Here is a 72,089-nt window from a genome sequence, read left to right as displayed (position 1 = left end):
GAGTGGCACAGTGGTAATTTATGATATGTTCCATAAGGATGGCATAAAGATGTAAATATAATGTCTTATTATGACCTTATTGAGGACTCAATAGCTAACCGAGTCATCCAAAGGAGGCACACTGAGTCACAGAGTTAATTGCTTTATTTCCATATTATTTTAAATTCGTTTTTATGCATTATTTAAGTTAAATTACCACAGGGGAAGAATTATAAACTTAAACCCTAAACTATGTTGGCGTCAACCCTACTTAGAGGGGAAGGATAATGAGAAAAGGCAAGTCTTGAAGTAGGTTAAACAAGGTTCAGAGTTCTCCTTGATGAGCTCTAGGGTTTAGAGTTCTCCTTGATGAGCTCTAGGTCCAGGTTCCGTCTTGAATCTGAATTTTTTTCTTCTCTTTTTTATTTTCTGTTTTACTATACTCTTCCCCAAGAACAATGATGGATTCTTCCCTTTTTCGAGTTCAACAAGAGGCCTTTAGCCTCTAATTAGGGCACTGCATCAAGAGAGGAATTTTCCTTCTCTTTTCCAAGCATAGATAGAGGCTTTCCCTGCCCCTAGATAGAGAGAAGCATGGCCAGAGGCTCTCCAGCCTCTAAACCAGAAAGCAGCAAGGTTAGGGACTCCTAACCCCTAATCCATAGACTGCCTAAGTTAGAGGCTTCTCGGCCCCTAACCCGGACAGCAGCTGGAAGGGACCTAACCCCTCTCGGTTGTGAACAGCAAGGGGGCCACACCCCTCCTTTTCGTGAGCAACAAGAGGCTTCCCAGCCCCTATCCTAGAGCAGCATCATAAGTGCTTCTGGGAGGATATTTTACTTCTAATCCAGTAGCCACAAGGTCTCTCTAAGTCTCTACCACGAGCAGCAGCAAAAAGGAGGGTCTTTTCCTCCTAACCGAGAGCAGCAGCTCTTTCTAACGACTCTGGATTCACCAATCCCATGCCGAGTTACTCGATCCATGACAAGGGACCATAACAACGTGGTATCAGAGCAAGGTAACACGGGGGATACATCCAGCAATGAAGAACTGAGAAGCATAATCAGAGAGGTGCAAGATGCATAGACTAAAAAACGGGAGAGACTGGACAGTTATGGGCTACAGCTGGAACAAATTCCAAGCATTAATTTGCAACTCCAGCAACTCTCTAGCATGCTTTCTGATATCATGGCAGAAAGACACACTACTCTAGACCCAAGGGGGGAGAATAATTTGCACAGCCAAAGGGAGGAGCAGTTTATCGGGTGCACCGCAGGGTGGAGGCACAATACCCAGGTATACAAAATTGGATTTTCCTATATATACTGGGTCAAGTCGAACCCTCAATTTGGTTGCATAGATGTGAGATTTTTTTTTTCAAATCAAGGGACTGTTGTGTTTGACAAGGTGGTACTAACCGCCTTCCACATGCTAGATGAGGCATAGCTATGGTTTCATCAAGTGGAATTAGAAAGATTAGTGCTGAATTGGGGGGAATTTAAAGAGTTATGCACAATTAGATTTGGCCCTCCCGCCCACAGCAAGCCCTTGGGAGATTTCGTGTTGTTAAGACAAACCGCATCTGTGGAACTATATCAAAAACAGATCCAAGAAAAATTGGCTTGAGTTGGCAGATTGGTGTGCGTCGACCAGCAGGTCAACTTATTTACAGCAAGCCTCAATGAATCTCTAAGGTTAGAGGTGGAACTTCACTCACCTTTAGATTTGGCTCGGGCAATGAATTTAGCTCGAGAGATGGAAGAAAGACAACGGCTTCAACATTGTAGACCAGTTTGGCATGGGGAACGGAAAACTTCCACTAATTAGCAAGGGAGGCCAAATACTTCCCCTCAGGTGGCATATCCAGCATTACCACCGCCCATAAATAATCCAATAACTACTTTGGCAGCCGATACATGCACTAGTAATCCACCACCTCAGTTTATCAGAAAATTAACAAGTTTGGAGACGGCGGAAAGAAGGTCCAAGAACCTGTGCTACAACTGTGATGAACCGTACAGGGCAGGCCACCAATGTAAACAGTTGTTCTGGCGAGAAAACTAGAGGAAGAAGGGTTATGGACTTGATGATCTTAACACTCCCCCTGAAGTTTTATTTATAGATTTATGAAACTATTGTATTATAATAATACCCCTGAACTTAGGGTTTAGAGTTTAGAGTTTTAACCCTAGAACTTTAACTTAATTACATCAATGCCATCTATATGAGATAACTCTTTATTTACCATCTTGCAATCATTGTATGTAAGCATATGGGCCTTCTCTTTGATATGTGGGCCTTGAGCATGTCTTCTATATCTCTTGGTTGCATGGTTCTTCCTTGGTCTTATGGGCGTGGGCCCATCTTCTAATACACTTGGATATGTGGGCCTTCCTTGGTCATGTGGGCTTGGGCCCTATCTTCCAACACACCCTCCCCCTCAAGCTAAGGGTGAGAGAACAACATGAACTCCCAGGTTCCTACAAATGATGTATAAATTTTTTTGTAGAAAATGGCACATCTTCCAATATGCCTTCATCTTCATACACTCTCCCTCACGTTTGTGCTCTTGTTCATGAGGCCCAACTGGCATAGTATCAGTGAGAGTAAATCACTCCTAGCCACTAAGACATTGCTCCATACTCCAGTCATAACTCATGCTGGATGTAGGGCACACTCCATCTTCAGTAGGTAGTTTTTGAATTTATGGAAAAGAGAAATACTTTATTGACTTCATTAACTTATTATAATCAAAGTACATGAACCTCTATTTATAATAGAAGAAGGTAGTAGAGTCCAATTACAATAGAACTACCTTTGTCTCAATTACACCCAAACTCTAACACTTAAAGATAAGTCCTAGCATAATTAAATAACTCAATATAAATAAAAGACAAACATAACTCAAATTAGAACTCTTCTAGGACGTGACCATAAGATAAAGATGCCTTTGTGAGTCCTTCTTGATCTTCCAACTTATGTGATAAGGATGTCAGCTCATGGTAATCATGGTGGGTCCTACTTCTTATGGGATTGGGCCCATCTTGTGGGCCTTCTTTGGTCATGTGGCCTATCTTATAATACTCTTAGATATGTGGGTCTTCCTTGGTTGTGTGGGGTTGGGCCCTATCTTCCAACACTCCCCCTCAAGCTGGGCGTGAGAGAACATCAAGAACTCCCAGCTTGTTGCAAATGATGTATAGAATCTTTTTGTATAAAATGGCAGTCCTCCAATCTTCCAACACTCCCCCTCACGCTGGTGCTCTCTTCCATGAGACCTAGTTGGCCAATTCTGGGGAGTATAACATAGATGTAATAATAAGTTCCTCCATCATAGTGTCCCAACCGTTGACATTTGATATTTTTTACGGGGTATTAAGTTCCTCCGTCATGGAATCCCAACCATTGACACTCGATACTTTTTATAGGGTATTAAGTTCCTCCGTCATGGAATCCCAACCATTGACATTTTTTATATTTTTGACGAGGTATTAAGTTCCTCCGTCATGGAATCCCAACTGTTGATATTTTTGATATTTTTTACGGGGACAAATAAATAATGGTATGAGGAAAGATACCGAGACCACCTCTTCTTTAATAATAATTTTCTCAAAGAGACATAATAGCAACAATTGTAATGTAACACGACCATCTTTCAACACATATAACACGAACCAAAATAATAAACCTTGTAGAAGGACTCATGAAATAATCATAATCCGATATAAATATTTTTTTTTAGATGCAGAAGCTTGATCTTTTGTGTTGCCCCTTTCTTGAATATTTTGGTCACATAAACTTATCCACAACATAAGGAATAAAATACTTTTTTCTTGTACTTCTTCTACTTCTCCCTCTCAAGCTGTGAAGTAATGGAAGCGATCCCAACTTGAACCAAATATCATAGATGTGGCTATAAGCCCAAATAATAGAGATGTATAAATAAGCCCTTAAACCAAGGAGAAGTGAGATATTTTCTTGATATATCAACTATAAAAGTGACGCAAAATAATTGGCATAAATTCTGATTTTTCAATACAACAGAATATCAGCATGACCTTTGATTCTTCTAATGTGAATATATCTTTAAATATACATCAAATTGACATGAAATTTTCTCCTTCTGAAACTATACTTAAATACCTTTCATCCAAGTATAACTTAACTTCATAAAATATAACTATAAGAATATAAATAATCTAATAAATTTCGGTATCTGTCATCTGGCCGAACTAATTACTGTTTCTCCTTTTTTTTCTAGAATGACCATTGACTATTCCAAGATCAATATCACCTTAAAAAAACTATCATGCCGAGAATTGGTTAAATAGATAAAAAAATATACTTACATATATTTATTTTGATATATAATTCTCTATATAAAGTCTTTTTCTTGATACCAAAAAATACCTCGGATGTTGAAGCTTTCTGCTGTTGCTCGAACCTTTTTTTCAATTTGACCTTTGATGCTTTCAATATCGATTTCTCTTTGTAGATAACTTAGATAAAAAATTGGTTGAATAGGTAAAATAATAGACTTACAGATATTTCGTTTGATATATATTTCTCCATATAAAGTCTAGTTCTTGATAGCATAAAATACCTCGGAATCTGAAGTTTTTTGCTGCTGATCGAACCTTTTTGCAATCTGACCTTCGCTCATTAAAATATCGATATCTCTCTGTAAATAACTTCGATTGGAAAAACTAATTTTTCCTTGGAAATTAGACTCAAATATATTTCCCTCAATATATAATTTGGAATATTAAAATCTCAGTATAGAGGTAAAAAAATGCAAAGAAATATAAGGGTGTAGGGACAGAAAAAAAATAACTACGAACCTAGACTCAAGGTTTAGGGTTTAGAGAAAATGATCTCATTATCTCTACGGGTTGACCAAATCAACTCATAGAACACGCTATGATACCATGTTGAATTTATGGAAAAGGGAAATACTTCATTGACTTCATTAACTTATTATAATCAGAGTACATGAACCGCTATTTATAATAGAGGAAGATAGTATAGTCCAATTACAATAAAACTACCTTTGTCCCAATTACACCTCAACTCTAACACTTAAAGATAAGTCTTAGCATAATTAAATAACTCAATATAGATAAAAGACAAACATAACTCAAACTAGAACTCTTCTAGGACATGACCATAAGATATCGATGCCTTTGTCAGTTCTTGATCTTCCAACTTATGTGATAAGGATATCAGCCTGTGGTAATCATGGTGGGTCATATTTCTTGTGGGCTTGGGCCCATCTTGTGGGCCTTATTTAGTCATGTGGCCCATCTTATAATACTCTTAGATATGTGGGCCTTCCTTGGTCGTGTGGGCTTGAGCCCTATCTTCCAACAGTAGTGTGTCTATCGGCATTGCTCTGAAGTGTCCACCTCAACCACCGTATCCCTCCACAAGATAACGACTCTCAAGTGGTAGAGTAATATATGATATTAATGGGGGAAAGTATCATAAATATAATAATAATTTCCTCCGTCATGGACTTCCAACCACAAATATTTTTTATATTTTTTTACGAGGATGAAGTTCCTCCGTCATGGACTCCCAACCACAAATAATTTTGATATTTTTGACGAGGATGAAGTTCGTCCGTCATAGACTCCCAACCACAAATAATTTTGATATTTTTTATGGAGATGAAGTTCTGCCATCAAGGACTCCCAACCACAAATAATTTTGATAGTTTTGACGGGAACAATAAATAATAGTATGAGGCTACCTCTTCTTCAATAATAATGTCTCATCAAAAGAGACACAATAGCAGCAGTTGGAATGGAATTGGGCCTATTTAACACGACCCAAAATAATTCTTGTAAAATGACCCATGAAATAATCCAATGCACATATTTGTACCAAACAATATGCTGACCAAGGAATAATCTATCGATTCTTCAAAATAATCATCCAGCCAGAGAAAAAATTACTGAGTCGTGCCAAAATATGTATAAACATTGGGCATGTATACCGTGGCAGAAAATAAGTGGCCCGAATCATGTTGACCCGCACCCAAGTTGACCTGGACCGAGTTGGTCCGAATTGACTCGGTCTGGCTGGCGCAGAAACATTAAGTGCCCTCGGGTCGGCTGGGAACTCGCTCCGGTCCGAGTTGGGTTGGAACGGGCGCGGGTAGCGCTGAACCGGCGACAGTGTCTTCGTCTTCCTCCCGCAGCTGAACAGAGCTCCCGTTTTCCTCACCGAGGCCGGCCGAACAGAGGGACTGCAGCAGCTCGAAAGAACGAAAATTCTATCTCCAGAGACAAGCATAAAAAATTAATCAAGCAACAGGGTCGTCTTCCCCGTGTGGCTCTGAACAGAGCGGCCGTCTTCTTCTTCGGCAATTGCGCCAATGGCGTCAGGAGCTCTTTGTGGAAGAGAGAACCATCGGTGGCTGACTTCTTCTTCTTCTTCGGCAATGGCGGGTCGTCTTCGCCCGCGGCCGAACAGAGTGGAAAACCTTCTCTTCGGGATGAAACTTTTCGACAGCAGTAAGTTTCTGAAATGGCAGGAGGTTGGCTGTGCTGAACCTAGAACAGGAAGGTATATGCCAGATACGTGAAAACCAGAGTGAGCAACCGCTGAATTTCCTAAAATAGCAATGGAGCTCTTGTTTAACGCAGCAGCAGCTTCAGCAATGAAAACAGCAACTTTCCGTAATATTAAAAACTCTCGGGCATGTTTCCGTAATAGCAAAAACTCTCGGGCATGTTCCGTAATAGCAAAAACTCTCGGGCATGTTTCCGTAATAGCAAAAAAATCTCAGCCATGAACAGCTGACGCATCTCTGTAAACGAGTTTCCGAAAATAGGGGAGAAGATATCTCCCGGAGAATCAGCCGAAAAAAATGTACAAAAGAAACTGCAGCATCGTTCGGGATTGAAACTCATATAGAAATCAAGAGACGAGCCAAAGAGATCACCAGTCTCTCCGATCAACAACTGCAAGAATCAGCAACTTTCCTGGTATATGGAAGGTAATCTTGATACTGATCGAGCAGATAGCGGATAAGACTCCGACAATCTTCCAGAATAAAATAATGCCAACGAAGCCGTGGCTCTTGCAACCGAAAGAAGTTCTGGAAAATACAGAGCACACATCCCAGTTGAATAATGGCAAGTTTTCTGTTTGATCATAATACGTCTGAGCTGTTTTTCATTATTTCCTTTGCAGCAGCAATGAATGACGATGATGAATCATCAACAATCACATAGAATCACTCTTGGATTCTACACAACGGGGATTACGATAACGTCTCTGATACCCGGCAGCAGCAAAGTAGCAGCAATTTTATTCACCAAGAGATTGACTTCTAATCTGATACCCACAACAATTTCACAAGAGAGATAACAAAGAAACAGAGAACGATGCTAGAGATAATCATGAGCAAGGAAATGAAAACTCGAGACTCCAAAGGCAATACGATTTAATCAAAACAAGAAAGCAAAAACAATGCACGAGACTGAGAAAAAAGAAAAAAATATAGTTTTTAACCCTAAACTAAGGATAATGAAACCTGAAAAACCATGGCCAGAATCCTTAAAATCAAAGCTATTCCCATTGGGAGAAAACTAGAGGAAGAAGGTTATGGACTCTCCTGAAGCTCTATTTATAGATTTATGAAACTACTGTACTACAATAATACCCCTGAACTTAGGGTTTAGAGTTTTGAGTTTTAACCCTGGAACTTTAACTTGATTACATGAATGTCATCTCTATGAGATGACTCTTTATTTACCATTCTGCCATCATTGTATGTGGGCCTATGGGCCTTCTTTTTTATCTGTGGGCCATGAATTCATCTTCTATATCTCTTGGTTGCATGAGTCTTCCTTGGTCTTATGGGCTTAGGCCCATCTTCTAATATACTTGGATATGTGGGTCTTCCTTGGTCGTGTGGACTTGGGCCCTATCGTCCAATAATGAAGAAGATGAACCAGAAAATAGTGATGATCCTATTGAGGTCGACCCACCAGAAATCTCTTTGAATGCCATTATAGGGTAGAAATCTACCAAAATTATGCTAGTCAGAGCTCGAGTCATGGACCAAGAACTCGTGGGACTCATCGATTCGGGAAGCACACACAATTTTCCCAGCTTAACTGCTTCTCAGTATCTTCAACTGCAGATCCATCTACACCCAACTGCCACAGTTTCAGTCACCAATGGGGAGAAAGTCCCTAGCTATGGGATTAGCAAAGCGGTAAAATTTTCAATTGGTACAACTCCATTTCATTCAGAATTTTTTGTCATACCTTTGGCAAGATTTGATATGGTATTGGGCATCAAATGGTTACAAACATTGGGACCCATCTTGTGGGACTTCTCTGCTTCAACTATGAGCTTTGCAACAGTCGGCCGCCAAGTGCTATTATAGGGTAGTCAAGTGGACAAGCCCCATAGCCTTCATACCATCCACACACAAGACCATCCGGACAACACTATGGGAAAACTCCTTGACGAGTTCTCGGACCTCTTCCACAAGCCTTCTGAATTGACTCCCTTGAGGCACTGTGACCATAGGATCTATTTAAAACCAGGTTCAGATGTGGTGGTGGTTAGGCCGTACCGGTATCCACACCTACAGAAGGATGCAATCGAACTGCAGTGCCAGGTCATGTTGCAATAGGGTCTTATTTGCAACAGCCTCTCCCCATTCTCTTACCATCTTACTCGTGAAGAAACATAAGGGCACATGGAGATTTTGTGTCAATTATAGGGAATTAAATGTCCAAAACATGAAGGATAAGTTCCCTATACGGGTAGTGGAGGAGCTCCTGGATGAATTACATGGTTCATGGATCTTCACTAAATTGGACTTGCGCTCAGGATATCATCAGTTTCGTATGCACTCGTCTGACATTGAGAAGACAGCCTTCCGCACTTATCACGGCCATTTTGAGTTTGTCGTGATGTCGTTTGGGTTATCAAATGCCCCCATCCACTTTTCAGGAGTTGATGAATGGGGTATTCAGCAACTATCTCCAAAATTTCGTACTTGTTTTTTTTTATGATATACTCATATACAACAAGTCCGGAGAATAACATTTAGCAGATTTACGGGTAGTATTTGAATTATTACGAGCCCACCAACTCTATTTAAATAAATCTAAATGCTCTTTTGCGAAGTCACATGTTGCCTATCTCAGCCATATTATATTCCAAGTAGGGATCACTGTTGATCTCGAGAAGATTCAAGCAGTTACTGATTCGCCACAACCTCAGAATTGTTCAGCTTTGCGGGGATTTTTGGGCCTAGCCGGATACTATCGCAAATTCATCCAAAATTATGGCCCATTGGTAGCACCATTGACCAGTCTCGTTAAAAAAATTCCTTTATTTGGAATGAAGAAGCCACACAGTCCTTCCAGGCTCTCAAACTAGCTCTCACCTCCACACCCGTACTTCCCAATTTTGAGGAATTATTTGTGGTAGAATGCGACACATCAGGTGGGGGTATTGGGGCCATCTCATAGTAGCACTCCCACCCCATTGCATATTTTAGCAGGCAGTTGGTAGAAAGGCATCACAAATTGGCCGCGTATGAACGGGAATTAATCGGTTTGGCCAAGGTTGTCCAACACTAGAGACCTTACTTATGGGACCGTGCATTTTTCATCTGCATTGATCATTACAGCCTTAAATTCTTACTTGAACAGTGACTCAGTACTCCATAGCACAACTGTACCAGTAAGTTGATGGGATTTGATTTTTCGGTTGAGTACCACTCTGGAAGATTAAACAAGGTCGTGGATGCCTTAACAAGGTGTTTAGAGCACCAACAGTTCATCTATGCTCTCATCCTGCCCCGTTTCCTCATATTAGACTTGGTTAGGGAGGCACATGCCACTATTCCAACCCTCCAAAAGCTGCACAAAAAAAATTACAGAGGGGAAGATGGATTCTAAGTTGTCCATCCAGGATTCACTTATTTGCTACAACATGAGGATTTATATAACGCACACTTCCGAGTTGGTTGTAGCAATCCTCTCTGCCTACCATGATAACTCACATGCAGACATCCAGAAAACATTGCATTGCGTTCAGGCAGATTTCTATTGGCAGACCATGAAGACCACCATTGCAACATGTGTCACAGCCGGCTAAGTATGTCAACGCAACAAGGCCAAACACTTAAGTCCAGCAGGTCTTCTTCAACCTCTAGCGCTCTCTACACAAGTTTGGGCCGATATCTCTATGGACTTTGTCGATGGTCTTCCTCAGACATCCAGCAAATCAGTATTATTTGTGGTGATCGATAGGTTCTCCAAGTATGAACATTTTATTCCTATGGCACACTCATATCATCACAAGTGGCATAGACCTTCCTCGAGCATATTGTTCGCTTACATGGCATTCTAGAATCCATTGTCAGTGATCGGGATGCGGTCTTTACCAGCACTTTCTGGCAAGAAATTTTTTGTCTGAGCGACACAAAGCTGAAATTTTTATCCTCATATCATCCTCAGACAGATGGTCAAACAGAGGTGGTTAACCGCACTATAGAGATACATCTACGGTGCCTTGTGGGCAATCATCCTAAAACCAGAAATCAGTGGCTACCATAGGTTGAGTATTGTTACAACACTTCCTGCCACTCAGCCTTGCAATCCACTCCATTCACAGTTCTATATGGCATAGATCCTCCTAGGCTTCTCTCTTATACTCCAGGTTCCACCCATGTGGAAGCCATTGATCAGGCCCCATGGACCGCGGCCAGGTACTATAGAATATTACAAATTGCCTTCTGAAAGCACAAGTTCGTATGAAATTTTTCTATGACAAGGGGCACAGAGACGTGTTGTATAAGGTAGGGGTGTTAAGTACCTAGCTAATACTACACAAAAGACTGGCTTAGTAGGTAGCAGAAAGCCAAACACTTAACCCAGAACCATAACATCGCACACCCCTTGGAGAAAGAGCATGCCCTCAAGCTCTTTCTCCAAGGGGGTGTGATGTTATGCACGCAATAACATTATTAAGTTATTTAGAGTCTAATTAATTTTTTTCTTTAATTTACTTTAATTTATTTCATTTAAAGGATTAATAGGCCATAGGGGCATTTTTGTAATATTTTATCTTGAACCTTGTAAGGGTGAACCCTATTTAAGGGATAAGAGTAATGAGAAAAGGCAAGTATGGATTTAGCGTAAACAAGGGTTTTGAGTTCTCCTTAATGAGCTCAGGGGTATGCGTTCTCCTCAAAGAACCTAGGGTTTTCAAGCTTCCCTTTGGCTTGATTTTCTTCTTTTCTCTTTTCATCCTTACGAATCACTATATTAGATCCGGGACCGTAACATTTGGTATTAGAGCCACTACCTATGTTGCGAGTTTGAATCTCGGAGGGGGCTACCTTGTAGAGGGGGTGACCTAGTGGTGTTGCTAGAGTGGGCCGCCATGGACGTTGGCTCATAACGGAAGAGCTTGAAAGCTAGCACTTTCTTCAAGGGGTGTGTGATGTTATGGTCTTGGGTTAAGTGTTTGGCTTTCCTCTACCTACTAGGCCGGTCTTTTGGGTAGTATTGGTTAGGTACTTAACATTTGGTATCAGAGCTATACCGCTATTGCGAGTTCGAATCCCGGAGGGGGCGACCTAGAGGCCAGACTAAAATTACTGATAGGCTCAAAAAGTGGGTCGGGTCAGTGTTGCAAGAGTGGACCATGTTAAGCACCTAGCCAATACTACCCAAAAGATCGGCCTTTTAGGAGCGGAAGACATAGATACTTAACCCAGGACCATAACATCACACCCCTCCTTTGCGGGCCGACGTCCACGATGGCCCACTTGCAATGGCCCACTCTAGCGACAGCCCACTCCGCCAAGGTCGCCCCCTCCGCACGTGCGGTGGCCTACTCCGTCAAGGTCGCCCCCTCCGCATAGGTCGCGCCCTTCGCAGTCGCCCTCTCCGGGATTCGAACACGCGACGAGGGAGCTAGCTCTGATACCAAATTTTAAGCACCTAGCTAATACTACCCAAAAGACCGGCCTTTTAGGAGCGGAAGACATAGGTACTTAACCCAGGACCATAACAAACCACTACAGTGGGCCACCAAGGACGTTGGATCATAACGGTGGGAGTATTGTTAATATCTTGGGGTTAAGTGTTTGGCTATCCGCTACCTACCAGGCCGGTCTTTTGGATAGTATTGGCTAGGTGCTTAAAAAGGGGACTATGTTTGGCTACGAATACAACCGTACGGACAACACTCCATCACCATAAATTCTCACCAAATTACTTTGGGACTTTCCTAATTATTCAGTGTGTGGGCCAGTGGCCTATCAGCTGCAACTTCCAGCCACGGCCAAGTTGCACGATGTGTTTCATGTGTCCCTACTGAAACCTAGAAAGGCTCACCCCCCACCCCGACCACTCCATTCCTTCCTCCAGTGGACAATGGATGCGTCATCCTTACACTAGCCACGGTGTTACGAGCCAGAATGGTTAATGATCAGTGGGAGATCCTTGTCCATTGGACAAGTTAAATTGCCACAGGGGCAGAATTGTAAACTTAAACCCTAAACTATGTTGGTGTAAAACCTACTTAGAGGGGAAGGAGAATGAGAAAAGTTAAGTCTTGAATTAGGTTAAACAGGGTTCAGAGTTCTCCTTGATGAACTCTAGGTTCAGGTTCCCTCTTGAATCTAAATTCCATTCTTATTTGAATTTTATTTTCTGTTTTACAATACTCTTCACCGAGAACAAGGAAGGATTCTTCCCCTTTTCCAAGTTCAACAAGAGGCCTTGCCACTGCAGCATGAGAGGAAATTTCATTCTCTTTTCCGATCAAAGCTAGAGGCTTTCCCCACCCCTAGACTCAAGGCCAGAGGTTCTCCAACATCTAAACTAGAAAGCAGCAAGGTTAGGGACTCCTAACCCCTAATCAATGGACTGCCCAAGTTAGAGGCTTCTCAGCCCCTAACCCGGACAGCAGCTGGAAGGGACCTAACCCCTCTCAGCTGTGAGCAGCAAGGGGGCCACCCCCTCCTTTTCGTGAGCAGAAAGAGGCTTCCCAGCCCCTTACCGAGAGCAGCATCATAGGTGCTTAAGGGAGAATCTTTTACCTCTAATCCAACAACCACAAGGTTCCTCTAAGTATCTACCGAGAGTAGCAGCAAAAAAGAGGGTCCTTTCCTCCTAATCTAGAGCAACAATTCTCTCTAACAACTCTGGATTCACCAATCCCACACCGAGTTACTCGATCCATGACAAGGGACCATAACAGTCCTTTAATCTTTTGAGTTGTAACCCTAAGGGCATTGTAACACTATAAATAAGAGCATTGGATGAGAACGAAGGCATTGAAGCCTTCTCCTCTCTTTTAGAAATCGTCAAGCCAACTTCTCTTCTGACTTGACGCATTCTCTCCTTCCCTTAATCCAAACTCTCCTCTCTCACGTCCTTGTCCTTCCTCTCTCCTCTCTCTCTTCTCTTCTTCTTCTTCCACGTTAACCTAGAGTCATTCTCATGGGGTCCTAACTTCTACACCCTTTAAGGTATTCTTCATAAAGACAGAATGATCTACTGAACACTAGCTGAATCCAAACAGCAACATTGTTTGGCTAATTTTGTCAAACCAAGCCCGAAGAGAATGTTTAAGCCCATATAGAGACTTCCTCAATTTGCATACCGACTCCCACTCAACCACAAAACCAGGTGGTTGATGCATATATATCTCTTCTTTTATGTCGTCATTCAAAAAAATATTTTTACATCCAATTGATTTGTCGCCCATAAGGAATTAGCAACTATAGATAATAAGATGCGTATAGAGTTTAATTTTGCCAATAGGGAAAATGTTTCCTCATAATGCACTCCATAAAACTGAGTGTATCCCTTGGCAAAGATTCAAGCTTTGAGGAGATCAACAAAACCATCCAGATTGTGGTTGATAGTGAAAACTCATTTACAACCTACGGGTTTCTTGTCGAGATGAAGAGGAACTAGGGCCCAAGTCTAATTCTCATATAAGGCATGCATTTCTTCTTCCATGGCCACCTTCCATCATGGATGTCCCAGAGCCTCCTGATGTGACTGTGGAATAGATATGGGAAAAATATATTCAAGAAATTAACAGCATGAAGAAGACAATTGATGGTGAGAAACTAAATTGGATATAGGTTGAAAATTGGAGGGCCTAATGCAAGTCTGAAGCTCCTTCTGTAGAGCTATGGGCCAAGTATCAAATTGTGGCCAAATAGAATAGGGAAAGATGGGCTTGCCTCGGAGGGATCGATAAACTCTACAAGTGAGGTGTTGCCTGAGTCTTCAAGGGGCTGAAGTAGATTTGCATCAAGTAGCACAATGGGCTTCATAGCTGGATAAATGGATGAAAGACCCGAGGACCATTTTTTGAGGAATAAAAAGATGTTTCATAAAAAAAGGTGACATCCCTAGAAACAATTAAGTCCCAAAGAGAAATATTATAGTAGACATAACCTTTTTGTGTAGAAGAGTTACCCTAAAAAATACACTTAGTGCACTTTGAAAGTGAATTACCTAGTGAAACTGAAATTGAAAGTGAAAGTGAATTACCTAGTGAAAGTTGTGAAGTTGGGTCCAAGGCCATACCAAATAAACTAGCCAACTTAGGAAACATCTTTCCCAACTAATAAACTCAAGATCTTTGTACTCACTAATCCATGTGGGACTATTCTGTAATACTCCCCCTCACTTGTAGGCCCTCTTTTGTGGCTCTACATGTGGATAATTTTGGTGGAGGCTCACATATGAGTACCTGCTCTGATACCATGTTAAGTTGGGCTCAAGGCCATCCCAAAATGACTAGCCAACTTAGGAAACCTTTTTCCCAACTAATAAACTCAACCTCTTTGTGCTTGTTGATTTTCAGGACTCCATGGATTTAGCTCATGGAGAAAAAAAAAGAGGGACTCATTGGGAGAAAACATGAGAGAAAAGAGGTTATGGACTTATGTCCTAACCCTTCCCTTGAAGCTAAATTTATAAATTAATAACCCTAAATATTATAATTATGTCCCTAAAACTTTAACTAAGTACATCATTGTTATCTTTATGAGATGACTCATTATTTTCCATAATTCCATCATTGTTGACCTTCTGCTTGGTCTATGGGCCTTGAATCCATCTTCCACAGCTCTTGGATATGTGAACCTACCTTGGTCTTATGGACTTGGGACCATCTTCTAAGACACTTGGATGTGTGGGTCTTCCTTGGTCGTGTGGGCTTGGGCCCATCTTCCAACATCCCCCTCAAGATGGGGGTGAGAGAACATCATGAACACCCAACTTGCTGCAAATGGTGTAAAGAATTTTCCCGTATAAAATGGCAGTCCACCATATCTTCCAACACTCCCCCTCATGTTAGTGGTCTCTTAGAGACCCAATTGGCATTATATAAGAGAGTAAAATCACTCTTATACGTAAGACATTGCTCCATACTCGAGTCAAATGGTCATAGTCAAAAATATTTCCACTCAATTTCACAGGTGAAAAAGTAGCCCTACAATGGGGCACAGAGTCTACCCACTTTCTCAAGGTAGCTCAAAAAATACCTCTTGGGTGAATAATAGACTTGAATCACGCTAGATGTTGGGCACACTCCTATCCTCTATAGGTTGTGGGTCTATAGGCATTGCTCAAAAGTGTAGTAATAAACTCCATCACGGTGTCCCTCCATAGGGCACCGACTCTCAAATGGTAGGAGTAAATATGCCAATTAAGGGTGGTAACAAGTAATCACAGGAAGATAATATTCTGGGGCCACCTTGTGCTTTCTTCTTCTTCAAGTAACTGATGCTAATAACAATCAACAACTGAGAATTCCTTCTTCAATAATAATGACTCAGACAAATAGACACAATAGCAGTAGCTGAAATGGGCATGGGCCTAATAACACGTATCAAATAATGAAAATCCTTTAAAAATGACCCATTAGATAATTCGTTGATAGTCCATCACTAAATAAGTAAGTTGCACCAAATAATATATTGGAACCAAGTGATAATCCAAGTTAATAATCTAGTCGGAGAAAAGGGACCGAGTCGAGCCGAGATATCAGACCAATATAGCTGAGTCGAGGAAGAAATAAGTATAGAACTAGAGACCCAGACCTGTATAAAGAGGCAATAAGAGAGTGGTCCAAGTTAGATTTACCTAGTTGAGTTGGCTCAGTCCGAGTTGGCCCAACTCGCTAGGTTAACTCGCTGAATCAATCAGCCACCTAACTTAGGTGGGATTTTAATTCAGAACCAGGCCGCTAGCCTCCGAACATTGCGGCACAACTGAAAATTAGAGAGCGTAGCTGGCAATGAACCAGCGAGAATTTATCGAAAAATAGTGCAGCATAGTGAAGGAAACTTTCCAAGCGTGTACCAAGGATATCCAACGGCTAGCTAAAAAAAATTCGGCAAGGTGACAATCAAACCAGCAAAGACACAACAGACGAAGGAGATCAATCATCAAGAACTTTTCAAAAATTATTCAATCCAACAGAGAGCTTTCCTCGAAAAAAAATGGTATGGCTAAGGAAGATAATATGCCTTAATCCGAGCATAGTCGAGCTTCTACTCAATCATCGGTGTAAAATAATCTCGCGGATTTCTTGTCCGCCTTCCTCGCGATGTCAGTGTAACCACATAACTTGGCAAGCCAGTGATCGCTGAGGACGGTAAGTCGGATGAGTAGTGGAGAGTAAGACGGCCAGTAGAGAGTTTCCGAGAACTTTCCGAATAAAAAATCAATCCAGCAGAGAGTTCCAAAAAAAATTAGGGAATTTCCCTAAAATACCCATTTAAAATAAATTATTTTCAAAAACACCGACGTCTTCAAAATATTTCTAAAACTACCCAACTTTAACCGGTCAAATGCCTATGTGTGCAGTCAAAAGCGACACATAAGCTTTGACTGCTTATGTGTTGCCACATCATCGGTGCAGTAACATAGGTCGACACGTCGTCTACTGATGTGGCAGATGACGTGGTAAAATAATGATGTGTCAGACAATGTGTTGATCTATGTTTATTGCACTGATGACATGTTGACACATAAGCAGTCAAAGGTTACGTGTCGCTTTTGACTGCACACATAGGCATTTGACCGGTCAAAGTTGGGTAGTTTTAGAAATATTTTGATGACGTCAGTGTTTTTGAAAATAATTTATTTTAAATGGGTATTTTAGGGAAATTCCCAAAAAATTATAACAAAGATTTGTTTCCATAGAGACAAAGGCGGCCAGCTTCACAATCTTGCCAAAGTGAGTGAGAACAAGAATGTTTCCAAGAATAGCTTGCGCAAGTATAGAATCTCTCTGCAAAAGTTGCCATCGTATTTGAATCTCGACTAACATGCTGTTGGAAGATGCCGGGATTCACAGCAGAACCATCCAAGTTAAAACTAAGGTCATTGGTGGATGTACGAGAATTGCTTGACATCATCATAACTAGATCGCCATCTCTTGCACCAATAGAACTCAAGCACTCAAAGTTCCTCATTTCGCTTCCATTGAACAATAACTACTACTGCTGAAGTGACACACAGAAGGGTCTATTTTTACTGGCATCGTCTTGATCGTCTCCTCTGCCTCAGACAGATGGCATTCTAAGCCACGAAGAACAAGCATCCGTAGTGACCAGAGTCGTTAGGAATTTTGTAAAATTCAGTCATAAGATCAAAATATTTGTGCCCCTTCTCTAGCAGACCTGCATGGCTGCATGTAGTTAAAGACTCCACCGAATGTGATGTCGTCTGGTGTCATGGCTGCACGCATTTTAAGACTGTTGCATGTGTTTCCTCATACTCTGCTGAACTTGATGCCTATGTCTTTTGATCCTCCCAATTTTCCTCTCCCATTTTGTCATACTAAAAAAGATAGTGAAACACACAAGTGATAACAAAAAGTGGCTTAAATGTCATAATATAGATAAGATTTTCTTTTTCTTTTACAAAAAGTGTGTATAATGTTTTATGTTGAATTTCTGGAAAAAAGAAAAAAAAAACTTCACTGACTTGATGTAATTTGAGTACATGAGTCTCTATTTATAATAGAGGAACCAAGTAGAATCCAATTACAATTAAACTATCATTATCCTAGTTACACCCAAAGTTAAACTATAAAAGATAAGTCCTCCATTAATTGAGACTCTTCGGTGAGACCTCCTTCCATAATAATTCCAGCTTTGTAAGACATCTTGATATAAGAGTCCTGTGAGACTCTTCCATATTTGCTCTTCAACATTGCCTTCAAGCTAGAGTTCATAACTTCCTCTTGCAATTAAAAGGATTCTTGGTCTTCAATTTTCTTTTGCTGAAAAAAAATTCTTCATAGATGCAAAAACATCATCTTTTGTGGTCCCCATTTATTGAATCTTTTGGTCACATAAAAATTATCTCAACATGTGGAAAAAAATAACTCTTTATTGTACTTCTTCTTCTCCTTCTCCCCTCAAATTGGGGATAAAAAACACAGAGAGACCCAATTTGGACAAAATAGAATGTGTGAGTAGAAAACCACTCCCAGCCGTACAACAAACCTCCATACATCAGCCAAAATGGTCATATTCTGAAACTCACTCCGCTCAATTTTAAAAGTAGAAAAATTGCCCAACTTTAGTGCCTAATTAAGAGACTATTCACTTTTTAGGGGTAGCTCAAACACAAATCACCTTTTGAGTGCAGAACAAAAGACTTGACTTAAGCTGAATGTTAGGCACACTCCTATACTTTTAGGTAGTGGTCTATGCATTGCTCTCAAGTGATAAAAATACAAGATGATAAAGTGAAGAAATACTATAGAAAAACAAATTTAATAGGAAGGAAGTGATTATGCAACGCTCATACTTCCAAAGTGAGCTTTAAAAAAAAATATAGCAGACTATAATGGTAGAACTTAATAAATTTGACCAAGTATGAATATGTTTGGGGTGAACACAATTTTTCAGAGTTAGCTCTACGAAAGATACACAACCAAGTATCAAAAAGGTAAAACTTGAAAGCAACATCTAAGCAAGATATTGCAACCCATGAATGAGCACATCTTGGAATGATTAAGTCTGACCAAAACTCTCTGATTACAAGAGAAATTTTAATAAAAAAACTCAAATTTTAGGAGAAAATGAAACTCAATTCTCATCAATGCATGGAGAGATAATAGGAGAGAAAATAGGGGGAAAATAAGAGATTTTTGCCATAACTGGCCTTTGGTACTTCTAATCTCAATATCTCCAAAAATATATCTCAAAATCACAAATGGTTTGTTGATTAAGAAACTAGACTCAAAGAGATTTAATTTGATACCTAATTTGACATAAAAATATTCATTGTATGACCTCTTGATTTTCTTCGTTTTGCAGATTGATCCTAGCTGACTCCAATGAGAATATCTCCTTAAATATAGATCAGATTGGCATGAAATGTTGAATTTAGGATCCCAAGACAAGGTCTTTGACCATAGTCATTAAATAGGAGAGGAAAAAAAGGAAGAGAAGAAAGGAGAAGAGAGAAAGAAGAGAGAACTTGGCCAGAGAAATGGAGAGAGAGAGAGCTTGGGAGAGGAGACAATTCTAAGGACTAATCTGAAAGAGAAGAGAGGAGACTTAATAATCTACCCCATGCCTTGAGCCACTATTTATTATTGCGGAAGGAATTTTACAATGACTAAAATACCTTAAGGACTACAAGCTTTGAAAATTAAAAGACATAAGTAGACATACATCTTCTTAGATAATTATACCCTTATGCTATCCTTATGAGAAAACCTTTTAAATTACCTCTTTTGCCACTTCCTTGACATGGGGAAGGTAATTACATTGATGCCACTTGGAGGTGTCTTCCAATAAAATTTTCTCCTTTTGAAATTAGAATCCAATACCTTTCATCCAAGTATATTTTTTCTTCATAAAATATACTTCTTTTAATAGAAATAATTTGATAGATTTTGTACTCTATAATCTAGCCGAACTGAGTACTCTTTCTTTTTTGGCCAGCATGCCTATCAACTCTTTCGAGATCGATATCTCCCTCTAGAAAACTCAGTTTGGGAATTGCTTGGATAGATAAGAAAATAGAATTATAGATATTTCTTTTGATATATAATTTTTCATATAAAGTCTCGTTCTTAATAGTATAAAATGGCTTAAAAGTTGAAGTTTTTTTCTACTACTCAAACCTCTTGTTATGGTCCCGGATTTGACACATGGATTCGTAGGGAGGAAGAAGAGAAAGACGAAAATCAAGTCAAAGGGAAGCTTAAAAACCCTAGGTTCGTTAAGGAGAACGCACACCCCTGAGCTCGTTGAGGAGAACTCAAAACCCTGTTTAACCTAAATCAATGCTTGACTTTCTCATTACTCTTACCCCTTAAATAGGGTTCACCCTTACAAGGTTTCTCTATAAATAAAATATTCCAAAAATGCCCCTATGACCTATTAATTCTTTAACAGAAATAAAATAAAGTAAATTAAAGAAAAATAATTAAAATAATAATGTTATCGTGTGCATAAAATTACACCCCTCTGGAAGAAAGAACTTGTCCTTAAGTTCGAAGGTAGGGTCTACTTGCCCATGCCGACGTCTCTATCCGTTCTCAAGTATCAACCGCGGTATCTGTGTCAGCCCTCTAGACTACAAAACTGGAGCAACCAACCAGAGAAACAAATTTTTTTTCTTTTTTACACTACCATCTTCTCTTGCTGTAGCATACCCCAATACGAATAAGCAACCGAACAACAAGTTGAACAATCACCTGTGCCAAACTGGTAACTTCTGCTTCGACATTAACAACCTTTGTGGGATCTGCCCCCAGCAGTTGCTTCATTGGCAAAATACAACATGTCCCCGATAACCTCAGTCTTTGGACCCAGTCCATGCTCAACAAATTGCCCAGCATACTCGACAAAAGTATCATGGCCGTAAGCACTGACCATGATATCAAGATATCCTCGTGGTCTACTACTTTGTCAAGATCCACCAATTCAAGGTTGCACCTTTGGTGAAACTTCTCATCCATATCACTAATATATTCACACCCCCACTCATCCCTGAATCCAACTGGACACTGGCATTTACTACCCTTAGCCTCCTGACAAGTTGAGGACAGTCCATCTTGAGTAGCATGCCAACAGCCTCCATTGTTTAGCTTGCATCGTCCAGGCCCACTTGCTACACAATGGCTATAACCATCCCCCTTGAACTTCACTCCTACTACCAAGGGACACTTACAGACTCTACTACGGAATGTGTCCTTGCAAGTTGTTATATTCACAATTTGATCTCGCCGACAACCACCATTGTTGCTCAAGCATTCATTTCTCTCAATATCATCACTCAAACAAACAGCAGGTTCAGGAATTTTCTCAAAACCAGCACAAATAGACCATGAGCAGAAAAAATACACTATGCGAATCACAGAGTGATCAACTTCAGCACCTGCTAATGTAACCCCCCCCCCGCCCCGATGCATAAGCACTAGATTCAGCACCACTGGAATGATACTTCCCTTTTCCAGCACGCTGGTTCAGTGCCTTGATTGCATGAAAAAGAGCCATCTGCATCCGCATGAAGTACCTTGGCTTGGCTGGCTGGCAGCACTGGTTGCTGCAGTGCAATGGCAGCAGCACAAAACAATTTGTTGAAGACCCCAAGTGATGCAAGATATCCCCGAATCCAGTGTCCTCACGTGATTGTTGTCCAGCACTTTAATGTCCTCTGTGTATCCACAGAAACAGTGAGAGAATCCTCTTGAGGATCCGGGTGGACCTCTTGAAGCCTCCAACATAAGTTTTTCATCGCCATTGCTGTTGGTCAAGCAATCTTCATTTTCAATCACATTGGTAGCAGTACTGTCAGATTCCACCTTCACATCTTCAACAAGTGCAAGAGGCTTATACTCATTGCTTTCCACACTGTCTATTTGAAATTTGGCCTCTGAACCAAAACCATCAACAGGGACAGCAGACAAGCACTGATTGCGTGCCACATAAATTAACTCAGTTTCACCTGAAGCTTGCATAGACACTCTTTCAGCCTCTTCAACCACTTCATTGTCAACCCCTGACGAACAAACCTGAACAATAAGCATTACGTCTGCAGTGTGAGACTCAAAATTTCCATTCTCAAAACTTCACCTGGACTCCTTCCTTCTCTAACTGTGAATTGACGCCAATAACCAACATTGTCAATTCTGTTCCAAACTGGTAAGCTAGAAGACTGAAGGAACTGCTGAAAGGTCAAAGCATATTCACATGCAATCCTAGAAACATTTGGGCAATTAACAGGTTCCTCAATAGCTGTCATGCCCTCCCTAAAATAACCAAGCATAAACCCCACAGTGCGTTTACTAGAACGGAAATAGCCAACTGAAAACTCACACTTGTTCCAAGCATCATAACTAGTCTCCTTTGCTGTCCCACAGTCTACCACGTGCACTACATCATCAATGGTGATACCGCTTTTTGCAATATTTGTTGGCACCACTATTTTCCTCAAACTACTTGGTGGTCGTTCAAATATTTCCCGCTGGTAAGCTGTGGCCATTGAACCATGAAGAGGAAGAATTAGGCACATGTAAGAGTCACCAAGAAGTTTATTCTCGCCTGTGAGGAATACAAGGATTGCTCCTTCCCCTCCGTACTGACAGTTATATTCAATGGTTGCTGCTATTAGTCCATAATCAAATTGGAATGGATTCAACGCTTCCAGTGATCCTCTTGTTGATGCACTGTAGCTCTTGTAATAGGGCTCAATATCCACACCAAATGCGTTCTTGATGGAAGTTTCTGGATCCCCAAGTCTCTCAAACACAACTTCTGTAACAGCAAAGAGGTGCCCATGATAAATAAGCCCTTAGAGGAACAACTTTGTTGATCCCATTATCAACGGCATTCAGCTCCCTCTAACTCGTTCCAGAAATTCCAACAGAATTTCCAGCAGGCAAATGATTCAGAGACAGCAATTGAAAAGGAGAGGTAAAATCCGATTCCAGTTTTTTTTTCTCATCTTCACTACACCCAAAAAAAATTTATCGCCATTTCGTAACACGATGGCTCCTTTCTCATATGTTGAACTCCAACTAAAATGAAACCCTAAACCCTAAACCCTGCTCGAAAGTGTTGATATTTTCTGGCCCTTGGCATTTCTGCCCGTATGAGACAGCGTCTGCTGCCTCTCCTTCTGTGTATTTGTCGTGCTCGGAGATTTGAGGTCGTATGACCTTTTCTACAACAGCGAATTGCTCCCTGGCATAATTTTTTTTAATGGAAGTTGCACGCCATTCACATGTTCTTTCCAATTCTTTGCGAATACACCATGCACGTATTTCTTCCAATTCTTTGCGCTTGACAATCCATTTTTCTTGGGATATAGAATGGCTCATTATGTTCCCGCTTTGATACCAGTGGTTATTGTCCCGCTTTGATACCAGTGGATTTGTAGGGAGGAAGAAGAGAAACACGAAAATCAAGCCAAAGGGATGCTTGAAAACCCTAGGTTCGTTAAGGAGAATGCACACCCCTGAACTCGTTGAGGAGAACTCAAAACCCTGTTTAACCTAAATCAATGCTTACTTTCTCATTACTCTTACCCCTTAAATAGGGTTCACCCTTACAAGGTTTAAGATAAAATATTACAAAAATACCCCTATAAATAAAATATTCCAAAAATACCCATGTGGCATATTAATTCTTTAACAGAAATAAAATAAAGTAAATTTAAAAAAATTAATGTTATTGTGTGCATAACACCTCTCTTGCAATCTAACCTTTGCGTCTTCAAATATTGATTTCTTTTTGTAGAAAACTCCGATTGACAAAAATATTTTTGCATTGGAAAGTAGACTCGAAGATATTTCCGTCAATATATAGTTTTTAATATTAAAATTTGAGTGTGGAGGTGAAAACACCAAGAAAATAATGGCTACAAGGGTAAGAAAGAAAGAAAAAAGATAGAATACAAACCTAAACTACTAGAGATGATAGATCAGAAAAAATATCACATTATCTCTACGGATTAATTGAGTCAACTCACAAAACCCACTCTAATACTATGTTGAATTTCTATAATATAGAAAATTTTCACTGACTTGATGTAATTTGATTACATGGGCCTTAGCCAGGATTACAATTAAACTACCCTTGTTCCAGTTACACCCAAAGTTAAACACTAAAAGATAAGTCCTAGAAGAATTGAACAACTGAGCATAAATAGAAGACTAACATAACTAAAACACTTTTAACTGAAACTCTTCTATGAGAGTCCTTCCATAATAATTTTGGCTCTATAAGACTTCTTGTTGTGAGAGTCATGTGAGACTCTTTCATACCTACTCTTCAACATAAATAAGTACATACAAGTATATCATCAACAAAATGTACATTGGGAGTCAAAAAGATGGGTGGATCCTAAAGTGACTAAGCTAGAAGCGGGAGATGGCTGACAATGGTCTCGAGGAGGTGCTCGATCCTCTACTATCCAGCCTTCAATTGGTTTTGTATGGCAAGAATAGCTGCTTAAGTTGTCACAACATCATCAACCATTGCCTCTAAAGTTTTAAAAGCTATCGATGGAGTCTGAGCTTCCTACTTTTGTGAGGCACCTCTTCGTGAATTCAAACTGGTCTACGGGAGGCTCAAGGCTCTCCTAAGGGTGCAAGTTGTGGTACGGATTTCTTTGGGGTCTTCTCCTCTTGAATCCATTTGGCAAATCCAAATTTTCCCACTTTTATTTCTCGTATGGACATCTTCATTGTCATGCCCACTGACACTTCTTCCAATAAATCCACTCCACAATGTAGGAGGATGGTTATCATCTTCTGAGTGAATGATAGACTATTCACCCATGAGCTTATTGTTATGTCGGTCATTCGACTAGCCATGAAGTATCCAAAATTGAGTGGAACTTTCTAGAAGATCGCCATCATCCAAAAAATGTCAACCATTGTGAGCCTTGAGAAGGTGCCCTTTCTTGGATTTAGCACATGAGTCACAATTTCCATAACAACTCTCGGAGGCATAGTGAGGTCTTGTATCCTGATCTCATAGAAACACCCAACTATCTGATCAAAGACCGAGAGGATAACATCTTTGATGTTTTGTAGGAGGTCCTCGTGGAAATCTGTTGGGCAATTCTCTTTAACATATCTCATTGTGGTGAGCCGAGGAGCTCATTCAAGAATGGGGTCCGAATAGATATGGGTGTTTTCATCACCTAGGAAGAAATTTTAAGGCTATGTGGCCCAAGTTCCTCAATTAACAGGTTTTTGTGAAACACCTTGGATAAACAGGCTCTTCTCTCCAACAACCTCCCATGACTATCTAGTGTAATTATTCTTGCTTTGCTCAGAAATGTACATTGAAGTAGAAACCAGTGTTTTTATTGTATATTTATTATTTAATTAGTAGTAATAATCTTTTGATAATATTTTTAGAAGGAAAATGAGAAAATAATATTATGATAATATTTATTATTTAGTGTTAATTAAGAAGTAGAGAGTGAAATAGTAATAATAAGTAGTAATCATATGATTTGAACAGTAATCAGATACTAAATCGAGTGAAACTATTAAACAAAAATGGTATTATCTTAGTGACACTAGTTAAGGATAAAATAATACCCTATCTGGCACATTATTTGCATCAACGAGAGACTTCTCTCTCGCTTGCCGTACTTGACATTCTTGCAACATAACGATTCTAAAAAGAAAGAAGATACTTGATCGACTTAAATAGCTACATGTCCTGACAACAGAGTTAATTTTCCTTAAAGCGCATAAAATGCTAATTCATCAACTTTGAAGTTTAACATCAAGATTATATCATCAGAACTGGCTGTCCAGTGTGTCGGCTTCTTCAATGGAGAAAATCATAACATACAAAGCCTCATCACATAAACCTTCTTCTTACATTAGATGTTGTGACCATCGATACACTAATTAACACTGGTAAAATAACTCTACTTTCTATCGCTCATATTCATTTCTGCGAAATGGAATAGTAAAATAGTCCGTCTCAAATGTCAGAAGTAGTGTTACTGACGGTCTCATTTCAGTAATGTCTGTATCACGAAGAAAACAAAAATTAAGAACAACACTGTGCGGTAACTAAAATTGCTTGGATGTTCGTGTTGTAATTATACCTTTTGAGTAGCAGTTTACTGTTTTTATCTCAAGAAGAGCCTGAAGATGCATAAGGTAACACAAGGTAAACTTAAGAACAGCACTGTGGGGTAACTAAAATAGCTTGGACGAGGAGCGGACTCAGTGTACATCTCCATCAGGTTATTCAGATCATCATCAAATCCTTTCGCTAACTCCATTATTAGAATGTAATTTAATTTTTTCTTATTTCATTATTATGTAATGTTTGTAAATTTACTGTTTTACCCATCAATTGTATAAAGCTTCCGTTGTAACTTGTAAACAGTAAGAAATCAGAAAATAAAGTTTTATCTTCGTTTCGTTTTCTCGGTTGTGCCTCCCAGACGACAGAGTTCAACGGCTCTTTGTTCGTCTGATTTTTTAATATGGTATCAGTGCAGATGATCCGCCTTCTCTGATTATTTTCGGACGACAAACATTCCTCCGTCTCTCTCGCCTATGATTATTCCCGGCGACGATCACCGGCCGGTCCCCCATTGTTTCCAACAAAGGGGTTTCCGTCTTCTTTTTCACCTCTGTTCTGAAGGGGCTCTGCGATTCAAGCTGTCGGGAGGCTATTTCTGATGTTTTCGGCGTTTTGCAGCGGTTAGGTTCCTCACTCCGTTCGTTATTTCTGGAAAAGAGGTTAGATTTCACCCCTCTTTTATTTTTTATCTGGATTTTGTTGCCAAGAGGTTGGATATGCTTGTTGCGTTTGTTCTCTAGATTTTAGGCACGTTTTCTTTGAAGAGATATCAAATCTCTAGATTTTATTGTTGGCCGAGAGGTTGGCCCTGTTCATGCATTGGTTGGACTTGGTTGTTGTTCGAGCTTAGGTTGGATTTCTGGTTGGCTGAGAAGTTAGCATTTTTGGGTGTTCTCTTTGAAGTCTCGAGGACAATGAATATTTTGGGTGTTTCTCTGGATTAGTTTTTTTTTAAGCTCGCTGTTGGATTATGAGGTTGTGTTAAAGAATTTGATTTTTTTTTTGGAGAGATTTGGTGGAGGATCTAGTGGAGAAATTTTTTTTGGAGCTGCACTGGTAGTCAGCTTCGGTCAATGCTCCATGGAGACTTATTCATCGACGGGTGCTTCCGATTCTGGTGTTCGTACTAGTTTGACTCGTTCCATTTTTAAGAACCATATTATATTCACCATTAGGACAACCCTGGGCAAGTTCTTGTCTCGCAGCTGATTATCAGTGAAAATTACATCAGTTGGAATCGTGCGATGTTGATTGCCTTATCCGTGAAGAACAACGTGGGCTTTGTCGATGGTTTCATACCTAAACCTCAAAGTGTTGATCCTATTTTGCTCAACTCCTGGATCCAGAATAATAATATGGTCATCTCTTAGATCTTAAACTTGATTTCCAAAGACATTTTTGCGAGTGTTATTTTTGCTGCTTCTGCCCGAGAAATTTGGCTCGACCTTCGGGATCTTTTTCAACAGCGAAACAACCCTCGCATTTTCATCTTAAACGAGAATTGATGAACTTGCGTCAAGACAAGGATTCCGTTAGCACTTATTTCACCAAGCTGAAAACCATTTGGGAAGAACTGAGCAATTACCTGTCCTAATTGCTCTTGAGGTGGCGTTAAAAATCTTACTGATTACCACTATATGGAGTATATCAAGTCATTCTTAATGGGCCTTGATGATTCTTTCTCCCAAGTTCGTGGTCATTTGCTCCTCATGGATCCGATGCCCCCTATTAATCGTGTTTTTTCTCTAGTTGTCCAAGAGGAACAACAAAGGAGGACTACTCATGCCGGGTTCGAACACTCCCACTGACACGATGGCATTTGCAGTTAAATATGGGAAGATAGAAGTTACTAAACTTGGCTCACAAACCTCTCAAAATTTTCATTCAAATTACAGTACTCCACAGAATCCGAATTACAATGCTTCCCAGAATCAGGATTACAGTGCTCCCCGGAATCAAAACAAGGACAGGTATTGTACTTATTGCAAGAATGTTGGTTATACTATTGCTCGTTGCTACAAGCTCCATGGCTATCCGCATGGATCTACATCCAAAACCAACCACAATTCTCATGCTGCTGCTCATCAAGTTTCTATTGCCGCTGATAGGCAAGGTTCTACTTCTGTTGGGAGTTTTGTTCAGAATCTGGACTCAAATCAATATCAGCAGCTCATGTCTATGCTTTCTACACACCTGAGTAGCTCAGCAAAGGTCACCACTGCTCCGGAATCTTCTACATCCAACTGGTTGGCAGGTATTTGTTTTTTTGTGTCCTTAAATCCTCTAATTTCTTCACCTCAATTCTGGATTGTCGACTCAGGAGTTACTCGACATATTTGCTCTCAATCTCATGTTTTTGTATCCTTGCATGCTATCCCTCACACTACAGTTACTTTGCCCAATAATTCTCAACTTTTGGTCCACTTTGCTGGTGATATTCAATTGCATTATCACCTTGTACTTAAAGACATACTGTTTGTTCCTCAATTCAAATTCAACTTGATCTCTGTTAGTGCTTTAGTTATTGACTCTAGCCTTACAGTAAGTTTCCTTCCTAATTGTTTTATTCTCCAGGATCTATCCACCCAGAGGACGATTGGCAAGGGTGATAAAGTCCAAGATCTCTATGTCCTCAACGCTTAAAGTTTGAATACTGTTTCTCATGCTTTTGTTAACAATGTTTTTGCCCATGTTTGGCATAATAGGCTAGGACACATTTCTTTCAAGATACTTGATTTCTTGAAAGATTGGTTGAACTGTGATGTAACTAGATTACATAAATCAGATCCTTGTTATATTTTTCCTCTTGCTAAACAACATAGGCTATCTTTTGAATCCGATATCATTTGTCAAAATATCCTTTTGATCTTGTGCACTGTGATATTTGGGGACCATATCAAATTGTTTCTTATACTGGTCATCGTTTTTTCTTAACTCTTATTGATGATTGTACTAGATTTACTTGGATTTATCTATTGAAGACTAAACCTGAAGTTGTTTCTGTGATACCGCGATTTTTTAACATGGTTTCTACGCAGTTTAATGCCAATATCAAGGGTTTTTTTATCTGATAATGCACCTGAGTTATCTTTTGTTGAATTTTTTCAAGCTCACGAAGTTTTGCACCAATTTTCATGTGTTGAACAGCCTCAGCATAACTCTGTTGTTGAAAGAAAACATCAACACCTTTTGAATGTGGCTCGGTCATTGTTCTTTCAATCCCGTATTTCAGTCTCTTTTTGGACAAAGTGTATTCTTACTGTGACTTTCTTGATTAATAGAACTCCTCTCTTGCAACACAACACACCCTTTCATTTTCTCTACAACACATCTCCTAATTATTCTCTATTTTGAGTCTTTGGCTGTTTAGTTGTTGTTTCCACCTTAACTGCTCATCGCACCAAGTTCCACCCTCGTGCTCGAGTTTGTGTGCTTCTTGGTTATCCAGCTGGTGTGAAAGTTTATAAATTCTATGATGTGGAGATCAAACATGTTTTTCTTTCAAGAGATGTCGTGTTCCATGAGGACGTTTTCCCTTTTCATACTATTATAGGTTCAGATCAAGTTATTGATCCCTTTCCTGATTTGGTTCTGCCCCACTCCTCCATCCAAGCTCATCCTCTTTTCGACCTTGATTCTTCACCTATTTATGATTCACCAGTTATTTCTGATGTTTCAGTTGATGATCTTCCACCTCATGATCTTCCCACACTTGTTCCTTCCTCATCCGCTAGTGCTATTCTTCGAAAATCTACTCGGAAGACTCATCCACCTCATTACTTGTAGGATTATCACTGCAATTTACTTGTTGGTTCTCCTCCATCTGATTCACACTCTCCATCTTATCCAATCTCTAACTCCATTTCTTACCATGCCCTTTCTGATTCACACAGACATTTTGCGCTCAGTCTATCTTCTCAAGTTGAACCTCAATACTATCACCAAACATTGAAGTGTCCTAAATGGAGGTTGGTTATGCGTGACGAGTTGGACGCTCTGGAAGCAAACAACACCTGGACCGTCACTCCTTTGCCTCCTGATAAACATACCATTGGATGCAAATGGGTTTATAAAATCAAGCTTAACTTTGATTGTTCCCTGGAGCGATATAAGGTTCGTTTGGTAGCTAAAGACTATATACCCAACAAGAAGGTTTGGATTTTGTTGACACTTTTTCTCCAGTGGCCAAATTGGTAACTGCGAAGGTTCTTCTTGCTCTTGCTGCCTCCCATAGTTGGCATCTAGCTCAGCTTGATGTCAACAACACCTTTTTAATTGGTGATCTTTTTGAAGAAATCTATATGGATCTCCCTCTTGGCTACCTTCGACAAGGGGAGTCCTCTTCCTCTCACAACAAACTAGTTTGCAAGCTTCACAAGTCCCTTTATGGTCTCAAACGGGCTTCGCGACAATGGTATTCCAAATTTTCTCAGGTTTTAATCACTTTTGGTTTTCTTCAATTGAAATCCGATTACTCTCTTTTCACAAAAGGTCATGGCTCCTCCTTTGTCGCACTATTGGTTTATGTGGATGATATCATCCTTACTGGTCCTTCCTCTCACGCTATTACTAAGCTCAAACACTTTCTACATAGTTTAAGCTCAAGGATCTTGGTTGTCTCAAGCACTTCCTTGGTCTTGAGATTTCTCATTCCAAGCAAGGCATAGTGCTTTCCCAATGCCATTACACCAGACAATTACTTGAAGACACAGGTTACTTGGCTTGTAAACCAACTTTTGTTCCATTGGATCCCAAGCTTCGTTTAAATGCCACTAAAGGTGACCTCCTTCCTGATATAACTCACTACAGGCGGCTTGTTGGGAAACTTCTTTACCTCACTTGATCTCGCCCCGATATTACTTTTGCTATTCACAAGCTCACTCAATTTGTGGCCCAACCCCGTCTTCCTCATCTTAAGGCAGTGCATCACCTACTTCGTTATCTCAAGAACAGTCATGGTCAAGGGTTGTTGTTTTCCACTACTTCTTCCTTGAAGATACGAGCTTGCTCTAATGCTTGTGCTCCAATTCATTTAAAGGCTTTTTTTTATGCTGATTGGGGATCATGTCTTGATTCTCGTCAATCTACTACCGATTTTTGCATATTTATTGGTGATTATTTAGTTTCTTGGAAGGCCAAAAACTAAACCACCATCTCTCGCTCCTCTGTTGTGGGTGAATATAGAGCTCTTTCTTCTACTGCCAGTGAACTTATTTGGTTACAACAACTTCTTCAAGATTTACAAGTCAAGGTTGACTCTCCTGCGCTGTTAAACTGCGACAATCAAGTTGCGATACATATTGCTTCTAACCCCACATTTCATGAGCGTACAAAACATATTGAGATAGATTGTCATTTTTTTCGTGAACGGGTTACTTTGGATGTCCTCAAGTTCCTTCCCATTCGTTCTCAGTACCAGTTAGCCGACATGTTCACTAAACATCTTCCTTCTACCCAACTTTTTTCTTTGTTGTCCAAGATGGTTGTCAAGGACATTTACAAGCCACCTTGAGGGGGTATTAGAATGTAATTTAATTTTTCCATATTTCATTATTATGTAATGTTTTTAAATTTACTGTTTTACCCCTCTATTGTATAAAGCTTTCGTTGTAACTTGTAAACAGTAAGAAATCAGAAAATAAAGTTTTATAGTGGTTTTGTCTTCTCGGTTGTGCCTCCCAGATGACAGAGCTCAACGACTCTCTGTTCGTCTGATTTTCTAATATCCATCTCTTCTTCATAGTGCCTCCTCTTCATTTCAGTCCTCTTCGCTTGAAAGCTTTTCTCAAGATTCTCTCTCTCCACCTCAAACTCATCCACACATTTTTCTTGATAGTTGATGAACTTCTCAATTTTTTCCTGCCAGCAAGGTAGGGAGACCAGGAACCCCCATACAAGTGAGAACAACTTTTTCAGTTATTTACCCATTAACTTTTCATATAGGATTGATTATGTTACCTAATTTTACGATCTTCAGAGCTTCCAAAATCAACATTGCTAAACTCTGCAACACGGTCCTCCTGCAGAGCTTGATCAAAGGCTTGCTCTTTTGCTTCACGAGCATCAAGCATATCAGCAATTTTCTCATTAAAGAATTTCTCCATGTTATCGATCTAAAAGTTATTCATTTGATATTGGAAAACAAAGTGAGGAGCTACATACAGTTAAAGAAAAATTGTTATAAGAAAATATTAAAGCAAAATAAGAGTAGAAATGTTATTACTTCCTCCTTGTTCTCTTCGTATTGTTTCTTTGCTCGGAGTCTCAGTATGTGATATTCTTCTTTTTCAATACGAAGTTGATTGCTCATTAGCCCCACTGTTTCTTTGAAAGCCTTTCGTTCAACATCTTTTTTCTTCAGCCAGATCAATTGTTTGTTTTCTTCACTCATCTGCTTCATTCCACCCACAACCTTTTCTTGGTAAGATACCATCTCAAATTTCAGTCTGGACTTTCCTGTTACTCGGACAAAAAAAAGAAATGAATCCACTTTACGAAACGTGGATGAATTTTTGAACATGATAATTAGACAACAACAACAACAAATACTAAAGACAATATTCTAAATACCAGAACAACATTAGCTGTAAGATTCTTCTATGCCTCTAACAAATACTAAACATGATCCAACAATTTCTCAATCACAGAATCTAAAAATAGCTAATCAACAAGAAATAGTAGTCACTAGCCATTCCTAAAAATAAGTGCAATCAACATCCAAGTTGCTACAAAATGTTAAAAAAAAATATTTGTTCCCTTTCTATGATCCACAACAACCAGGGGTGGCATCAAACCGAGCAGGTTCGCTAGCGGCTCGAACTCAGCTCTGTTCCGACTCAATTTGATTCGATTTTCCTGGATCTCGAAGTCGAGATCTAGGTAAGGCTCATTTGAGTTAACGAGCCTAACTCGACTGAACCGTGGTTCAGTTCAAAAGCTCGCAAGTCGGCTCGTTAACTTAAGGAGGGCACGGGATTCTAGGAGTCGGGAGCAAGAGCGCCGCTGGAGGTCAACTTGGACTTGGATTTTTTTTTTTTTGTCCTTCTTCTCTCTTTTATTAGGCCAAAGCTCTGCCACCTTCCCTAATTTAAAAAGCTTCTTGATTACAGTGTCGGCGTCCATCGGTGACCATGACTTTATCCTGCTATGAATCAATGGTCATCGTTTAAACACCAGAATCAGAAACAGAGCATTTAACAAGGACAGAATCAGTTCCAACTGTTGGAATTTCTCCCAAGTAAAATCAAATGAAGTTATCAACCCATGACAGGGAACGGGATCCCTTCCTTACCTTCAACGCACTGTAAAAATTTCTTATCTTTCTTCTTATAACCTTCTCAATGGATGGAAACTTTCAAAGTCCATGTCTAAGAAAAAGACATAAAAGGGTCTCATCAACCGAAAAACTGATAAACATACGAGAAAGACGTAAGTGATCACTAGGAATGTTCACTAGCCGAAATGGGAGGTTGAAGATGATGAATTGGGATTTTTTTATGGAAGAGACTTGGAAGAAAGAGGGGTAGTTTAGGGAGACGAGGAAGATCATTTATTGCACTTTGCCACGAAAAGCAATGGCGGTTTCTTACTAATGCGAACAATGAAAATTTAAGAGCCATAGAGCTTACTTTTATCAGTTTTGGGACCGCGTTCTCTTTTTGTTAGGTCTGATAAACAATTATATTGGAAAGGAAATGAAGACAATCGTTGATAGGACCTCCAAGTTATGTCTCTGCTTCTGTGCACTTTTCATTTCATGGGTTTGATGGAGGATTATCTTACCTCCTTTCATCTTAAATATTCTGCAAAGATAGTGAAGTGTTGAATTTATGGAAAAGAGAAATACTTCATAGACTTATTTATAATCAGAGTACATGAACCTTTATTTATAATAGAGGAAGGTAGTAGAGTCCAATTACAATTAAACTACCTTTGTCCCAATTACACCCAAACTCTAACACTTAAAGATAAGTTCTAGCATAATTAAATAACCCAATATAAATAGAAGACTAAAATGACTAAAACACTTTTAAACTAAAACCCCTCTATGAGACATGCTTCTATAATAATTGTGGCTCTATTAGACTTCTTATGCCACCTCACGTGATCATGGTGGGTCCCATATTTTTATGGGTTTTGACCCACCTTCCAACACTCTTGAATATGTGGGTCTTCTTTGATCTTATAGGTTTGGATCCATCTTCCAACACACTTAGATATATGGGCTTTCCTTGGTCGTGTGGGCTTGGGCCCATCTTCCAACACTCCCCCTCAAATTGGAGGTGAGAGAACATCATGAACTCCCAACTTGTTGCAAATGTTGTATAGGATATTCTAGTATAAAATGGCAGTCTTCCAGATCTTCCAACACTCCCCCTCACCTGGTGCTCTCTTCCATGAGGCCCAACTGGCATAAGATAAGTGAGAGTAAAATCACTCCAAGCCATATGACATCTCTTCAGACTCCAGTTATAACCCATGCTGGACGTAGGGCACACTCCTATCATTCTCAGGTAGTGGCACTCTTATCTTTCACAGGTAGTGGGTCTATACGTAGTGCTTAGAAGTGTAGTAAAAACTCCTCCATCATCGTGTCTTTCCACAGGACAACGAATCTCAAGTGGTAGGAGTAATAAATGTCAATTAAAGGGGGTAACATATATGTAGTCATAAGGTCCTCCATCATGGTGTCCTAACCCGAGGACCGACTCTCACAGGTAGAAATGGGTGATAAATGTCTGCCATTCACAAGAAGGCGATAAAAGATGTAATACGTAATAAATGTCTGTCATTCACAAAACAACAATAAAGGACGTGATAAGTGGGTAATGCCTGCCATTCACAAGATGGCGATAAAAGACCCACGGATATATATATATATAAAGTCTCAATGGACTCATATACGTGAAGGACTTAAACTTCCAACAGAAGCAATACTCAAAATGTTGGCCCAAAGATGTATTTGAGAGCCAAATAAAGGATGGTAGGAGAAAGGCTGCCAAATAACTAATGGGTAATGGGTAAAGAGGAAGACAAAATGTTGAGGCCACCACTTCTTCAATAATAATGTCTCATCCAAAGAGACACAATAGCTGCAGCTAAAATGGGTTTGGGCCCATATAACACAAACCAAAATAATATATATATATATATATATATATATATATATATAAAGTCTCAATGGACTCATGTACGTGAAGGACTTAAACTTCCAACAGAAGCAATACTCAAAATGTTGGCCCAAAGATGTATTTGAGAGCCAAATAAAGGATGGTAGGAGAAAGGCTGCCAAATAACTAATGGGTAATGGGTAAAGAGGAAGACAAAATGTTGAGGCCACCACTTCTTCAATAATAATGTCTCATCCAAAGAGACACAATAGCTGCAGCTAAAATGGGTTTGGGCCCATATAACACAAACCAAAATAATAAAAATCCTTGTAAAAGGACCTATGAAATAATCTGATGCAAGTATGTGCACCCAATAATATGTTGACCAAGGAATATGTTGTGAATTCTTCAAAATAATAATCTACCAAGAGAAATATAATCGAGTCGAGCCAAATCAGGTATCACCAATAATTACCACAATTATTATTGTGAGTCAAGATTCTTAGTCTTCAAGTTTCTTTGCTCTTCTTGTACTTCTTCTTCTACTTCTCCCCCTCAAATTGGGAGGTAATGGCAGTGTTCCCAGCTTGAACCAAATAATATAGATGTAGTAACCGAAAAAGGGGTGAGTGAGATATTTTCCTAATATAGTTGATAAATAACAACAACTCAAAAAATGACACAAAACAATTGGTTTAAATTTGTATTTTTCAATGCAACAGGACACCAATATGACCTTTGACTCTTCCAATGCGAATATATCCTTAAATATAGATCAGATTGATATAAAATTTTCTCCTTTTGAAATTAGACTTAAATACCTTTCATCCAAGTATAAATTCTCTTCATAAAATATACTTCTATTAAGATATATAATCTGAAATATTTCAGTATCTGCCGAACTAAGTACTATATCCCCTTTTCCAACATGATCATTGACTCTTCCAAGATCCATATCTCCAAAAAAAAACTCAGATCCAAAATCGGTTGAATAGGTAAGAAAATAGACTTAAAAATATTTCTTTTTATATATAATTCTCCATATAAAGTCTTGTTCTTTATAGAATAAAATAGCTCAAAATTTGAAGATTTCTACTACTACACGAACCTCTTTTACAATCTGACCTTTTCTATTTCAAATATTGATTTCTCTTTATAGATAACTCCGATTGCAAAAAATCATTTTTCCTTGGAAAGTAGACTCGAATATCTTTCCGTCAATATATAATATGTAATATGAAAAGCTCAGTATAGAGGTGAAAGCATAAATCAAATAGTAGGTATAGGGACTAAAAAAAACACGAATCTAAACTGCTAGAGATAATAAATCAGAATAGGATCACATTACCTTTGTGGGTTGACCAAGTCAACTCACAGAACCTGTTTTGATACCATGTAGAATTTATGGAAAAAAAAAATACTTCATAGAGATATTTGTAATCAGAGTACATGAACCTCTATTTATAATAGAGGAAGGTAGTAGAGTCCAATTATAATTAAATTATCCTTGTCTCAATTACACCCAAACTCTAATACTTAAAGATAAGTTCTAGCATAATTAAATTACCCAATATAAATAGAAGACTAACATGACTAAAATAAATTTAAACTGAAACTCCTCTATGAGACCAGCTTCCGTAATAATTGTGGCTCTGTTAGACTTATTATTGTGTAAGACTTCTTATGCCACCTCACGTGATCATGGTGGGTCCCATATCTTATGGGCATGGACCCATCTTCCAACACTCTTGGATATCTGGGTCTTCCTTGGTCTTATGGGCGTGGACCTATCTTCCAACACACTTGGATATGTAGGCCTTCCTTGGTCGTGTGGGCTTGGGCCCATCTTCTAACATGAAATTTCTCCCCATTTGGTGAAATTTCATTTTCTAATCTTTTCAACACGACGTAATATTTCTATCTACTTAGATAGTTCGATGTGTGTATATTTTTTTATCGATTATGGCTTCATGATTAAAATCTAGCCAAAGTTGGTTCTAACTGTTAATGAGAGAGAATTAAAGAAATTGTTGAGGAATAATGACACTTTTTAATTTTTTAATTAAAACTTTAAGTTAAAATTTATTATTATATTTTTATTATTTTAAAATAGGGAGCATTTTCCTCTTCTCACTTCCAATAAAAAATTAAATGAATAAAGAGTGTTGGGTGAGTAAGAGCTTCCTGCGTGATGTCAATGGTGCATTGGTTATTCGGAGTGATATGTATTGAACTATTCCTAATTGTGTTTTTCTGTTGTTCTACATCTTCTTCTATGTTACAATAATTTTATATACAATTTATCTGACATGTATTTTTTGAAAAGTTTTAAATGCATGTTGGAGCTCGAACTTGAGCTCAACTCGGTTAAAATTATTGGGTTCGAGCTCGATTACAATTTTAGGCTCGAGGCTAGGCTCGGTTCGAGCTCGACTTCAAAATATTTAAATCAAATTCGGCTCAAACATAGGCAGGTTCGGGCTCGGCGGTTCAATTCCACCTCTAACGGCAACCTTTGCAACAATTTTGCACAATTTTGTATATTAAATGTGAAAGTTCCACATTTAATATTACATGACACTTGCAACATATAAAATTGAGGAATTATCCACATTACAATCCATGAAGGAGTGCAAGGAAGCAAATGGGATACACATCAAGGTGGAAAAAAATCTGTATGCTGAAACAACAAACAACAAACAACAACAGATGTTCATTTGGTGTACAGGGCTAAACAACAAACAACAACAGATGTTCAAATACAGGCAACCTGTAATAGAGAATTGAATGCTATGTCTCTCATCATTCATGTTCATCTGGTGTACAGGGCTTGTGCAAGTGACTGACCAGACATCCATCATTAATTGTCAAACAGCTCCCTTTGGAATAAACAAAACATACCTTATGAGTGCTGATTGAAATTATCCAAATCTTCTTTCCGTGCCATGTAACCATATAATTGGCGCTTTCCACCAGGATAAAAGAGCACACGTCTATTTTCCCATGCATCCCCATCGGTCCCTTGCTCTTGAAATTGCTTGTGTAGACGTTCAGCCTCATAATAACCAACTGCTGAAGCCTCAAATAACAGAACACTAATCCCACGGTGGCCCTGAGGACCATAGGAATGCCGAGCCCTAACTGCCTGATGTAAGCCAAAATAGTCCAGCAGCTCTGAATTTCCCATGCCAATCCACTGCAATTTTTTTAACAGTTACTGGGTACTACCAAAAGAAAATAGATACAACCAGAAAGGCGTGCACACAAGGGCATCACTGCCAATCAAGTCCATGATCATTAATCAAAGCTTAGCAGTAAAAAGATAATAAGGTAGCAATATAACATTTGTTTTTTACAAAGCAATATAACAATATCGACCCCAATATCCCACCACCCCTTCTCCCCCCAAACCCACCACAGTCGTTACGGAAAAAAAGCCTCACATTTCCCCCTTCGCCTTCACATATTCCAGAAAAAAAAGAAATGGCAAAGCCAATGCAACCAGCCCCTAGAAAACAAGCACCCCCACTGTCTATCCTCCAAATCTCCCACCTCCAATGTGCCCAATTATATCGCAATTTTTTACCCGATTAATCAAACTAAGGCTCAGACCAATCTCCTCCAATTCCTGCAAGAACAAGAGCAAAATTTCCCTCTTGAAGAATTCATAGAAATGACGCATCTCGCGTGGATTTTCTGTAGCTACTATCACGAAGCTTTTCGCGGCTAGGAGAAGGATATCACCCCACCCCGTTCTAAATGATTATTCTCTCTTGGAATATCAAAGGAATTGGCTCACAGTCCAAACACGCCATCATCAAAGCAGCCCTTTGTGAATGTAAGCCAAAAATTGTAATATTTGTAGAAACTAAGCTGCAAACTTTTGACAACTCTATTGCTCACGAATTATGGTATGATTTGGACCCTGCGTGGGCAAAGGTTGATGCGATTGGGCACTCTGGTGGCATCCTTGTCATCTAAGACCCAAAAGTTGTAGATGCCACTCCATTGGCATTCATTTTCACAAGCATTCCTTGGGGACATCCTGGGCGTTGGCTGGTGTCTACAGCCCAACTCGACAAAATGATCGTGCCTCCTTTTGGGAGGAAATACTTCAACTTGTCCAACTTTGGGATTTGCCCTAGCTACTGGCCAGGGATTTCCATGCCATCCTTTTATGCTCAGAAAAAAACCCACCCGCCATCAGGACCATTTCCACAATGAGAGCCTTCTCTGGTCTCATTGGAAGCATCGAGCTATCAGAAATTCCTTTTTCTAGAAAAAAAATCACTTGGTCAAATGGTCAATCCTGTCCTATTCTTTCCAAGTTTGATTGATTCTTTGCTAATAATGGGTGGCTCCAATTATTTCCAAACACCTCTAGCCAAGTCCTAAACAAAGTTGGCTCTAATCACTGGCCTATTCAACTCAGCACTCGCCCTCCTGCCTAGGGGTGTTCTCCTTTTTGTTTCAAAAATTCTTGGACCCTGAATGAGTCCTTCAACTCTGATCTTGTTGTCTGGTGTCAAAAACCAGTGCATCACCCTAATCTAGGTTGGGCGCTCCCTCTCAAAATAAAAGTTCTTAAGACGAAGATCCGCACTTGGTCTATTAATCATCGTGTTGCAGCTGCTTCCTAGAAAAACTTGATTCGCCGCCGCATTTCTGAGCTTTATCTACTCGAAGAGCAAAGGTCTATTTCTCCTCCCGATTTACTTCTCAAAAATCAATTAAATTTGGAATATTCAACTTTACTTCGAAGTAAATCTGTTCACTGGAAACAACATGCTAGATTTCGTTGGTTGGCCAAGGGGGAAGGAAACACAAAGTTTTTCCATGCCATCACCTCGGCCAGGAGGAGGGCTAACCGTATCACTTCTCTCTGTCATGGAGACCAAGTGATCACGGATAGTCCCTCTATATCTGATATTCTTGTCAAATACTTTCAGATCTATACACCGAGGAGTGTTACAATCGGCCCAAGTTGTTCCAGCTCGACTACTTGCGTATCTCTCCTTCTAATGCGGCCGACTTGGAAAGGCCCTTCAACACAGAAGAAATTGATTTTGCTTCCCTTGGCCTTCCAAAAGACAGCTCCTGGACCTAATGGTTTCAATGGTGAGTTTTACCACAAATTCTAGGACACAATCAAATCTGAAGTATATGCTTTTGTCCAAAATTTCCACCAAGTCGGCATCACTCACAAAGCCATGGGTGCATCTTTCATTGCTTTAATCCCAAAGAAATCCAATTCTGCCCTCCCCCAAGATTTTATACCAATAAGCCTCACAACTAGCTTCTATAAAATCATTGGTCAACTTCTGGCAAACCGTCTTAGGGCCCATCTCCCCAAAATCATAAACCTTTGTCAAAGTGCTTTCTTTCATGGTAGGAATATCCTAGACTCTTCTATGGCCGCACGAACTCCTAGATTCCTTCAAAAAATCCAATCTGCCCAGATTCATCCTGAAACTTGATTTTGAAAAAGCTTTTGACCGCATAAATTGGAAACTAATTGATTACCTATTTGACTGAATGGGTTTTGGGACTAGGTGGAAATTTTGGATGAGAAGCTACATTTCTACTACATCATATTATGTCCTTATTAACGGAAAACCGTGTGGTTTCTTCAATGCAATAAGAGGAACTAGGCAAGGGGACCCTCTTTCTCCCTTTCTCTTCACTCTCATCGTTGAGCAGCTCGCATCGATGGTCTGGTTTGCTAAAACCTCAGGCTGGCTAAATCTTATCTTTGATGACCCCAATCAAGATATTGCACTTCTGCAGTATGCAGATGATACCATACTCTTTGGTGAAGGTACAATGAATCAAATCTCCCATATAAAAGCCCTGTTAAACTTATTTGAACTTTCCTCTAGAAAAAAGGTTAGTTGGTCAAAATCATCCATACTTGGGTTCAATATTGACTCCTCAATTTTAAATTCTATGGCAAGTTATTTGAGATGTAAATTGTATCCCCCCTGTACATACTTGGGACTTCCACTGTCACCTGTTCTACCCTCTAAAAGTGTCTGGCACCCCGTCATTGAGCGTCTTGAAGGCCGACTAGCTTCCTGGAGAGGAAGATTTTTGTCCAAAGCAGGTAAACTTGTCCTTATCAAATCTTGCCTCCACGGTATTCCTTCTTATTTTCTCTCCTTGTACCGTTGTCCTGCCTCAGTTCAAAATAGAATTGAATTACTTAAAAGGAGATTTCTATAGGGTGGGCCAAATGGAGAAAGAAAGTACAGCCTCGTGAAATGGGTTGACATATGTAAACCAATTGTAATGGGTGGCCTTGGGATCCTTGATACTGCAACAACTAATTCTGCATTATTACTAAAATGGATCTCGAATTTTAATATGCAACCTGCTTTGATATGGCGGGCCATTGTTGTTGCTAAAGCAAACAAAATCTCTGGCAGGTGGACAGAGGGTGGAAAATATAATAAGTTATCTCCCATGTGGAAAAAGATTGCAAAAATGTTGTCTGGATTTAAAAGTGTAGTCAAATGCTACTATGGTACAGGATGTCAGACAAAATTTTGGGCAAATTGGTGGGTGGGCCCAAGCAGTTTTAATATCAGCCATATTCAAATCTTTTCTTTGGCAAGAAACAAGGATGTGACCATTTCTACCCAAAGGACAAATTCTGGCGAGTGGAACTTAAATCTTCAGAGAGCATTTTTTTTAAAGGATGCATATATTAACAAAAAGAATTACAAAGAAACTGGGAGCAAATCCCTAACAACAAGAGATTGAAAGGTTGCTCGTGACTTGGCGAACACATCTGGGACTGAGTTAGCAGATCTCGGAATGTGACACCAAATATAAGAAAATTGAGAAGCAATTTCAAGAATTTCTCGAAGAGAATCCCAATACCACCACGGGGGGAGGACGCATTTTTCGCACCAACCAATTACCACCTTCGAAGTCCACCTCAATGTGGAGAGGACCACTATATTTGTCTCAAAAAACATAGAGCCCATTGAGAAGACCTTGGAGTTCAAATTTTCGAGGAGCGGATGCAGAAGCTCTAGAAGCTTCTGACCTTATCACTAGCCTATCATTAGTATGATTCAGAAATGTACCTGACTTCCTCATCTGGACACCCTGCCGACAAGGTATGTTCTCTACTGCTTCAGCTTACAACTTCTTTCTCTCTCTCTACTCCCCTCAATCCACCCATCCAGCATACATTGCGTGGACCTTACTTGCACCTCCTCATGTAAAGTTTTTTATTTGGAGCGCATGCCGAAACAAAATTCTCACATCCGATTCATTAAATCCGTTGAGGAACTACTGTTCTGGACCCCTTCTGCCAAACCACTCCTGAAACTGCCGACCATATTTTATTGTACTACAACTATGCCCACACTATTTGGACCAAACTAATTAACAAAATTGGTCTGCAATATTTCCCATCTCAAAATCTTTCATCCACAATCCTCACTATTACTAGCACACATCTTCCTAAGCTCGGAAAATTAGTTATCTCATGTTGCGGTGGTCATATCATCTGGGATTTATGAAAAGAAAGAAATAACCAAAAATTTAACAGAAAATCTCTTCCGAGAAACATTCTAATTAATAGAATTGTGGGACAAGTTTCCTCGTAGATACCTATGCAGAAAGAATTTCAAAATTTAAAGGGCTCCAACCTTTGTGGAAATTGGCGACTTGTAGCTAAAATGTCTTACCCACCTCCCCCCACTATCCCCACCTCCAATTGCACATTTCAAATTAAATTTTGATGGAAGCACTTTTGGCTGTACTGGGCCTACTGAATTTGGAGGGGTCATCCATGACGAAAATGGAAATCTTCTTTTTCCTATGTTGGGCCGATTAGAGTATCTAACTCAATTACTGCTGAGCTTTCTGGGTTGTATAATGGTTTAAAACTTTTCAAGCAATGGCTAGTGGGTCATCTTTACATTGAAGGAGATTCAAAAGTCATTATCAACTGGTGTGAAAAATCCTCTAAACCTCCTTTGTGGCATTGGGATCTGTTTGATGATATATGTAATTTATTTTCTCAATTGTAATGCAATTGGAAATACATTCTAAGATCCACTAATCATCTAGCAGATATTCAGGCTATATTAGGTTTTTCCCTCCAACATCTTGTTGTGGAGGAAGGAAATTATTAGCAAGGTATTGTACTCTTTCCCTTCTCTTTATTGAAATATACAAATTTTACTCAAATATATATATCAACCCCAATATCACTACAATATAAGTCCAGCTTTTAATGGAATTAATATTTTGAACATGACAAGAGAAACAAACAAATGTTATATAAATATTCCTTTCTATTCCCCTGTGCTTCTACAATCAATCAAAACTTGCAATGCCATTATTCCATCAAAAGGTGACAAAGTCTCACTGGGGCAGAAGGATGTAGTATGTGAGTATGTCTCATCAATATTAAAGAAAAAACAAAAGCCAGTAGTTCACCATAAGCCAAGACAACTTCACATAATTAAGTAACAAGAGCACAAATTCTAATAGATACATAATGGGTTTAAGTCTATCCTAAAAGAACTGACCGAAGTTAGGAAGCCGTCTCTCAAGTAACAACCACAGGAATTTCTTTGACTTCACTGGTGTAAAGGATCTATTCCCACTAGACTCACCCTCACATCTTAAGCCTAAAACAAGGGATAACAAGCCTGAGCCATGTACAACCTAAACAACAGAAACACTAAATGAGACACGAAGTATGCCTAACAAGATAAACATCCTACTCCGATATCATGTTATATTAGGTTTAGGTTCATCCAAAAATGATAATATGGAAGTCTTTTTTCAACTAGTAGCTGAAAGATTTGACTTAAACTTCAACTTATGTCAGATTATTCACACTAATGTTACCACTAGAGGTCATGAATCATCTTTCATATAACAAGGTTCTGTGTGGAGGGGTTGCTGCATTCAAAGGTGAACTTGTTGAATTTAAGTCAGGCATTTTCAATGTTTGGTTTTGGAGGTCAATAAATAGTTAACACTACTATTTCAAAGTAAAAAATAAAAAAATCGTTAACACTAAGGACAGACTCTCAAGGCACCTTTTTGTCGATTATGTCAAAAGATGAAGTCTCTTGAAAGTCTTGATGCATGTTCAATATCTTGCTACAATATAAAATAGATGTAAAGGCCTTGTGATTTCCTCCACAACGAATCTACATTAAAAAAGTGTAACAATATTTCTCTAGCAAATCAACTAAGGGGGGGTTAGTCCACAATGAACTAATTGAAGTGAAATGAATTGATTCAACTTCAACTCATGTTTGGGTGTTAGTGTAGACGAGTTCAAGTGGCTGAAAAACAGATTCTAGTGTTAGTGCCTCCAAATGAAAAATATGATATAAAGAAGAAAATGAGTAATCTTTTATAATATACTTAAAATAGAACATATACCTAAACATATAATTAACCAAAATAAACGTGGTTACTACATTTATAAGTGATTTAGCGTGTAGTATTAGAATATATTAATATCCTAATTAATGAAAAACTATATTATATTACTTAATGATTATAATTTATTATAAATTAAAACAATAATTACGTGTGACTAGAATAAATTATAAAAATTTAATAAAAAATTAAAAAATAACATAAGAGAATATAATAAATAAACCTAATGGTTTAATTAATTATATAAATTGGATAATTAAACCAATTAATGATTACAATTTATTATAAATTAATATACTAATTAAGTGTGACTAGAATAAATTATTTAAAATAAATAAATAATTTAAAAATAACATAAGTGAATATAATAAATAAATAAATTATTTTGTAATAACATAAGATATAGTTTAACATTAAAACTCACTATTTTAATACAAAATAAAAAATACATAATAAATAAATAAATATATTAATTTATCAATAACATAGTATATATTTTACATATTATTAATTAATAATATATTAACAAAAAATGAAAAACTAATGGTTTAATTAATTGGATAATTAAACCAATTATGACGATGGTTTAATTTTTCCTAACTTCGGAAAAATTAAACATCGTCTTCGTCTTCCTCTGCGGCCGGCCAGTGGGCAACGGCGACGGAGGCAACGCCTCAACGGTACGCCGAGAGGGAGAAAAGAGAGAGGCCGAGAGAAAAGAGAAGTTGGGAGGCCGAAAGGCTTTGCGACAGAGAGTCGGCCTCCCGTGCTCTGTGACGGAGGTCGATAGGGAGAGGAGAGGGAGGTTGAGAGAGAAGAGAAGTCGGTAGGCCAAGAGAGTCTGCAACAGAGGCTCTACGACAGAGAGAAGAGAAAATGAGAGGAAGAAGATGGGGACATTTCCATTTCCCATCCCAGCTGGTCTTCTTGGTTCTTGTGCTTCGTTCTGCCAAATGTTTCCAGAAGCCTCGACTTTCCGGGTAATATTAGCAGCACTTGGTTTCGGTTGCGTTTCTTGATGGTTCCCTGTCTTGGGGGGAGAACTAGAGGCTCCTCGTGACTTAGCTGCAACGTTTATGTTTCGGTTTTTAGATTTCTTTGCAACTTCCCACCCACAATCATCTTCAGAGCCCACCATCGGATAGACCAGGACAGGATTAACTTGGTTAACTTGAGCATTCATGTTTCCAGAACCAGACTCTCCTGACAGAGTCTTCTTGGGACTGGCACCAGCAGCCAAAGATGCCTTGCCACTTCCTTGTTTCGAATTCATCTGTTGGATTCCTGCATCATGGTTTCATGGAATACAAAATATAAAAGTGTGGTATCCATGAGGGCAAAAAGGAAGACCATCATACATATAGAAGAAATCACTGAAAATTAAAATGCATTTCACACTCCAACTCCATGTGAGAAACTGCAACTTGATCAATTATATATACAAAACAGATACCAACTGAACATTTTACAATATGGTCAACCCGAGCCTCAAATAGAAAGTAAGCCCAAAACCAGTCCTTAGTAAAGTGGCTTAAAGAGTACGAAATAAAGAAGGTTTCAGCTTTCAGACGCTAGTAGAGTCGTAGATGTTGAGAGAATAAAGTGGCTACAGCATTCTGATCGAGATATAAACGCAGAATGATAAATGAAGGAGCTTCAGGCAACAGAAATACAGAGTCCGAATACGGAGCCCTGGCCTTTGCCACTGCAGAATTATCTTGGCTTCGAATGCTCCTTGCTGATTTACAAGTGTCACTCCATGCTCCTCCCACTCTTTGGTGTGATAACATCAGAACTTTATCACTTGCTACTAACCCAGTATTTCATGCCAGAACCAAACATATTAAAGTTGATTACCATTTGAGAAGGTTCCTCAAAAAGATTTAATTCTTTGATATTTGTCCACCTATGTTCAACTGGCTGACATATTCACCAAGGGTCTTACCTCTTCACGTTTCAATTCCCTTCCCCTTCGAGACAAGTTTTCAGTTCGTCCACTCTCTATCAGCTTGAAGGGGCATGTTAAGGATAACAATGTCATTCAAATTCAAACATGTGATGAACAGGATAAGTCAGATTAATTAGAGCAAGTTGTTACAACAGCTCGTAGTCTAGTCATCTTGTTATTATCTGTGTTTGAATTGTATAGATAAAATTTTGTAATCATTTCTGTTTTTCATGTAATCGTAACGTGTCATCATGTAAATCTTTGTTCTTTTATGAATAATTCTCAGAGAGAGCAAAGGAGTCTCCGTCTTCGACTCGGCATCCCTTTGTTCTACCTGGTTTAGTGTGTTCTTTTTCTTGGGCTTCTTTTTAATGTCACCAATGCGCCGGCCAATCCAGTTCAGTTGGCGGCGGCGTCTCTCAAGCTGACCGTGGTGGTCGATCGTGCCTCTCTGACCGCGGTCCCGACCTCGCCATCATAGAGACCTTTTTTTTTATCTTTGAGTACTCGGTTGTGAACGTGCCGTGTGCTTGAGTGAAGAAAAAATATATGCTCAGAGAAGAGAAAAAAAAATTCCAAGAGTCTCTCCGCGGCTTCCATGTACTTGCCAGAAACCAACGACAGTATATGTCCACAAAGCTCAAATGTATGCTTTGAAGAAGCTGAAGAATTCTTACTAAAGGATGTTCGGGTATCAGACGTGAATAAAGAAAAAATGGTTTCACTCAGGGACAGAATAGCAAAAGACAACGGTAAGAGACAAACTAAATATTTGGAACCATAGCTACAAGATATTAAACCTAAACTAAACAAAACAAGATATTAAACTTAAACTAAACAAAACGGAAGAGAATGAAACATGATGGAGAATAAACCTGAAAAACCATAGGCGGAATCCTGAAAATCAAAACTCTGATATTATGTTGATTTTCAAGACTCTACGAAGAAAAAATAGGAAAGAAACCCATTGGGACAAACTGGAGGAAGAAAGTTATGGAATTAATTATTCTTTACCCTCTCCCTTAAGTTTTATTTATAGATTTATAAAATTATTATATTACAATAATACCCTTAAACTTAAGATTTAGGTTTTAAAGTTTTAACCTTGGAACTTTAAAATAATTATATTAATACCATCTCTATGAAATAACTATTTATCTGCCGTCAATGTATATAAGCTTTCCAGGGTTGTGTGGGCTTGGACCCTGTCTTCCAACACCCTCTTTTGTCCTCTCTCTATTGCATCTTGCTCTCTGCCCTCTCTGTGTCTCAACTCTCTCTCTCCGCTTAAATAGCTACATGTCCTGACAACAGAGTTATTTTCCCTTAAAAGCGCATAAAATGCTAATTCGTCAACGTTGAAGTTTAACATCAAGATTATATCATCAGAAATGGCTGTCGGCTTCTTATGGAGAAAATCACTACATACAAACCATCATCACATAAACCTTCTATCGCTACATTAGATGTTGAGACACCCTCGATACACTAATTAAAACTGGTAAAATAACTTTACTTTCTATCGTTCATATTCATTTCTGCCAACTGGAACAGTAAAATAGTCCGTCTCAAATGTCATCAGTAGTGTGTTACTTCTGGTTTCATTTCAGTAACGACTGTATCACAAAGAAAACACAAAATTAAGAACAGCACTGTGGGTTAACTAAAATAGCTTGGATGTTCTCGTTGTAAGTAAACCTTTTTGAGTAGCAGTTCACTGTCTTCTGTCTCAAGAAGAGCCAGAAGGTACAGAAGGGCGAGGAGCGGACTCGGTGAACATCTCGATCAGGTTATTCAGATCATCATCAAATCCTTTCTCCAACTCCATCTCTTCTTCATAGTGCCTCCTCTTCATTTCGGTCCTCTTCGCTTTATAGCTTTTCTCAATCTTCTCTCTCTCTACCTCAAACTCATCCACACATTTTTCTTGATAGTTGATAAACTTCTCAATTTCTTCCTGCCTGCAAGGTTGAGAGACCAGGAACCACCATACAAGTGAGAACAACTTTTTCCGTTATTTACCCATTAACTTTTCATGTAGGATTGATTTTTGTTACCGATGATCTTCAGATCTTCCAGAACGAACATTGCTCAACTCTGCAGCACGGTCCTCTTGCAGGGCTTGATCAAAGGCTTGCTCTTTTGCTTCTCGAGCATCAAGCATATCAGCAATTTTCTCATTAAAGAATTTCTCCATGTTATCCATCTAAAAGTTATTCATTTGATATTGGAAACCAAAGTGAGGAGCTACATACAGTTATAAGAAAAATTGTTATAAGAAAATATTAAAGCAAAATAAAGAGGTAGAAAAGTTATTACTTCCTCCTTGCTCTCTTCATATTGTTTCTTTGTCCGGAGTCTCAGTATGTGATTCTCTTCTTTTGCGATACGAAGCTGATTGCTCATAAGCCCCACTGTTTCTTTGAGAGCCTTCCGTTCAGCATCTTTGTTCTTCAGCCAGATCAATTGTTCGTTTTCTTCACTCATCTGCTTCATTCCACCCACAACCTTTTCTTGGTATGATACCATCTCAAATTTCAGTCTGGACTTTCCTGTTACTCAGGCAAAAAAAGAAATTAATCCACTTAACTAAACCTGGATGAATTTTGAACATGATTACTAGACAACAACAACAATAACAACAAAAAAAAATACTAAAGACAATAATCTAAATACCAGAACAACATTAGCTGTAAGATTCTTCTATGCCTTTAACAAATACTAAACATGACCCAACGATTTCTCAGTCACAGAATCTAAAAACAGCTAATCAACAAGAAATAGTAGTAGTCACTAGCCATTCCTAAAAATAAGTGCAACCATCATCCAGGTCTCCTAAAAAATGTAAAAAAAAAAAAAACTGTATTTATTCCCTTTCTATGATCTATGGCAACCTTTGCAACAATTTTGCACAAATTTGTATATTAAATGTGAAAGTTCCAAGCTCATGACACTTGCAGTATATAAAATTGAGGAATTATCCACATTACAATCCACGAAGAAGTGCAAGGAAGCATCTGGCATACACATCAGTAAGCTGTCTATATCAATCCTAATGCCAATTTTCCATAGTTTACAAATTAAATGTAAAAGATCTAACAATCTGACTAATGGTCCATACACTGCAGATAAATTTGAGGCAACCACACTTAATTGGCTACTTAAATGATCTTGGAGTTTTAGCACCTTCGTTCAAAACTCAAAAGACTAGCAGGATTAATGTCTCAACAGTATTTATAAAATATTGTTTTGGCCTTCCAAGTTTGAGGCAAAAAAAAAAAAAAAAAAAAAAGCCCCAAACAACAAACAACAACAGATGTTCAAATACAGGCAACCTGCAACCTGTAATAGAGAATTGAATGCTATGTCTCTCATCATTCATGTTCATCTGGTGTACAGGGCTTGTGCAAGTGACTGACCAGACATCCATCATTAATTGTCAAACAGTTCCCTTTGGAATAAGCAAAACATACCTTGTGAGTGCTGATTGAAATTATCCAAATCTTCTTTGCGTGCCATGTAACCATATAACTGGCGCTTTCCACCAGGATTAAAGAGCACACGTCTATTTTCCCATGCATCCCGATCGGTCCCTTGCTCATGAAATTGCTTGTGTAGACGTTCAGCCTCATGATAACCAACTGCTGAAGCCTCAAATAACAGAGCACTAATCCCACGGTGGCCCTGAGGACCATAGGAATGTCGAGCCCTAACTGCCGGATATTCGCCAAAATAGTCCAGCAGCTCTGAATTTCCCATGCCAATCCACTGCAATTTTTTAACGGTTACTGGGTACTACCAAAAGAAAATATATACAACCAGAAAGGCGTGCATACAAGGGCATCACTGCCAATCAAGCCCATGATCATTAATCAAAGCTTAGCATTAAAAGGATAATAAGATAGCAATATAACATTTTTTTTACAACGCAATATAACAATATCACTACAATATAAGTCCTGCATTTAAAGAAATTAATATTCCGAACATGACAAGAGAAAGAAACAGATGTTATATAAATCTTCCTTTCTATTCCCGTGTGCTTCTACAATCAATCAAAACTTGCAATGCCATTACTCCATCAAAAGTTGACAAAGTCTCACTGGGGAGGAAGGATGTAGTATGTGAGTATGTCTCATCAATATTAAAGAACAAACAAAAGCCAGCAGTTCACCATAAGCCAAGACAACTTCACATAATTAAGTAACAAGAGCACAAATTCTAATTGAGACGTAATGGGTTTAAGTCTATCCTAAAAGAACTGACCAAAGTTAGGAAGCCTTCTCTCAAGTAACAACCACAGGAATTTCTTTAACTTCACTGGTATAAAGGATCTATTCCCACTAGACTCACCCCCACATCTTAAGCCTAAAATAAGGGATAACAAGCCTGAGACATGTACAACCTAAACAGCAGAAACACTAAATAAGACACGAAGTATGCCCAACAAGATAAACGTCCTACTCCGATATCATATTATATTAGGTTTAGGTTCATAAAAAAATGACAATATGGAAGTCTTGTTTCAACTAGTAGCCGGAAGATTTGACTTAAACTTCAACTTATGTCAGATTATTCACACTAATGTTACCACTAGAGGTCATGGAATCATCTTTCATATAGCAAGGTTCTGTGTGAAGGGGTTGTTGCATTCAAAGGTGAACTTGATGAATTTCAGTGAGGCATTTTCAATGTTTGGTTTTGGAGGTCAATTAGTAGTTAACACTGTTATTTCCAAAAAAAAAAAAAATAGTTATGACTAAGGACAGACTCTCAAGGCATCTTGAAAGTCTCGATGCATATTCAATATCTTGGTACAATATAAAATAGATGTAAAAGCCTTATGATTTCCTCCACAACGAATCTACATTAAAATAGTGTAACAATATTTCTCTAGCAAATCAACTGAGAAAGAGGGCCAATAGAAGTACCTTTTCATTCTCATCTTTCTCCAGTAAAGTATTCCTGATAATGACCATCGGAGGCCAAACTATCACCTGATCAGTAGTGGAGGAACGCAAACCCCTCCACTTACCAAATGCTTCATTAGGTGGTACTACTGAGGTATCTCTAAGGCGCAACTCCTGTTCCAGTAATTCCGCAAGCTCACGATGCAGTCTCACTCTCTGTGATCCTTTTGTCTTGGCATGCGTCATCAGAGGCTGAAGACCTTTGTACCACTCAATAGCACCGGGACCATCATGGCATGCAGGACAGTGCCATTTCCTTTGTGAATCAGACAACTCTTCAACAGCCAAATTATCAAGGGCCTCAAAGAAGGTTATGAACCACTTGCTCTTCTTACGGGTCTCATGACTCTTTTGACTAGCATCAGAATCATAATCATCACTAAGGATGTCATCGTCACTGTCCTCCACAAGTTCATCATCATCAGATTCAGAATCTAGTGGGTGTTGATTAGTATTAGGCAAATAGTTGCCTCCTGCTGAATCCTGAGGAAAAGAACCAGACTTAACATCATTATTGTTTTTTGCATCCACAGGAGCCTTATATTGGTCCTGATTTGAAGCCCTGGCTGCCCATTGCCATCCATTCTGAAGAGGAGGAGCTATAGCATTTGGTGGTGCCATGTATGCAGCTTCACAGTTTTTACCAGTGGATGGTGCTGATTTGACATTTCCATTTCCCCTCCCAGCTGGTGTTCTTGGTTCTTGTGCTTCTTTCTGCCAAATGTTTCCAGAAGCCTCGACTTTCCAGGTATTATTAGCAGCACTTGGTTTCGGTTGCGTTTCTTGATGGTTCCCTGTCTTGGGGGGAGAACTAGAGGCTCCTCGTGACTTAGCTGCAGCGTTTATGTTTCGGTTTTTTGATTTCTTTGCAACTTCCCACCCACCATCATCTTCAGAGCCCACCATCGGATATACCAGGACAGGATTAACTTGGTTAACTTGAGCATTCATGTTTCCAGAACCAGACTCTCCTGACAGAGTCTGTTTGGGACTGGCACCAGCAGCCAAAGATGCCTTGCCACTTCCTTGTTTCGAATTCATCTGTTGGATTCCTACATCACGGTTTCATGGAATATAAAATATAAAAGTGTGGTATCCATGAGTGCAAAAAGGAAGACCATCATACATATTGAAGCAATCACTGAAAATTAAAATGCATTTCACACTCCAAATCCATGTGAGAAACTTCAACTTGATCAATTATATATACAAAACAGATAGCCTCAAATTGAAAGTAAGCCAAAACCAGTCCTTAGTGAAGCTCAAAATCTATGGAGTAAGAAACAACTTTACAGCATCAAGATACAAAAAAAAAAAAAAAAAAAAAAGGAGAAGTTCTTAACATCTTAAAATATAGATAGATCTAAAAAAATTAACAGATAGAAATGCAGGTCATTGACACGATAAAAAGCACCACACTCACATATCTAGCAGCCCGAGAAAAGTTTGAAGCGAAATTAATTCAAGAAATTCCAGTTTATCAACACATCGGAAAAGAGAGAAAGAACCAGACTAGACAGCACGCAAAGCTACGCGTCGTGTGTGTGTGTCTGTGTGAGTTAGAGAGAGAGAGAGCGATCTTCCTTATATTAGATGAGAATAGAAAGATCCTTCATAAAAACCAGAATTCATATAAACACGAAGATACACAACGAGAGGCAGGAAGAGATTTAGAACTTTATTAAAGGAAACATTTCACAAAATACTAAAAGAGTACGAAGTAAAGAAGGTTTCAGCTTTCAGACGCTAGTAGAGTCGTAGATGTTGAGAGAATAAAGTGGCTACAGCATTCTGATCGAGATATAAACACAGAATGATAAATGAAGGAGCTTCTGGCATCAGAAATACAGATGGCAGAGTACGATAATCACGAGGTTAAAATATAAACCGAGAGAGTTGGCTTGGAAGTAAATAGAAGCAGCGAAAAGATCACAGTCATAAAAAAACAGAAGGACACAACAAATAAAGCTGCCTTGAGACGTCCAGAGACACTGAAGAAAGCCACTGTAAGGAAAAAGTAAAATCACGGAAAGTTTTAGGGCGAAAGGTTAAATGCAACTCCGGAAAGAAATCCAAATGCAAACAAAGTGCAAAGAACGAGAAAATAACACGGCTACATAACACACTAGGAGCGAGAAAAGAGCAACTAAAACCTGAAATCGGTACGAAATCGTCAAACAAATAAACAAAAAATCAAGGAACAATCATCAAACAAAATGTGAGGATCATTGATCAATGAATCACAAGTAAGAAAATCATCACATAAGGCGAACTAAAGTACGCTGGAAACAAGAGTTACCACCGATGCTGCGAAAAACTCCACCCGCATCAGCCGCCCGAAGTCCACAAAATCTTCGTCGTTCAGATCAACAGAATCGGAACAAGTTCCGTAGCCGGAAAGGAGTAAAACAGCTGCAGCAACCTCAGCCGGGAGCGGATTCTTCCAGTACGTTGGAACCGGGCGACAGAATATAAGGGAAAGAGAAAAGGGGAGTCGCAATCGCATGGGACATGACGTGCGTCGCAAGTTTTTCATTTTACCGCCGCAGTAAGCCTGTAAAATATAGTGGCGATCGCCGGACGGCGAGAATGCGGACTTCAAAATAGATTTAATTTCGACTTTGTAGTGAAAACATTTCATTAAGGAGACCAAAAAGGAATTGCGTGAGATGCGTAAGGAAGAACCACAGACTTCTCACAAATGAGAAGCAAGATAGAGTCTCAAACTAAAGCTCAATCGCATCTCATCTCATCTCATGTACTAAACACTCAAATATTACGTTGGAACCGGGAGACAGAATAAAGGGCAAGAGGAAAGGGTAGTCGCAATCGCATGGGACATGACGTGCGTCGCAAGTTTTTTATTTTACCGCTGCCGTAAGCCTGTAAAATATGGTGGCGACCGCCGGACGGCGAGAATGCGGACTTCAAAATTGATTTAATTTCGACTTTTGTGGTGAAAGCTTGAGACCAAAAAGGAATTTGCGTGAGATGCTTAAGGCAGGAAGAACCACAGACTTCTCACAAATGAGAAGCAAGAGAGAGTCTCAAACTAAAGCTCAATCGCATCTCATCTCATCTCATCTCGTGTACTAAACACTCACAGAGTACGTTGGAACCGGGAGACAGAATAAAGGGCAAGAGGAAAGGGTAGTCGCAATCGTATGGGACATGACGTGCGTCGCAAGTTGTTTATTTTACCGCTGCAGTAAGCCTGTAAAATATAGTGGCGACCGTCGGACGGCGAGAATGCGGACTTCAAAATTGATTTAATTTCGACTTTTGTAGTGAAAGCTTTTCAATAAGGAGACCAAAAAGGAATTGCGTGAGATGCGTTAAGGCAGGGAGAACCACAGATTTCTCACAAATGAGAAGCAAGAGAGATTCTCAAACTAAAGCTCAACTATCTCATCATCTCATCTTATGTACTAAACAGTCAAATTTTAAGGGGGAAATATCATTTTGTGTAGGTCTCTTAAATATTAAAAACTGCCTGCGCTTGTACTAATAGAAAAGTGTAAAAAAAATATCACACACAAATTTTCTTGTTAACCAAAATTTTTTTCTCTTGATTTTTCTTACCTTTGTTGAAGAACTAGTACGAGAGAGTCTTACATGATTCTCATAGCAGTAAGTCTCACATAGCAAGAATTACTATGGTAGAGTATTACATAAGTTCCAAAGAGTAGGTCTTACAAAAAATTTCATTTAAAGGTATTGTAGCTATGTTGGTCTTCTATTAATCTTCAATTGTTTAATTGTTCTAAGAATTCCTTTAGGGTCTATTTGGAACCCTTAGAAAAGAAAAGAAAAATGAGAATTTGACCATTATTATTCCCAGAAATAGTTAGTAAAAATGAGATACTGATCAAATTCTCCTTTTCACTAACTATTTTTTTGGAATAATAATAGTTAAATTATCTTTTCTTTTCTTTTATTTTCCATGGGGTTCCAAATAAACCTTTTTGAGAGCCCGGAGGATAAGTGAAACTGTAAGTGATTACACTCTCACTTGCCCAAAAGCGTTAGTGCGTGCACCTAGAGGTGAGTTCAAGTGGATGAACAAGTTCATTCATTTGAACTCCCTCTTGCGTAAAATGAGTGAATCGGGATTCCGACCCAAATCTTGGTTCATCTACTTGAACTCTTGCTCGACGCTCTCTGCTATTGCGTCCTGTTGCTCTCGACCCTCTGTTGATTTTCAGGACTCCATGAATTTAGCTCATGGAGAAAAAGTAAAAGAAACCCATTGGGAGAAAACTGGAGGAAAAAAAGTTATGGAATTGATTATTCCTTACCCTCCCCCTGAAGCTCTATTTATAGATTTATGAAACTACTATATTATAATAATACCCCCGAACTTAGGGTTTAGGTTTTAGGGTTTTAACCCTGGAACTTTAACATAATTACATCAATTCCATCTCTATGAGATGACTCTTTATTTACCATTATATCATCAATGTATATGGGCCTATGGACCTCCTCCTTGATCTGTGGGCCTTGAGCCCATCTTCTATATCTCTTGGTTGCATGGGTCTTCCTTGGTCTTATGGGTTTGGGCCCATCTACTAAATACACTTTGATATGTGGGCCTTCCTTGGATGTATGGGCTTGGGCCTTGTCTTCCAACACCCCCCTCAAGTTGGGGGTGAGAGAACGGCATGAACTCCCAGTTTGCTGCAAATGATGTATAAAATCGTTCTTGTATAATATGTCTTCATCTTCCAACACTCCCTCTCACGCTGGTGCTCTCGTTCATGAGGCCTAGCTGGTATAATATCAGTGAGAGTAAATCACTCCTAGCTGCTAAGACATTGCTCTGAAGTGTCCACCTCCACCACCATTTCCCTCCTTATGACAACGACTCTCAAGTGGTAGAGTTATATATGATATTAAAGGGGGAAAATTACATAAATATAACAATTAGTTCCTCCGTCATGGACTTCCAACCACAAAAATATGATATTTTTTACGGGGATGAAGTTCCCCCGTCATGGACTTCCAACCACAAAAATTTGATATTTTTTTACGGGGATGAAGTTCCTCCATCATGGACTCCCAACCACAAATAAATTTGATATTTTTTACGAGGTTGACAATAAATATAACAATAAGTTCCTCCGTCATGGATTCCCAACCACAAATAAATTTGTTATTTTTTATGGGGTTGACAATAAATATGATAATAAGTTCCTCCGTCATGGACTCCTAACCAAAAAAATTTGGTATTTTTTATAGGGTTGACAATAAATAATGGTATGAGGCTACCTCTTCTTCAATAGTAATGTCTCATCAAAAGAGACACAATAACAACAACTTAAATGAGCTTGGCTTGGACCCATTTAATATGATCCAAAATAATCCTTGTAAAATAACCCATGAAATAATCCAATGCATATATCTAGACCAAATAATATGTTGACTAAGGAATAATCTGTCAATTCTTCAAAAATAATAATCAAGCCAAAAAATATATTTTATTGAGTCGTGCTGAAATCTTGGGCACATATACCGAGGCAAAAAATAAGTGACCTGGTTCGGGTTGACCCAGCCCGAGTTGGTCCGAGTTGACTCGGACTGAAATAAAAGTCACACTCAGTTGGAAAGCTGTTGGGTTAACTCGTCTGTTCGGGTTGCGGCAGAACTCAAGGGCTGAACCGGTGCTCAAATAAAATTTCTTAACTTAGGTACCTTTAACCGGGAAACTGCCTTCTTCCCCGACTGAACAAAGCGGCTGTTCTGTTCAATTTTTTTTTTTTAGTATTCTGGATTCTCTGAAAGTAAACGAAAAATGGAAAGAAGTATCATCTTCCACACGGTGACGATCCTGGCTTTCGAACAGAGCGGAACAATAACGGGAAACTTTCTAGAATAGGCTAGCCGTCAGAGATGAGAGCAGCTTCCGAAAAGGCAACAATGCGGGATACAGCCAGTGCCTTCGTCCTCCTTGAGCCAACTGAGAGATGTTGAAGACGAAATGGAAACAGAAACTTTCTGAAATAAGAGACATCACCGGGAATCAAGCAGAACATCGACGACGGCAACTTCCGAAAAACAACAACTCATAGTTGGCGCTCGGGAAGCTCGGCGGCGCTGGCTGAGTGAATTGTTAAGGATAACAATGTCATTTAAATTCAAACGTGTGATGAAGAGGATAAGTCAGATTAATTAGTGCAAGTTGTTACAACAGCTCCTAGTCTGGACATCTTGTTATTATCTGTGTTTGAATTGTATAGATAAGATTTTATAATCATTTATGTTTTTCATGTAATTGTAATTTGTTATCATGTAACTCTATATATATTGATCAATACAACAACATCATTATCAAGCTGCATTCTCATATTTGCCTCTCTCTTTATTCTTTTATGGTATCAGAGCTTTTCTTGGGTACACACCTTTCTCGATTCAACCATGTCTTCTGCAAATAATATTTCTGCTACCACTCCATTCACTGCACAGAATTTAGCCCCTCTTATTTCCGTCAAACTAGATCACACCAATTGTCTCTTCTCGGTATTTCAATTAACACCTATTCTCCACAACCTTGATTTGTTTAGTATTATTGATGGCTCGGAATCCTGTCCTTCCACGTATTTAATTTACTCTGAGGGCAAGGAAACCACTAATATTGATCCAACTTTTGCTCTCTGGCAAAGGAAGGACCAATATCTTCTCAGCTGGTTAATGCAACCTTATCCAAGACAGTCTTGTCCTCTGTCTATGGTCACTCTACTTCTAAACAGGTCTGGAGTCAGCTTGCCTCATGTTTTGCTTCTCAATCAAAATCATGAGTAGCTCATCTCAAAAGGTGACTACAATCCATATGCCAAGGTTCCAAAACCTGTAGTGATTTTCTTCAGACTTCTAAATCATTATCTGATCAATTGGCTATTGTTGGAAAACCTGTTGATGATGATGAGCTCATATCCTAGTTGATCAGTGGTTTAAACCCCTCATTTCATGCATTTGTTGCTTCCTATTCATTTGCAACACAACAAACATCACTTTCATTTGATGAATTTCATACATAATTGCTCAACTATGAACTCATGGTACAGAGTCATAATACCACTATAGAATCAGGAGGATTCACTTTTGTTATCTCTACAGAAGAGATACAATCCCAACTCTCACAAGAAGCAGTTCTTTGGAGGTCCCTTTAAGCCTAACTAGAAATTTCATTCCAAGAAACCTGAGTCACCAAAGGACTCTCGATCTGATGCTTCTTCTGCAACAAATTCTAATCGACCTCAGTGTCAAATTTGTGGCAAACTTGGCCACTTAGCTATTGATTGCTACCATAGAATGGACTTTGCATATAAGGGTCGTCATCCTCCACCTCAACTTACTGCCATGGCTGCATCAACCAACAATCTCAGCCTTGAACATCAAACTTGGCTAGCCGATAGTGGAGCCAACAGTCACATAATTTCTTATCTGAATAACCTGCACATCAGTGAACCTTATCAAGGTGAAATTGAAGTAAGAATAGGTAATGGCTCAGGTTTGTACATTACTCATACTGGTTTCACCAAACTTCAAACCTCTTCCATGCCTCTTTGTTTAAAGAATATTTTACACTGCCCCACTGCTGCGACTAATTTACTTTCCATTCAAAATTTTTGCCAAGATAACAACTGCTGGTTTAAACTAACTGCTGATTCATTTGTTGTGAAGGACAACCTCACGGGCCAGATTATTTTACAAGGGCCAAGTAGAAATGGACTCTATCCCATTTCCCTTGCCACCTCTTTCAATAAATCCATCCACAATAAAGTCTCTACCTTTACTACCCAACTTGGAGTTGAAGCAGACCTATCAACTTGGTATCTACGTTTGGGGCATCCAGCTTCTCGAGTAGTCAAAGTCTTAGAGTCTAGGAGTCATATCTTTATAAAAGGCCATGCACACAGTGGTTCACTTTGTGAACCTTGTCAACTGGCTAAAAGCAAAAAATTAGTTTTCCCTGTTTCTAGTCGAGTGTCCAAGTGTCCTCTTGAAATAATACACACTGATTTGTAGTTGTCTCCTGTTTCTTCAATAAGTGGCTGCCGATATTATATAATATTCATTGATGATTTTTCTTGCTTCTCTTGGCTATATCCATTACATACTAAATTAGAGCCCTTCAATTGTTTTCTTAAATTTAAAGGATATGCTGAAAACTTCCTCAACACAAAAATCAAATGCTTACAATCTGATGGAAGTGGTGAACTCACCTCACATCAGTTTAAGGATTTTCTTCAATCCAATGGTATTCTTCATCACATGTCATGCCCTCACACTCCCCAATAAAATGGGGTTGCTGAGAGGAAACATAGACATGTGACTGAAACGAGATTAGCCATGCTGGCCCATGCCCACCTTCCTCTCAACTATTGGGTAGAAGCTTTCAATGCAACCATTTTTCTCATTAATAGACTCCCAACCGTTGTCTTAAATCACATGACTCCATTTCAAATCTTACTTAATAAAACTCCAGACTACTCCTTCATCAAAAGCTTTGGCTGCACCTATTATACTCAAACCATGCAATTCCCACAAACTCCTCTATCGATGCACCTGTTACCCACTACTCAGACCATGCAAATCCCACAAACTCTTCTATCGATTAAAAAAATGCATTTTCCTAGGATATAGTTCCAATCACAAGGGACACAAGTGTCTTGGTCCTTCCACCAATCGAGTTTATCTCGGTCGACATGTTGTTTTTTATGAGACACAATTTCCAGCACACTCCTCAGAATCATCTTCTACTCAGCCTCAAGAAAAGAATCATGGCTCGATGCAAGAACCTTCTTCACACAAGTCATCATCAGTTGCTTTAGGGTTTAGGGTAACTACTTTTCCTTCCTTTTATTCTTCACCATTACATCCCTATACACCCTCTGCATCATCAACCCATGACTCTCAACATTCAGAAGCTGATACCTCACCCATCACCACTAGCACACCTTTTTTTTCTCAAAATCCAGAATCTGATCTCTCACCAATAAGCACTATCTCACCCATTTCTGAACCTCACAATCAAGAATCTGATATTTCTAGTCACAGTCCCTCTCCACCACCCATAGTAGAACCATTAAACAATCATCCCATGCTTACCCGATCCAAAATAGGTTCCTCTCATCCCAAAACCCTCCCTGACTTCCATCTCTATTACTCCACCAAATACCTGTTATGTGCAATTACATCACAAGCCATTCCTACTACTCCTTCCACATTTCACCAAGCTGCTAAGGATCCTACCTGGTGTGCAGCAATGAAGGAAGAATTTCGAGCATTACAGGTTAATGGTACCTGGTCCTTATGTCCCAGACCAACTCATGGTAATGTTATTTGAAATAAATGGGTTTATAGGTCAAACAAAAGGCTGATGGTTCAATTGACATGTTTAAACCTCGATTGGTAGCAAAAGGATTTCAACAGTTGGATGGTTTGGGGTACTTTGAAACTTTTAGTCCTGTCATTAAACCATCTACAATCCGAATTATTTTGACACTAGCAGTTCACTTCAATTGGTCTCTAAGACAATTGGATGTCTTCAATGCTTCCTTACATGGTCAACTTGAGGAGGAAGTCTTTAAGGAGCAGCCCCCTAGCTTTATTGATTCATCCTTTCCCAATCATGTATGCAGATTACATAAGTCACTCTATGGCCTAAAACAAGCACCTAGAACCTGGTTCCATCGACTCTCTCAAACTTTACTTCAACTTGGTTTTGTGAATCACATGTTGATTCTCTATTTACCTCTCATAGATCTAGAGTTCATATTTTTATCCTTGTATATTGTCTATGATCTCATTGTTACAAGCACTGATCTGTCACTTATCATGAATCTCATTACAGACTTGAAGAAAAGTTTTTCTATGAAGGATTTAGGTCCCCTAAATTACTTTCTCGGCATTCAAGTGGTTAGAGATCAGTCTAGACTCTATCTTTCTCAATCAAAATATATTACAGATGTGCTCCACAGAGCACACATGGCAGGAGCCAAACCATGTTCCACACCCTTAGCTGCAGGTACCAAGCTGTCCCGAAATGATGGTGATCCAATTCAAGATGTTACCACTTACAGACAAGTGGTTGGTATTCTCCAATATTGCACTCTCACCAGACCTGAACTTGCATTTGTGGCCAAACAACTTTGTCAATTTATGCATGCCCCTACTTCCCTACATTGGTTTGCAGCCAAGCATGTCTGAGATATCTAAAGGGACACTTCATCACAACCTCTACTTCACCAAAGGTCCCTTACAACTTCAAGCATTTAGTGACTCCGATTGGGCAGGTGATGTAATGAATCATCGATCTACAACTGGCCATGCCGTGTTCCTTGGTCCCTGTTTGATTTCCTGTAGTGCCAAAAAGCAACTAGTTGTCTCTCAGTCCAGTACAGAATCCGAATACGGAGCCTTGGCCATTGCCATTGCAGAATTATCTTGGCTTCGAATGCTCCTTCCTGATTTACAAGTGTCACTCCTTGCTCCTCCTACTCTTTGGTGTGATAACATTGGAGCTTTATCACTTGCTACTAACATTGTATTTCTTGCCAGAACCAAACATATTGAAGTTGATTACCATTTCATACATGAGAAGGCTCCTCAAAAAGATTTAATTCTTCGATATCTGTCCACCTATGTTCAGCTGGCTGACATATTCACCAAGGGTCTTACCTCTTCACGTTTCAATTACCTTCGAGACAAGCTTTCAGTTCGTCCACTCCCTATCAGCTTGAAGGTGGATGTTAAGGATAACAATGTCATTCAAATTCAAACATGTGATGAAGAGGATAAATCAGATTAATTAGAGAAAATTGTTTCAACATCTCCTAGTCTAGTCATCTTGTTATTATATGTGTTTGAATTGTATTGATAAGATTTTGTAATCATTTATGTTTTTCATGTAATCGTAATTTGTTATCATGTAACTCTTTATTCTTTTATGAATAATTCTCAAAGAGAGCAAAGGAGTCTCCGTCTTCGACTTGCCATCCCTTTGTGCTACCTAGTTTAGCGTGTTCTTTTTCATGGGCTTCTTCTCTATTTAATTTCACCAATGCGCTAACAAGTCTAGTTCAGTTGGCGGCGACATTTCTCAAGCTAAACAAGGCGGTCAATTGTGCCTCTCTAACCACGGTCCCGACCTCTCCATCATAGAGACTTTTTTTGATCTTCAAGTACTCGGTTATGAACGTGCCGTGTGCTTGAGTGAAGAAAAAATATATGCTCTGAGAAGAGAAAAAAAAATTCCAAGAGTCTCTCCGCGAGTTCCATGTACTTGCCAGAAACCAATGACAGTATTACTTCCACAAAGCTCAAATGTATGCTTTGAAGAAGCTGAAGAATTTTTACTAAAGCATGTTCGGGTATCAGGCGTGAATAAAGAAAAAATGGTTTCACGAAAGGACAGAATAAGCAAAAGACAACGGTATGAGACAAACTAAAATTTGGACTCATAGTTACAAGATATTAAACGTAAACTATACAAAACGGAGGAGAATGAAACATGATAAAGAATAAACCTGAAAAACCATAGTCGGAATCCTGAAAATCAAAGCTCTGATACCATGTTGATTTTCAGGATTCCATGAATTTAGCTCATGGAGAAAAAGGGAAAGAAACCCATTGGGAGAAAACTGGAGGAAGAAGGTTATGAAACTTATTATTCCTTACCCTCCCCCTGAAGCTCTATTTATAGATTTATGAAACTACTATATTAAAATAATACCCCTAAGCTTAGGGTTTAAGTTTTAGGGTTTTAACCCTAGAACTTTAACATAATTACATCAATGCCATCTCTATGAAATGACTATTTATTTACTATTCTGCCATCAATGTATGTGGCCCTATGGGCCTTCTCCTTGATTTGTGGGCCTTGAGCCCATCTTTTATATCTATTGGTTGCATGGGTCTTCCTTGGTCTTATGGGTTTGGGCCCATCTTCTAATACACTTTGATATGTAGGCCTTCTAGGGTCATGTGGGCTTGGGCCCTGTCCTCCAACACCCTCTTTGTCCTCTCTCTCTCGCATCTCGCTCTCTGCCCTCTCTGTGTCTCAACCTTCTCTCTCTCGGCCCTCCTTGCCCTCTTTGCTTCTCGAATTTTCTTTGCTTTCCCCTCCGAGACATCTCGCTCCCTCTCAACTGCTGAAACCTCGTTTTGGCAGTTATTGTATCCCATCTCTCAAGAAAACCTCGTCTCGCCTCGCCCTCTCTGACCTTCCCCTTTCTCGCCTCTTGCTCACTATTGGAACAGTCTCAAATCCTCCCATTCGGCTTCGGTTGCATTAATTTCCTTCAATTTTCCTTAATTTTCCCTATTTGGCTTCAATTCCCCTATTCGGCTTTGATTTTCCCCAAATTTCATAAGGTAGCCCTAAACCTTATTTGTTTTTAGTGTAATTTACTATTGTATATTATTTTATTAACTTTCTCTGTGATTTATTTGTATTGATTGTTCAATTTCTATATAATTTCGGGATTTTGGGTCAGGGTTTAGGGTTAATAGAAATTAGGGTTTTGGTGCTTAGGGTATGGAGTTTTCAAGGGGCTAAGGTTTAGGGTATATTTTCGGGTTTGGGGTTTAGGATTTAGGGTTTATGGATTTAAGGGGTTTTAGGGTTTTCAGGGTTAAAAATGAGAAATATAATGTTACGATAATATTTATTATTTAGTGTTAATTAAGAAGTATAGAATGAAATAGTAAAATCACAAATGGTAATAATAAGTAGTAATGAACAAATAGAAAAATAAATAAATTGAAGTTATCAGTATAAGAATTGAATGAATAATTTGAATAGTAATCACATAGTAAATCGAGTGAAACTATTAAACAAAAATTGAAACCTGTGCACTTCGATTAACTAAAAAGGTATTATCTTAGTCAAGGATCATTTAATACACTATCTAGCACATTAATTGCATCAACGGGAGACTTCTCTCTCGCTTGCCGTACATGGCATTCTTGCAACATACCGATTCTAAAAAGAAAGAAAGAAGATACTTGATTGACTTAAATAGCTACATTTCCTGACAATAGAGTTATTTTCCCTTAAACCGCATAAAAATGCTAATTCGTCAACTTCAATGGAGAAAATCACTACATACAAACCATCATCACATAAACTTCATCTTACATTAGATGTTGAGACACCCTTAATACACTAATTAAAACTGGTAAAATAACTTTACTTTCTATCGCTCATATTCTTTTCTGCCAACTGGAACAGTAAAATAGTCCGTCTCAAATGTCATCAGTAGTGTTACTTCCGGTTTCATTTCAGTAACGACTGTATCACAAAGAAAACATAAATTAAGAACAACACTGTGGGGTAACTAAAATTGCTTGGATGTTCTCGTTGTAATTATACCTTTTGAGTAACAGTTTACAGTTCTTCTGTCTCAAGAAGAGCCAGAAGGTGTCGAAGGACGAGGAGCGGACTCAGTGTACATCTCAATCAGGTTATTCAGATCATCATCAAATCCTTTCTCTAACTCCTCTTGTTCATAGTGCCTCCTCTTCATTTCGGTCCTCTTCGCTTTATAGCTTTTCTCAAACTTCTCTCTCTCCACCTCAAACTCATCCACACATTTTTCTTGATAGTTGATGGCCTTACTTATGGGGTCGAACATTTCTCATCCGCACTGATCATTACATCGTTAAATTCTTACTTGAACAACGACTCACTACTTCTCCAAAACAGCATTGAATCAGTAAGTTGGTTGGATTTGATTTTTCGGTCGAGAACCATTTTGGAAGATTAAACAAGGCCGTGGATGTCTTGTCACAACGTTTAGAGCACTAGTAGTTCATCTATGCTATCAGGCAGCCCCGTTTCCTCATATTAGATTTGGTTAGAGAGGCACGTGCCAATGTTTCGGACCTTCAAGAGCTGAACAAAAAAATTACAGAGGGGAAGATGGATTCTAAGTGGTCCATCCAAGATTCACTTATTTACTACAACATGAAAATTTATATACCACACACTTCCGAGTTGGTTGCAACAATTCTCTCCACCTATCATGACAATACACATGAAGGCATCCAGAAAACATTGCATCGTGTTCGGGCATAATTCTATTGGCAGACCATGATGACCACCATTGCAACATATGTCACAGCCTGCCAGGTATGTCAACGCAACAAGACCAAACATTTAAGTCCAGTACGTCTTCTTCAACCTCTAGTGCTCCCTACACAAGTCAGGGCCAATATTTCTATGGACTTTGTCGATGGTCTTCCTCAGACATCCGACAAATTGGTATTATTTGTGGTGATCGATAGGTTCTCCAAGTATGCACATTTTATTCCCATGGCATATTTTCCACTTGCATGATATTCCAGAATCCATTGTCAATGATCAAGACATAGTCTTTACCAACACTTTCTGGCGGGAACTTTTTCATCTGAGCGGCACGAAGCTAAAATTTTCATCCTCATATCACAGAAGTGGTTAACCGCCCTGTAGAGATGTATCTACGGAGCCTTGCCCTCATGGACCACGACCAGGTACTGCAGAATATTACATATCGCCTCCTGAAAGCACTAGTTCGTATGAAAGATTTCTATGACAAGGGGCACAGAGACGTCTCGTACAAGGTAGGGGACTACATTTGGCTACAACTACAACCGTACAGATAGCACTCCGTTGTAGGACAACCGTGCCATAAACTCTCACCAAAGTAGGGGTGGCATCGAACTGAGTAAGTTCGCGAGCCGCTTGAGCTCTGCTCGGTACCGGCTCGACTCGATTCGATTTTTCTAGATCTCAAAACGAATTCAAGATCCAAACAAGGCTCGTTTAAGTTATCGAGCCGAACTCGAACAAACCATGGCTCGGTCAGAAAGCTCGCGAGCTGGCTCGTTTATTTAACAAGACTCAATAACTAGGAACCAAAATAAGGACGATATGTCTTCGAGTTTCGACTCAAAGGACTAAACTCATCACTGACTCATCCCATCCAATGGAACACGTTTTGGCTTCCCTCTAGCTAGGATTTTATAAGCTTCCTCTCAAGTCATTCTCCATGTTTTACCAATGTGGAACTAATAAACATTAGTGAATAAAATAATGAATAAAGAAAAGGAAAGAAAAGGGGAAGAAAAAAAGAAAAAATAGGAGAATAAGGAAAAAAAGGAGGAGAAGAGTGAAGTGAAAAAAAAAAATTATATTTAAAAATTTCAAATGAATTAAAATTATAATTAATGTGAAAAATGAGGAAATAAATATAAAATATTTAATAAAAATATAAAGAAAAAATAAGAGAAGTAAAAAAAGGAAAATGAAAAAAAATGGAGGATAAGAGTGAAGGAAAAAATAAAAAAATAAATTTAAAATTTTATAATGAATTGAAATTATAATTAATGTGAAAAATGAAGAAATAAATATAAACTATTTTATAAAACTATAAAGAAAAAAATGAAATGAGAAAAATGAAGGAGAAGAGTGAAGGAAAAAATAAAAATAAAATATATATTTAAAATTTTAGAATGAATTAAAATTATATTTAATGTTAAAATGAGGAAATAAATATAAACTATTTTATAAAAATATAAAGAAACAATAAGGGAAGAAAAAAAGGAAAAAAAAGGAAAATGAAAAAAATAGAGGAGAAGGGTGAAGGAAAAAAATAAAAATAAAAATACCAAGAAGAGGAGAAGAGTGGAGGAAAAAATTAAAATATATATTAAAAAAATTAAAATAAATTAAAAATAAAATAAATGTAAAAATTGAGGAAAATAAATATAAACTATTTTATAAAAAGATATTTTTATACATGGGAAATATTTTGTTAATATTTTCTTCTACAATTGAGCCATGTTCTTAAATCATTGTACTTAAATCTCGTTCTCAGTTGAAAGTTTCTCTTGTTCATAACTTGGTATATTTCAAGTCTTTGAGACTTGTGAGGACTGAAAGGTCAAAACCAGATGAAAGTAGGAGCAGTACGTAAAGGAGATAAACTTGATCCTATTAAGTGAGACTCAGTTATTAATATGGATTGTTAAGTAAATAATACTCATCTAGAATACCCTTTTAATTTAATTGACCCATCACAAAGATAAATTTCATGACATACAAAATAATTTTTAGTATTGGTAATAATAATTTATAAAAAAAAATTCATATTAGTATTATTTCAAGAAATTTTGAAAATACACTTTTTAGTAGAAATATGTTTCTAGGGACTATTAGTGCCTCATGTTTTTTGGAAACATTTTTCTAATTGGAAATTCTTATTAAAAAAATCATATAATTTTCTAAGTAAAATTTTTCTGCCAGGATGAGCTAAAAAACCGCATATAAAATTTTTTGAATAATTATTTGATAGTTGATGCTATAATACTTTTAGCATGAGGCAATTTTCATAGCAATTTTGTGTTTGACATTTTATTTGATTAAAAAATTATTGATAAGTATAGTAGTATATTAGATTGATTATTAATTTTTATTTATTTCCCTAGAAGAGGTAATAAGAGGTCCATTTAACATTCCTAAGAAAATTTTAAAATATTTTTTGTAATTTTCTAGTAAATCACTAATAGAATTAGGATTTTATTTAAAGTTTTTTTTTTTTTTGGAAATATGTATCCTTCTAGAATATAAATTTTCAACCAAGGGCATGTTATGGACTCCATAGCATCACGGGTTATCCATAGGCATAGGAATTAAATTATGTCAATTTACTTTTAATGTAATTTCATTTGGTTTGGTTTAGATATAATGTGGCGTGAATCACTTGACCTATGGATCACTTTTGTAATTCCATCCTCAACCCTATTTAGGGGGATGTCAAGGGAAGGAGAAATGAAGTATTGAGAAAATTAGAGTAAACAAGTCAGATTATCCCTCAGAGGTCTAAGTCGGATTCTTTCTTTGAGGTCCAGGTCGTGCTTCCTACAATGCTCCATCATTCTATTCGATTTCCATCATTCCACGTTCCAGAAACAAGAATCCTCTTCTAGCATCAAGAACAACCATTGAGGGAAGAGAGGAAAGAAGGGTGACTCGATCCATGGCTCGGGAATAACCAAACATCTTGGTATCAGACAGGTCCACTCTTGGGGATTCCTTTTCCCTTGAGGATTTGAGGCAATTAGTTGAAGATAATCGGCAGAGGACAGACCTTCAGGCTCAATCCCTGGAAGAGGTGCATCAGACAACCTCTGACCTGCGTGAGGCCATAAAATCCACGGATGCTGCCATCCAAGCTCTCCTCCGGCGACAAGATGACAATGGTACACGAGCACAAGCACCGGCCGACCACCATCAATTCCACCCACCACCTACCCCACAACCACCAATGCGTCATAACAATCCCCATCAGGGGCCTGCTGCTCAGGGACCACATACGGGTCCCAGGTATTTAAAACTTGACTTTCCTACGTATGATAGGTCTAAGGACCCCTTGATTTGGTTAGGCAAGTGTGATAAGTTCTTTTATCATAAAAAAATACCTGCAGATGAGAAAGTTTATTTGGCCGCCTACACGTGCTCGATGAAGGACTTCTTTGGTACCACCAATTCCGAAATGACCAATTGGTTCAAGATTGGGCAACCCTTAGGCAGTCTTGCAAGATGAGGTTTGGTCCTCCAGCTAGTAGCAATCCATTGGGCGAATTAATCAATTACAAGCAAACTGGATCACTAGAGGTGTACCAAAGGACCTTCCAGGAATGGTTAGCCCGAGCAAACCAGTTTGTCAATCACACCTAGTATGTGCATATTTTTACTGCGGGTTGACAGAAGCTTTGAGACTGGAAGTTGAATTACATGGTCCTATAGATTTGGACCACACTATGAATTTAGCCAAGTCAATTGAGCACAAGCAGTGTGTTCTAAAGGAGTCATTGGTCAGAAAACCAGCTTGGCCAGGAAGGCCCAATGCCACTGCACCAACCCCTTATTATGGACCTCCACATTCTGGAGCCAGTGCAGCCCCACACCCAGGCAGCTCTAACTCGGCTCCACCTGCTCCTTACTTCAAAAAACTGAGCAGATAGGAAATGGATCAGAGAAAGGCCAAGGGCCTTTGTTTTAACTGTGATGAAAAATATGTACATGGTCACCATTGCAAAAAATTATTCAGTATATGTCTGTGGGAGGATGGTGATGACATACTACCGGAGGAGGAGATTGTGGAGACAGACCAAGAGGGTCCAGAGATTTCCCTTCATGAGATTTCCCTTCATGCCATGACTAGTCTACGCAGTGCTAGTACCATGCAGGTTAAAGCCCAGTTACATCATCTACAGTTATTGGCTTTAGTTGATTCGGGTAGTACACATAATTTCATCAGTCAGCTGGCGGTAGAACAACTTGGGTTAGTAGTCCAACAACAGACTGGCCTTTCTGTATCAGTAGCCCATGGGGCTAAAATTACTAGTGTTGGCATATCTCCAGCCACACTTTGATATTGAGGGACACACATTTATTGCAGATTTCCTGGTGATTCGACTTCCAGGATTCGATTTGGTACTGGGAATTAAATGGCTACAACTGTTGGGGCCAATACTATGGGATTTTCAAGCTCTGACCATGTCCTTTATAGAGGACCACCATCAGATTATATTGCATGGCACCCAAGCACCAGTGCCCTACACACAGGTTGTTCAGGTCCAGACCACGACCAACTGTAAGTTATATCAATTACTTACAGACTTTGAGGATATCTTTCAGGACCCTATTGCTCTACCACCAATTCGACACTGTGATCACCGTATCGGTTTGAAAACGGCCATTGAGCCTGTAATGGTGCGTCCTTATCGTTACCCCCACTTACAGAAGGATGAGATTGAAAGGCAGTGCCAGAAGATGCTTGCACAGGGTATTATTCAGCCCAGTAGGTCTCCTTTTTCATCACCGGTAGTATTGGTCCGCAAGCATGATAAGTCATGGAGGTTTTGTGGGGATTACAGGAAACTCAATGCGCATACCATTAAAGATAAATTTCCCATCCCAGCAGTGGACGAGTTGCTTGATGAGCTACATGGAGCTACTATTTTTACCAAACTCGATTTGAAATCTAGCTATTATCAAATCCGAGTTCACCCATCAGATGTGGAGAAAACAGTGTTCCACACGAATCACGACCATTTTGAGTTCCCCGTAATGCCATTTGGTCTCTCAAATGCGTCTTCCACCTTCCAGGCTCTCATGAATGAGGTATTTTCCTCTCTCTTGAGAAAATACATTTTGGTCTATAGCAACAGTTGGGAAGCGCATCTTCAGCACCTTCACCAGGTATTTTCGCTTATCTGCTCACATCATTTGGTTTTAAATCAATCCAAATATTCTATGGGAACTTTAGAAGTGGCATACTTGAGCCATGTTATTTCAGTAGTTGGGGTGAATGTAGACCAGAGTAAGATACATGCTTTCACAGATTGGCCTCCTCCCACTTCTATTACAACCTTAAGGGGATTTTTGGGCCTAGTTGGGTATTATAGAAAATTTATTCGCAGCTATGGCCAAATTGCAGCTCCGCTCAACAACCTACTGAAGAAAAATTGCCTTTACCTGGTCAGAGGCAGTGGCTCATTCCTTTCAGCAGTTGAAAAAGGCCTTATCATCCGCCCCAGTTTTGTAGCTACCCAACTTTGATGAGTCATTTGTTGTGGAATTTGATGCTTCAGGGGGTGGTATTGGTGTAGTGTTACACCAACAGGGCCACCCGATTGCTTATTTTAGCTGCCAACTTGGACAGCACCACCACAAGTTAGCAACTTATGAGATGGAATTGATCGGATTATCGAAAACTATACAACATTGGTGGCCTTATCTCTTGGGGTGCCCATTTCTGATTCGCACTGATCATTGCAGCCTCAAGTATCTGCTTGAGCAGTTCCTCACTACCTCCCCGCAACAACATTGGTTAAGTAAACTTATGGGGTTTGACTTTACTATAGAGTATAAACCTGGGAGTTTGAATGTAGGGGCTGATGCTTTATCTCTTCGGGACATTCCAAAGCCGCAATTACATGCCATAAGTTAGCCCATAGCTCTCTTGTTGGATTCTGTACAGGAAGAGGCACAATAGTACCCGAAAATTATAGCTTATATCATGAGATCCAGCAGGGGACATCGGCCACCCATTGGACGGTTCAGGACAATCTGATCCTCTACAAAAACAAAATCTTTCTACACCACATGTCCCCACTGATTCACAACATTTTAGCCTCCTTCCATGACAGTACACATGAGGCCCGAAAAAAAAAATATTACCGGATCAGTCGGGTATTTTATTGGAGGGGCATGAAGCGCAGTATAGCTGATTATATGGCGGTTTGTCAGATTTGCCAACGGAATAAAGCTAAATTGTTAAGTCCAGCTGGGTTGCTCCAACCACTTCAGCTGTCGTCACAGATCTGGTCTGATATTTCTATGGACTTCATAGACGGACTTTCCTCTTCGTTAGGCAAATCCGTTATCTTTGTAGTGGTTGATCGTTTCTCAAAGTACGGGCACTTCATCCCTCTGGTGCATCCTTACACTGCAACTCAAGTCGCTCAGCTCTTTATGGATATATTGTCTGCTTACA

General features: G+C 39.0%; 2 protein-coding genes across 2 annotated transcripts; both read right to left on the bottom strand.

Annotated features, from left to right (window-relative positions):
* Positions 1 to 32,049: 32,049 nt before the first annotated feature.
* On the bottom strand, positions 32,050 to 32,528 carry LOC137949425 (protein SUPPRESSOR OF GENE SILENCING 3 homolog). The gene is made up of 2 exons (XM_068795483.1): positions 32,319 to 32,528; positions 32,050 to 32,208 (listed from the first exon to the last, which is right to left on the bottom strand). Exons 1-2 carry the CDS (start codon positions 32,526 to 32,528, stop codon positions 32,050 to 32,052), a joined length of 369 nt encoding a protein of 122 aa, XP_068651584.1.
* Positions 32,529 to 48,134: 15,606 nt separating this feature from the next.
* Positions 48,135 to 53,985, bottom strand: LOC137949859 (protein SUPPRESSOR OF GENE SILENCING 3 homolog). Its single transcript, XM_068796071.1, has 7 exons — positions 53,843 to 53,985; positions 51,505 to 52,595; positions 50,047 to 50,341; positions 48,893 to 49,125; positions 48,631 to 48,779; positions 48,272 to 48,534; positions 48,135 to 48,189 (listed from the first exon to the last, which is right to left on the bottom strand). The coding sequence occupies exons 2-6, from the start codon at positions 52,582 to 52,584 to the stop codon at positions 48,303 to 48,305; spliced, it is 1,989 nt and encodes a 662-aa protein (XP_068652172.1). The 5' UTR covers positions 52,585 to 52,595; positions 53,843 to 53,985; the 3' UTR covers positions 48,135 to 48,189; positions 48,272 to 48,302.
* Positions 53,986 to 72,089: the final 18,104 nt, after the last annotated feature.

Source organism: Aristolochia californica, unplaced genomic scaffold (assembly GCF_029961685.1).
Source record: "Aristolochia californica isolate CCGP_79_NKW_82.1479 unplaced genomic scaffold, dmAriCali1.0.hap1 SCAF_14, whole genome shotgun sequence".
Taxonomy (NCBI): domain Eukaryota; kingdom Viridiplantae; phylum Streptophyta; class Magnoliopsida; order Piperales; family Aristolochiaceae; genus Aristolochia; species Aristolochia californica.
This window is presented reverse-complemented; position numbering and strand designations above follow the sequence as displayed.

Coding starts and splice junctions, on each gene's coding strand:
- LOC137949425 (XM_068795483.1), bottom strand. CDS start 32,528: ATGGTATCTTACCAAGAAAAGGTTGTGGGTGGAATGAAGCAGATGAGT. Junction 32,209..32,318: donor ACGAAGAGAACAAGGAGGAA/GTAATAACATTT, acceptor AATAACTTTTAG/ATCGATAACATGGAGAAATT.
- LOC137949859 (XM_068796071.1), bottom strand. CDS start 52,584: ATGAATTCGAAACAAGGAAGTGGCAAGGCATCTTTGGCTGCTGGTGCC. Junction 49,126..50,046: donor TTTCAATCAGCACTCACAAG/GTATGTTTTGCT, acceptor CCTGAGTAACAG/GAAAGTCCAGACTGAAATTT. Junction 48,535..48,630: donor GGAAGATCTGAAGATCATCG/GTAACAAAAATC, acceptor TCAACCTTGCAG/GCAGGAAGAAATTGAGAAGT.